General features: G+C 41.7%; 1 protein-coding gene across 1 annotated transcript; it reads right to left on the reverse strand.

The window, feature by feature from the left end:
• Nucleotides 1–11,244: 11,244 nt before the first annotated feature.
• On the reverse strand, nucleotides 11,245–54,462 carry KDR (kinase insert domain receptor). The gene is given in 31 exon segments (XM_025435574.3): nucleotides 11,245–12,942; nucleotides 14,708–14,793; nucleotides 15,306–15,405; nucleotides 20,201–20,352; nucleotides 21,390–21,495; nucleotides 21,901–22,000; nucleotides 22,221–22,332; nucleotides 22,478–22,600; nucleotides 24,822–24,919; nucleotides 26,840–26,993; nucleotides 27,477–27,565; nucleotides 28,127–28,240; nucleotides 29,810–29,914; nucleotides 30,283–30,418; nucleotides 30,851–30,957; nucleotides 33,347–33,478; nucleotides 33,833–33,979; nucleotides 36,103–36,403; nucleotides 36,405–36,445; nucleotides 37,298–37,406; nucleotides 37,920–38,043; nucleotides 38,964–39,117; nucleotides 40,912–41,075; nucleotides 41,165–41,279; nucleotides 42,745–42,922; nucleotides 43,549–43,688; nucleotides 44,279–44,447; nucleotides 44,680–44,810; nucleotides 47,845–48,041; nucleotides 50,052–50,145; nucleotides 54,306–54,462. Coding segments are annotated over 31 exon segments (4,068 nt in total). The 5' UTR covers nucleotides 54,373–54,462; the 3' UTR covers nucleotides 11,245–12,719.
• Nucleotides 54,463–72,089: the final 17,627 nt, after the last annotated feature.

Here is a 72,089-nt window from a genome sequence, read left to right on the forward strand (position 1 = left end):
ATGGCCGCACAATTAACACAAGCTGTGGGTTGCCAATAAAACATAATAAGCCAGGCCCACAAGACAGTGGGATCACTGTGGGAACCCAGTCAGGCCTACCACACTACTGATGGTTTTCATGCCATTAAACAGGGAGTGAGTTCATAATTGCAGTGGTTTATCTCAACGCTCCCTGCTGCTTTTAGCGTTTAATTCAAATGTAGTGTTCATCAGCTGCTGCCAGTAGGCAAGAAGGAGAGCTTTATCAGAAAATGTAAAGATCGCTTTGTGATTATTATTTCACCTTAGGGCAAGGCTGCCCTAAGTGCCCCACACAGCGCCTGGTGGGATGTTATCTCCTGAAGGCTCTGGAAATGAGTACCTCGGCATTTAGATTTCCCTCCATGCCTGCCCCACTCCACCCCCTCCACACACACACTTTTTCCATTTAATACTGAGCTGTCTTAAATCACGCAAAATGGCAATTGATAAGATATGGAGTCAGCTGTGTTTTCGTCTCGGCATAGCCTGGCTGACCTGGTCACTCTACTCCAGGCCCACCTGGTTCTTGCTGTCCACAAAGCCACTTAACTTCTTTGCTGTCCTAAGTCTATTGCACACACTCTATTATCTGGTGTGCTAAACACTTGGGACTGTCATACTGTCCCCTTCCATGGACTCTGCTTTACAGTACAGAGCCCAAGCAAGACCATGAACTTAGAAACCCAGCAGGTTGTAGCCAAGGTCAGTAGAGACTAACTTTTAATTAAGTGCCCAGGGGGAAAATCTTCTGTCATTTCAGAAAAAATCATGAAAGCTTCCTCTTAGAGTGGTTCCATCCCTAGGAATTTCCCATCACAGGTCAGTGGATCAAAGATCCAGGCAGCATGGTAAGGAGCAGTTGTGTCACTAAGCAGTCACATCACAATCTGCCCCTGTGGTGAATGCAAATTGGATTCTCAGATCAGATGCTTTGAGTGTTCAAGTGTTTCTGGTTGGAAGATGCATAAAGGAGGCTGGAAGAGAAAGAGAATGTTGACTCAAAAACGGTAGCACGCCAACCACCACCCTTAAGCACACAAACTCCAGAGAGCCAGACTATTGGATAGCTGGCCATTTCAAAGGAAAGACCCTGTCTCTAGATTTTACCTATTAATCCCAAAATGTTAACTTGCAGTGATCTCCCCAGCATCCCACCCCAACTGTTGGTTACTTGCCTAAAAAACCCTGTCTCTATAAAATTTGAAGACTCTCAAAAGACATGAGCACAGTTGCTCTCCGCTGATCACTATTTTTTTTTGTCATCTCAAAAAGTTCACAAACAACATATAGTCAACTATGACAAAAAAGCCCCAAATGAATCTCCAAAGACCAGGCTAGACCAACCAGGCAGAGAGGAGATATAAACGAGTATATTGTTATAGAATCTACCAACATATTTTTCTAATACATTTTATTTTGGGTTAATCTTGATACCAACTGGAGTCTGAGAAATGGCAGATTTTTCCACAAGGTTTGTGGAGAGAGATTTCTAATGAGACTTAAAGCATTTGTCATAAATTTTAGCTCTGAATCAGCTTCTGGGATTAAAACCTGTATCCACTACTTACTGTGTAACTTTGTACAAAGAGGTTTACCTGCCTAAACCTCAGTTTCCTCATCTGTAAATTGGTGATAATATTAGTACCTAACTCATAGGGTTGTTATGAGAAATACATCAGATAATCTATAACTGCTTAGTACTCTGCTTAGCACAGAGTAAGTTCTTAATAAGTATCCATTATTAGTGTTGTTTTCGTTGTTATTTATATTGAATCGATGGAAGTGCCATGGAGGTGTCATTGGTGCACTAAGTGAAGGCCATTTTGTAGCTACTTGGCCACAAGTGAGACTTCCGCCTGCCAGACTATGGCTTCATCCAGCTGGCAGTCCTGGGGGGCTCTCAACCTTTACAGACTGCCTGGCAACCTAACCATAGTGCCAAACTCTGCGTTAGCAGAAAACACCAACTGAGCTGGTTCCCTAGGGAGCCTTGATGTGATTTATTTGAAGCCTCCCTCAAAGATGACTCTCTGACCCTCCCAGTATTAGAGGAACAAGAGGCCTGCAGGCCTTGGGTTGTTCATGGCTGCGCTCCTCCAGGTCCTGTGGAATCCCCTGGTTGCTGTGGCTACCGTAAGTTCAGCCTCTTGGTCTATCAGCAAGTTGTGATTCCAATGATCTGGCAGGAACAGATACCTGCTCTCAGTTCCCTTAGTGTGGTCTCGCACGAATTTGTGTACCAGGAAAGCACCCCTTCCTCGCTACTTAATATGCTTAACAGCTAATTACATCTGTGTAGGGATTACACTTTACATTGTCCAGCTTTATGGAAACAAACCCCCAGGCTTCCTCAGATTCCTTTAAACAGCTCCTTATCTCTGAGAAAGAGATTCTTATCAGGGCCATATGTTAGAGGTCCTGTGCAGTTTCCAAATGACCCCAGGAGAGTCTGGGGCCTAATCCATCTGTGGGCCCAAAAAAGGAACTGAACAGAGTCCCAAGCTGAACCAGCTGGGAGGCCAAAGCCCCCCACCCTCCATAAACCTGTCAAAATCTGAGTCTGGGCCAAGATGATCCACATTAGCTCCTCTCCCCAGGTGACATGGGCTTCCTATGTTGACCTTCATGCAGTGTAGAGTTTGAGTGTACAAATCCCAGGGGATTGTGGGGCACCTAACTCAAAGTCAAAGTGAAGTCTTGTGCTGTGGATGGACTAGTTTAGTAGTAACACTTGGCTTTTTAACTCATAAGCTAGCTAAGCCCCTCCAAACCCTGAGGAAACAATACTACCATCTTCCTTTGGCCAAGATGGCTAGGTAGGCCCCAGCAAGAGAACCAACTGGTCTCACACATGATTTTCTCAAGGCTTGGGAGATTCCCAGCCTTGGTAGGCACTAAAAACACTCCTTCCCTTGGCTTATAACAATTCAGTTAAAGACCTTGTCTTAAGAAACTGTTGGGGGGAGGGGGAGTTCAGGGAGTGCAGATTGCAGGAAATGTCTCCCAGTGTGAGGAGCCCAGGAGCCAGAGGGGCCCTGCTGGAGCTTTCCAGCCTGTGACTCACGGGGGCCACTTCCCTGCATAACCCAGCCTGGACTGTAACTCCTCGGTCCCTGTGTCTCAGTGCCTCTTCCTGTCTCCATCCCGCCCAGACCACTGAACAAAGCAGAAGTCTGGAGTCCACGGCAAAGACTAAAGTGTTGTGTATATATTTGGGCGTCATCTGTGGAAGCAGCTATTTCGAAAACAAAAAATAACTTTCCTGCCCTCAGAAGAATTTAGTGAGCTCTTAGAAGTGTCTACCTTAACCATTGGAGACTGAAACCTTGATTCTCACCCCTTGAGCAAAGAAAAGTAGATATAGTACATTCCTTTTCATTGATTCAGAATAATAGGTGAGGTATTTGTCGAGTGCTTCTTATTTATTTATTTATTTAAAAGATTTTATTTACTTATTTGATAGAGAGCAAGAGAGCACAAGCAGAGAGAGCAACAGACAGAAAGCGAGAAGCAAGTTCCTCACTGAGCAGGGAGCCTGATGCGGGCTCGATTCCAGGATCTTGGGACCATGACTTGAGCTGAAGGCAGATGTTTGACCAACTGAACCACCCAGGTGCCCCTCATTATTTTGTTTAATCCTTACAGTAACCTTATGAGATACGCAATGTTATTATTTCTATTTGATGAATGAGAAAACTAAGACTGTATTACTCGAGATCCCAGCTTCTTGGTCTCTGATGCTCTGGGCTGAAAGGGAAACTGGAGGTCAGCTTGTCCAACTGGTTCTCTGATCCCTTAACTCCTTACAACTTCTTAACTCTTCTCCAACAACCCTATAGAACAGATCACCCTCTACTTACTCCAGGGAAGGGAAAATAGATGAGGCACAAAGGAAAGGGCATGTGATTGGGAATCAGGTAACACAGGGCCTGCCACTCTCATGGTTTCAGTCTGTTGGTTGAATTTGCCCTTTGGGAAGGCGAAAGAAAATCCGAGTACTTTCCACGGTTGCCCCTCCATATATTAAGAGAGCCCTTGCATATTTCTTAAATCTTCTCCAGTCTTAACTATTTCCAGTTTCCCAACCATTCTTTATGTAAGATTATCCTGGTAACCTTCCCCTGGGTAGGCCACCACTTGTCAAATTACCTCTTAAATGTGGTTACAAGAATGGAGTGTCAGAATCCAAGTGGGTCTGACCATGGAGACCATGGGACAATTCCCTCCCTTGGGATGTCTACATGTTTACCTAAGTTAAGTTATACAGCTTAAAATTTTCCTCACCTCTTTGGAAACCCCAACATACCCTGAAAACACAGTCAACAAAAACCCCTACATTTTTTTGCTCCTACTGGTGCCCAGGAAAGCAAGCCAAAATGCCTAAAATCAATTTGCTGAGAGCCAATTGGTTGAAATTCCATTCACCGAGTGATTGATTTTATCATTGCATTCCAAATGGCGAACCTACTATTGTCAGGCACTGTTGCAGACACTGGAGATAAAGCAGTGACCCAAATAGGCAAATATCTGTCTTGATGGAGCTAACATTCTTAATGTAATGGAATTGTGCCAACCACCTTTTGAGTTCTTCTGTTTTCTTTTGAATGTCATTTCATTAATACCTCAACTGGCATGTAAGCCTTAATCTGGCATTTCTAGCAACTGGTAAGAAAAATTCATCATTTCATATGGATGTGATTAGCTTAGATCCCTTCACAGAATTTTCATATTAATGGTAATATATAATCTTATGCTGAAGTTGATAAATATGAATGAATCCTTGAAAACAATCAAATATATTCATGGCAAATTTAAGCCTATGTCCATCAACTTTTGAAAAATTGAGCATTCTATAAAATTCTGAAGACAGAGTAAAAACCAATCTGTTACAACTTCACAGAAATCATCTATACAAATCTTCAATACAAATTGTTGTAAACTTTAGAAATAATACTTAAAGATTTTGCCTTTATTGGTAAATTTAACTTGATGAGTTAGTCACTGGCAAACTAATTTTTAGCAAATTGGTCATTGTCTAATTGATTTTGGCAAACTGATATTTATCAACCAGTTTAAAGTTGTTGTTCAGCCATGGTGCCCCATCTCAAAACTGCAGAAAAATCAAATTGATTTATTTGACTCAGCTTTTGAATTCTGACCAGCGAGATCTTTCTGAATCCTGACTCTATCACAATACAGTCTTCCCAGGCACATGTCAACCAGCAATTTGTTCCTCACACTATGAGAGTCCTTATGCAAGTTTTAAAATTTAAAACAGCAGGTATACCAGTAAGCTCCATTGGACCCCCATCCAGTTTGTCAATGGTAAATTAAAAATCCTTGAGAAATGTCATTCAACAAGTTATAAATCTGCCTAACTTATATCACTGGCATCATCATAAGACTATAATAATGACTAACCTCTATTGAATGCTTTCCACCTATCAGGTAGTGTGGTAGGTGCTTTGCACACGTATCTCTTTTAATTCTCATTCAGATGAAGAAAGCAAGACTAAAGAGGTTAAGTAACTCACCCAAGACCATAGAGCTAGTAAATAACACACTGTCTTTCCTCTGGTGGTTAGATGTTTATTGCAACACTAAGCTTTTATGTTTAGTCATTATCTAGTGGATTTATCTTATAGATAAAGCTGCCTGAAAGATGGGAATATTGGAGACAACACATGTTAACTAAGACACTCAAAGGTACCAGGCCACCTTAATTTGTACCTTTCATTTGGTTAGTTGACTTATCAGAGGATGAGTCAGTTCGTTGCCCTCCATCAAGACAGAAGATTCCATCCTGGTTCCTATCTCAAATATGAACGTGTCCCCAAGGTGTAAGTAGACTGGATTTAATCCTGGCATCACCTTACTTGCTGGGGCTTCAAATCTTAACTGCTGATCTTCAAATGCAACATGGTGATAATGGCACCTAACACAAGGGTCCATGGCAAAGATTCAGTGAGATAATTCTGAGGAGTGCATAGCTCAATGCACAGCAAAGGGCAGATGATCAAGGTTAGTTCTCTGCTCTTCCAGCAACTCAGGTCTGAGTGACTGTAGAGCTACTTGAAACATCTATCACCATGAAATAGAGTAAAGTGAAACCCACAATATATATTTATCTAAAAGTTCTATTATGTCATGATTAAACTTGCTCTAAAATACATGTCATCCAAAATTAATACCCACTGGTACAAGTTTACATTACTAATTCTGTGAGATCTGACTCAGGAATGGTTTCTGGCATGATATCCTTGTGTCTTGCTCCTCAAAGAAGCAAAAGCTCTCCTGCAGTACAAACAACTACAAGAACGAAACCTGGGCAGAACACTGAAATTCGCTGATGAATAAGGGTGATAAGAGAAGAATGAGGACCCTTTTTTTTCTCTTCATGACAGATCTTCAAGGCAATTTGCCAACCATACTACACAGGACAGACGGGAAAAAGGCACAGCAACATATCATGATCTATTCACGATGATTGAATAGAAGAAAGTTCACTTCTATTGACTTTGAGAGCAGGTTACTTAAGAGATGCTCAGGATAATTTATACAGGAGTACACTTTGATCTGTGAAACAGATGTACTTATGAAATGTTGCATGTTATCTGATAATATTTTTAAATACCCAAGGAGAAGTCATATAAAATAATCCCTACTGAAGAATTCCTAGTAAAACTAATAACAATGATGGAATTTATTCTTTCTGTACTTTGGATTTTCATCCATTAGAAATGTTTAAAACATAGAGCCGCGGTATAAAGGACCACACAATGTTACTTATGATAAAACCAAAGGTTCTTTCTGTGTTGCCATACCATGCCTGCCAACTTAGAATTCTGGAGCCCCATCAGAATCTCATCTTGCTATACGAGCCAAATGCAAATTTTGCAACATGAGGTGAACCAGACAAATATAAGCCTAATTTCTTCAACCCTCTGTGATATGGCATCTTACCTGGTTTCTCTAATGAGTATCCTGACTCTAACGTCAGGTTAAGTCCCTCCATGGTGGATCTATGTATGACAGTGCCTACAAGGGTTTTTTAACTCAGAACTTTATTCAAGAAGAACTGAATTCAGCGGCACCTGGGTGGCTCAGTGGTTGAGTGTCTGCCTTTGGCTCAGGGCGTGGTTCCAGGGTTCTGGGATCAAGTCCCGCATCAGGCTCCCCATAGGGAGCCAGCTTCTCCCTCTGCCTATGTTTCTGCCTCTCTCTGTGTGTCTCTCCTGAATAAATAAATAACATCTTTTTTAAAAAAGAATGACTGAATAAACAATGAGCCAATAATGGGAACTATGATCAATTTAAGGTGAGATCATAAGGATATGCAATCTTATGTTCTGGAATAAGATTGGAGGTCCTTCTCTCTTTGGTTTTGTTGAGAACTCTTAACCCATGCAGCTAAGGGAATAGTTAGGACCACTGCCTGCTAAGGTAACCAGCACATCATAAATGCTTACCAAACACTCGTTGAAATCATCAGTGAGGATCCTTTTATGTATCCTTGTCTCGCTTGCCACTTGGTCTACCTTGTGATGCCTACATCTTTCTTCAAGGTCCTTATTAATTGCATGAATTAATATTAATAAACCTAAAAAGAGTATCTGGCACATTGTAAGTTTTTTATAAGTACGGTTAAATATAAACAAACAAAATAGTACTTGCTTTATAAGTGTAGTAAGTAGTAAGGGCTGAATCTTGGTATTTGATTTCTATGGAAGGCCTTGCTTTTTTCCAATGTGTGCTTCAGGATACTGTCTGCCAGCTTTCTTGTCAATGAGGGGAATGAAGGGGAGTTGTTGTTGCTCACCATATATCTAGCCTGAATTCCCCACTTTGCATCTGGATTTTCATTTCCATTCGTGTTTTCTCTGTGGCAATGAATGGAATGTTTTCAATCCTCGTCACCAGGATAAGGCATGTCAGCCCAAGTGATGCCCCATGCAGAGCAGCAGGTAACAGTAGCTCAGAGGGCTCTCGATGAGTCATCACATGCCCCATATCCCACGGGCTTCACACTGGCTCACTCAGGCAGTGAGAGTACCTTTAGCTGGGAATAACCCAACCCACATTCCTTAAGTTATTCTCTCTAAACAGCACTTCCTGAAGAAGAGGACAAACACAGCAAATGGAACAATACCAGAGCAAAGTCCAGTTTTTTTATTCTCTGCCCCTTTTCTACTGCAATGTATCCAAAAGTTGGGCTTCAAACAATTAAGGTATGAGGGTTCACTGTCATTGCTATTGGTAACTATGCTTGTCGGTAAGGACACTGATCATAGGTTCTATAGTCTTTGGAATAAATGAGTGAAGCTGAAAAAAAAAATTAGCCCACCTATTTTCATTATTTTATTTCTAAACAAAAACATTTGAAGAAACTACTGAATTTAATGTTGTTTTTAGAGGTGTTGAGATGATACATAGAGGTCGTACATAGAAGAAAATAAAGCCTAAAGTTCAATTTGATGCCTTCTTACTAATATTTGCTTGATATCAATCACAATTTATTGTAATAGTTGCTTTATCCATAGTTTCATTAGACTACATTTTTTTTCCCTCTCAGAGCCCTTATCTCTGAGCAGACCTCAGCTGGGGCTGTTATGTTCTACTACATTAGCTCCAGAGCTTCAGGCCACTGTGGCTATTGAATTTCTCTTTGGATTGCTCTTCTTAGATTCCTCACTTCTCTCCACTCTCAGCAAAATCACAGTAAATGACTTTATTTACCTTTTTAATTTCGTTATCCCTTAGGAGAATTCTGTAACTTATCCCAAAAAAAAACTGGACGTAAAACTGTTTTCAGGGCACCTGGGTGGCTCAGTCATTAAGTGTCCGATTCTTGATCTCAGCTCAGGTCTTGATCTTAGGGTGAGTTTGAGTCACACATTGGGCTCCATACTGGGTGTGGAGACTACTTAAAAAAGAAAAAAGACTGCTTTCATGAAGACTGCCCAGATTTTCACTTAGACATAAGTGAAAGAGGGGTATGAGCAGATTAGATTAGATTAGATTAGGCAATTAGGTTAGATTAGAACAGATTAGAACCCCCTTTGAGCTATGCTCACTACCTACCTACTGCTGCTACAGGGAAAGGGCATGTACATGTGCAAAGGTGTATATGAAAAGCCAATCTCTCAAAGGTTTTAGCTTCCTGGGTTTGCTTACATTTTATCATCTTGGAGATTAATATGTGAATAAGAGGTAGAAAGAAAGACATGTTAAGAGGAAACAGGAAAATAGGATTAACTACAAATTTGTAGGTTTGAGATTTTTTTACTTTTCTACTTTTTTTCATTGAAAAGGACCAAGGAATGTTCCTTGATAGGAAAACTTAGCGGATAGGAACTTAAATTCCCCACAGCTCTCCCTGTCCTGCCCCCCCACCCCACCCCCAGTGGAGGTGAAAGGCTGCAGTGGGTGGGGCCGGAGGGTGCAGCACAGAGACAGGTTAGTAGAAAGAGAGAAATGGAAAGGGAAGGGCCAGAGGAGTTTGAAAGGAGGCAGAAGAACAAAGCAAGTAAAGGAAGAGGACGGAGGCCAGGAGCAAAAGGGAGGGGGTGGCCTCACCTCAAACACACCAAATGCCTCCAATTAAAGCTCTGAAAATAAGACCATGCAGGAAGCACTTTCAAAAGCCACAAAGTTCTCTTCAACACAAGGGCAAATGAGGAGAGAAAAGGAGCTAAGAACAAGGAGCATGGACGACAGAAGAGAGAGGAAGGAGAGAGCCAAACCTCACCCCCTAATCATTCTGCCTGAGGTGCTGAAAGTATTTCTTTATAAAGTGTGAAGTTTCAGCTGAATCCAAATTCCCAGCATTGGAGACAGTGCCAGGGGCCGCTTATGAGAAACAAAATCTCTTTTTTCCTAAAATGAGGAAATTCTGTTTTCCTATGAAGGCGTCTCTATCTTGAACCACCTAGACTCTTCTTCCATTCATTTACTGGATGACACTGTCATAACAGGAATAGAGGAGGTCAGGCCTGACCAATGGTTATAACAATGTTATAACAATGTCTATCAGAGCCCCTAACCCAAGAATCCTGGCCAGCAGCCCACATCTGTAAGCGCTGCCCCAGGAATCGCGCACGCCCAGGGCCACTCTCTCCTCCATCATAATACTGTACAGAATGTCTCAATGAGATGATAGGGATGGAAAATGGTGCAATGCGTTATTCCTCCAACCATGGAGGGAAAGAGGTGTATTTAATTAAGACTACTCGCTGTGATCGACAACTACTTGAAGAAAACAACGCCAGATTCCTACCTCACTCCATATACAAAAATAAATGCCAAATAGATTTAAGCATAATAAGAACATTTCGAATTTATTTTAGAACTGAGAAAACTTTCTCCACTAAGATTTAGAAACCCAGAAGTCATAAAAAAATGACAAGTATGTTTGAGAGGCTTAGTCAGTTGAGCATCCAACTCTTGATTTCGGCTCAAGTCATGATCTTGGTGTCATGGGATCAAACCCCATTTGGGGCTTCACACTCAGCAGCAACCTGCTTGAAATTTTCTCCCTCTCCCTCTGCCCCTCTCCCTGCTCATGGGCTCTAAAATAAATAAATAAATGAAATCTTTTAATAAACGATAGGTATACTTGACTATATAAATATTGCAACACTTGTATAAAAAAAATACCACGAAGAGTAGGGCCACTCCTGGGTGCCAGTGATCTTTAGTGATCACTGAATCACTGGAAATGGTAATGTTGCGTCTGATGTTCTGACACTCTTGAGTATAGAGTCATCATTGAAAACCACAAGTATGTTCCATCTGTCTCGGGAATCTCTCGCCCTCTGATTTTAAGGGTTGGCAATAGTCACAGCCACAGGATTGACTGGAGGGCCACAGATACTGTGGGAGTACTTCTATCTCTCAGTCCCTGTTTTCAGAATCTCAAAGGTGCTCAGAATATAATGAGAGTCCACATGTGAGTGAATTATTGGTGCAAAAAAAAGAGGAAAGGGAGAAGCAGCTACACCTCAAGTCAGAAGTACTTTCCCTCAAAATAGTCGTATTTTTTTTTTACTAAGCATGCATTTATTGGTTTAAAAAAGTATAAACTGCGAAAATATATTTTATAGGAAGAATAAGGAAACAATTCAAAATGAAAAGCCACGTGGTAGTTGTGTCTGATTTCCCCTCCTCCACTTTAGAAGTGAGAGAAATGATAAGAACAGAAATGCAGCCTTGCAAAGGGACTCATTTAAGTTTTTCCATTTTTTTTTAATAAAATGGCATCAACTGCTGAAAGCATTACGGCCTTTGTTATGCTACATAATACTGATATAAAATGTGAATAGTACAAAGTTCATCATATATAATATAAGGTTTTAATATATTACATTTGTTTCTACATAAACAGACTATAAATATATGTGCCATAGCATGTTTTACAGTCATGGTTCCCAGCATCTCACACTATGGTACCAAATGGAAAATACATTTTCTTTTTTAAAAAGGAAAGAACAAGGGCAGAAACCAGTAGAAATAGCTTTACGTGTTAAAAGTCTAAATAATAGAATAGATGTTGTTAAAACTTTGGCTATAAAATAATTTTGAAATCTGGCTAACAGTCCTTCAGAGAGTGAACAAACCAAATCAGCTTTTACTAGAGTGTAGAGGCCAAATTACTAAGATACTGACGGATTGGGGTGAAGAGAGGGGGAAGGTTCAGGGAAGGGAGAAGGAACCAAAGAGTAAAATCCTTCCTGAAGCTTTGACACCACAGCTTGATACGGAACCTACTGCATTCAGGCTCAGACATATATCACATCAGGACAGATATGTGGGTATTCACCCAGAAGACACCAGAAGCTGGTTTATACAATCAGAACTCTTCAACACGACAGGGAGCCTCCGTCTGAATGTCCTTTCTTTATGGTGCTCTGAATAAAGGATCGGCCTGGGAGACAAGGAGCCAGAGCTGCATCATTTCCTTCCTGGGGCTTGGCCAGGAGACGCGTAAGAGTCCGGAAGGCACTCTCATTAGGAGTCGGAAACAGCCCAAGGAGCTCTCATTTAGCCCAACCGGGAAGAGCACGCAACCTTCTAAAACCAGTAACCTCATCTGAAGCCCTTTACATTTCCTCACAGACCCCATGCCCACCTCCACAACGGCCAACACAATGCATCCGCAGGCTCCAGCGTGCTCTCAGAGCAAGCCAACGTCTTCCTTTCTGTCAATCCAAACCCCACACGTAAGACTTGGCTCAGGACCCATATCTCAAACAAAGGGTCTTGGGTGGACTCGGCCCTAAAGGTCTTTCCCATTTTCAACACCTAAAGCACTTGCATTGCCCAGTTTATCTTCTGGTTTTACAGAGAGGTGTCAACTCCCCAGGTGTTGCCACTTCATGGACAGATGCAGCCATTTCTTGAACTCCTTTTGTTATAACCCACGGGGAGACCCACAGTCAGGGGCATCAGACACGCTTTTAAATGCATACACAGAAGGCCAACACTGGTAGAAAGCACAAACACATTCTTGAGTCACAAACATCTTCTCAGGAAATGCCTAGGGGACTGGCTCCCTGCAGTCTGAGGTCCCTTTTTTTTTTTTTTTTTTTGAAATGAAAATCAAATGTGGCTACTTCCTAGTGATGGAAAGAACGACACTTGAAAATCTGAGCAGCACCTCTCATGTGATTTCCAGGAGTGGGGGACGTGGGAGCCTCCTTTTAAACAGGAGGAGAGCTCAATGTGGGCCCAGAGTCAGGCTGGAGAATCTGGGCTGCACTGCCAGCTTGTGGTCCAATCTCCATCAGCTTTAAAAGTTCGGCCTCCTCGCTGGAGTACACAGTGGTATCCGTGTCATCGGAGTGATAGCCGGACTGGTAGCCACTCGTTTGGTTAGAGCCTTCGGATGCCACAGACTCCTTGCTCTTGCTGGGCATCAGTCCACTGCAGAAGAAAGGACAACCAGATGAGTTGGTGGAGGGAAGGCAAGTCTTCCCCTCTTACCCTAAACCCATTCCTGACCCCATGTGGGCTGTAATCTCCCCAGAGACACCAGCCCCTATCTCTCCCACTTGTTAATCAACGTATCAGGTTTGCTCAGACCATGTCTATTTTCAGGTACTAGCATGAGCTCGCAGTTGCAGATAAGTCCTCTCATTCAGGTCCAAGTCTTTCAAGCCTGTGATGAGATGAAAGGCAGTTCTCTGGAGTTACGCAAAGGCTCCGACGGATGGAGCATTTTTATGGCGTGGAAGATTGACAGGTTTGTATACAGTGATAGGAGCCAAGGGGACTCTTGGACGATGTGAAAGGAAATTGGGATGTTCTGAGTCCGAGGCTGCTTGCCTCACTGTGTCCACTGGGGATTACACGGCATGTGTGCAGTGTTAATAAAGTTCTTGAGCAATTTTAAACTTGAATATGTTGAAGCGTGTGTGCAATCAAGCCTGACTGTCAAAAACTGCTTTTTGCTCATCAAAGCCACATTCTTTGGAAGGACCGAGGGCCTGGATCACTCAGCAGCGACTAGAGAATGTTTTCAACGGTGTGGAATCATGACAGACCATAATTATGTCACAGCCCAAAAGTGTAGGCTGTGCCGACCTAAAACTTTAGGATTTACAGTTTCTCAAGCCAGTCTGAGGTGTGAGGTTTTCCCCTTAACATGTGTTTTATCAAGTTATTCGTGTTAAAAACTACAAAAGGATTTCATTAACTCTATGTCCATATACAGTTTAAAAGTCATTTCAAATGACTAGAAACATGATTTTTCTTTCACTCCAGCCTCAATAAAACGAGTTTAGTATCTCAAACAATGGCATGGTACCTGGCACATAGTCACTGCTGAATAAATATATTTTTAAATCAATGAATGAAACCTATGATAGGCTCTACCCATTTCTCACTTTAGGTCTAAAGCAAATGGTAAAAGTGTTTGTTTTAATGGCTCATTTTGATTCTTTTTTCTTTACATGAACATCCCTCAACAACCCATGGGTGTTCCCACTTTACATAATAGTTTGGTTACAAGCACATCAAAGTCTTCTCAATTCTCACCTAGAGTGAGCTCCCTAGCAAATAAATAACTGCTCTTCATCTTGCTATTTTTATAGAGATTTTCATTTATTTGTTAGGTTAAAAGCAAATATATCTATTCAAAACAAGATTCCTACAGAACCACCTGGAGGAAATCATATTCACAACCAAATTTAATATTTTTCCCACAAGGAAGCCAATAATAATAATAAGCCACATAATTCAGCCAATAACGTTGAAGTACCTCAAATAAATAGATGTGGGCTTATTTACGCATCAGACTTCTAAAGACAGATGTGCTCATTTAGGTACAGGTTTGAAAACTCTTCAGAGTCCACAAAGATTTTAATCACTTCAATTCGAGGGATTATATCCAATGACCTTTGTTATCCAGCCAGTGCCATACAAACCACTGACCATACAAACATAAAAATTCCCTGGTATTCATAAATGCTCATAAGAACTGACCAAAGCCCCTAATTAATTTCAGATTCTTTTTCAGATGTGCCACATAATTTGTTTGATTAGTTTTAGTTCTTTATCAGTTCAGTTGATGCAAATTTGCCTAACCAACAAAGACACAAAAAGGGAAAACCGCATCGACATTGAAAGTTCTAAGTTCCTTCTGAAAATTCCTATCGACATTTGTCTTTTCTATTTGGCTGAGCCTTACCTAAAAGATGGAGCTAATTTGGTTCTGTCTTCCAGGGTTTTCAGCTCTTCTGAGGCAAGGACCATACCACTGTCCGTCTGGTTGTCCTTTTTAAGAGACAAGGAGATGGCATGGTTGATTGAGTGTGCACACTGACCAACTACTTAATTAAAATGATTTCTTAACCCATCTATCAGACAGTATGCTCCCAGTGTTCCACAGAGGGAGGCAAAGATATCGTAGCCAGAAACTGTGCCAGCTACAGGGAGAAACAACTGCTTCCTAGTAGTAAACCCAGCCCTAGAAGAGAAGAAGAATTTAGGAAGAAGCAGCTGAGGAGACCTTTTGCCATCCTTCTTTTCACAACGATACCATTTACACTTGAGTGGAACTGGGCATGAAGCTAGACCATCTAGAACATTGGACCAGAGGCTGTCCTTATGGAAAAACCAATGGGAGGGGGGCGGGGGGCTACTGATCAGTTCCATCTCCATAATGACCCCATGACACATACCTTTGTAATGAGGCTCCAAGACTCTAATGCTTAGGCTAATATTTATCTAGCTAATATTTCATCCTTTGTGTTATTTTAAAGACTATTTTTAAAAGATGTACTTACATCTGGGATTACTTTTACTTCTGGTTCTTCCAATGGGATATCTTCAAATGTTTTTACACTCACGGGCCGGCTCTTTCGCTTACTGTTCTGCAGATACTGGCTGCAAAAGAACCAATATTTATATTTGGGTGGTGGTATATTTGGCTGCAGAGACCAAAAGTGATACCTGAGTTCATTATCTTTCAACCACAAGTTTAATAGCAACCTTCAAAACATCCTTTGGAAAAAGAAAAAAACAAAACAAAAATCTTTCTCTGCTAGCACACAGTGGAGGCTTCATTTCCTGTGAGGGCCTATTTAAAAGTATAATCTAAGTGAGGGACCTCGATGAGCTCCTGTTCCTTTGAATCCTACTTCTGAGGGCCGGGGCTGGACTACAGACAACATCAGCAAACTAAGTAATCAGCTGCCTTCTGCCTGGTTTCCTGATTGCCTGAGAATCCTCCACTGGGCTCTCGACATATTACAGTGTTACACATCTTCCTGGCCACCTCCAGGAAAGTTTTTCTAGAGAATGCCCGCAGAGCAACCATTCAGTGAAAGATGGCCAGAGGAAACACCTGCAGATCTCACTGGATCTCACCTGGGTTCTGTAAAAGACACTGAACCCAGCAGGATCTGGAGACAACCTCCTCCTTCTGCATGTAATAGAGGCTTAGTGTGTGTGTGCGTGTATAGGGGGAGCTGAGTCTCACAATCTCCTATTTTCTGCCCACAGAACTGCTGGTCTTGGGAAAAGGCAGTGGTTCAAGAGTCATGAGATGTTCTATTTCAAAGTCCATCACTGACTACACAAACTTGGGAAAGTCATGAATATTTCCATGCCTCTGTTGCCTCGTCTTTAAAATGTGTTGGCAATAGCTTTCTCTCCCTCACTCACAGAGGTATCTGGAGGATGAATGATGTGGGTGGCAAGGGTTCTTAGAAAGAATGACGCTCTATCAGCTAAAGCTTGTTTTCCTCCCTTGAAGGTACCCATGTCCTTCAGGAGTTCAAAGAATAGGACTTGTTAGACAACATATCATCTGTTTCCTGGGGGTGCCAGCTTTGGATGAGTTTGATTATGTAAAAAGCACCAACAGCCCAAGTGGCAAGAAGGGAAGTCCTTTTCACAAGGGACAGCAAATTCACTCTCCATGTGTATTTCAGCATATTTCTCCACAGGCAGGCTTTTGGGCATGTTACATGTTCCTGTGTTTTCTGTGACCAAGTGGGGTGAGGACACACTGGAGCCAAAGGAGGAGAATAGAAATTGAGTCTCCCTGCCCTGACCCAGGAGGCTGATTCCTCCCCTTTACAGAGAGGAGAAAATGATGTTCCCCAGTGACATCCTCACTCAAGAAACTCCACAAGAAAGAAGACCCAATATATAAAGAGACAGAGAAAAGCCCACTTCTCCTGAGTGCAGTCCCTAAAAGTGGCTGTCGCTAAAACCTATTGGTACCACAGTTAATCATTCATTGATTCAATCACTCAGGAATCCTTTACTGAGAATCTACGACGTGCCAGGCACTGTGCTAAATGCTCCTCAACCATTGCTTCATAGCATCTTCAGAAATGGTATCCGTAGGGGTGGGTATTACTATCTCAACTTCAGAAGAGGAAACCGAGACATAGAAAGGTTAAGGAACTTGCCCCAAATCACATAACTAGACTCTTTGGGTCATGAGAAGCCAGTGAAGAACCCGAAGCATGACACTGGCAAAGTCGGATGTGCCCTTTAGAGAGATGGCTCGGGGTAGAGGAAGGTGAAATTGGCAGTGAGACCACTCAGGGGGGCTCTTTTTCATGTCTCTAGGAGAAAGAAGGGCACCCTGCCCAAGAGAGGTGATGCCCACAGGGTTTGGAGAAGTAGACAGATTCCAGAGATATACAGCAGATAGAATCAACCAGAGGGGCTGAACCTGGGCAATAATGTGGCTGCCTTGGAGAAAAGAGTTGAGGAAGCTCCGACTTAGGACAGAAATGCCTAGGACTGGGATTCGAAATTGGCCTTCAGATGGTAAAGGCCATTGTTTTCCTGCCCTACTCCACAGTGACTCCCTTGGGAAATATCAGAAAGGGAAAAGTAGAAGAGAACAATGGACATGATGGTTCAAGTCCTTATTAAGCACCTACTGTGTGTACAGCACTGTTCTCTCCCACGCAGGCACTGACTGTGCGGTGGGACCAGCACGGGGGAGAAGACAGAAGGAGGAGAATGGACAGTTTCACTTCCAGCAGTCCTATCACAGCCAAATTCAGGAACATCTAGCCAGGGGGCTGTCCCAGACATCCATCCACAAGGAGCACTTAATCATCACCAGCAATTAACCAAAATGAAGAAAAATGGTGTGTGCCAAAACCTTTCTCTGGGAGAGAAAAGAAATCTTTGATAAGCTGCTTGGAGTGGGAGGTGAAACTCCCCGGGGGGAAATGATGGAGTCACCACAGATGGTCCCCAAACTGCCCTCAAAGAAAGATGAGTCCAATTAATACGTGTTTTCTTGCAGAAAGCATGCAAACTTGGGGCCAGAGCTAATCCACAGGGGAAATTAGAGACAAAGCTGAGTCTAGACACTAGCGATCTGTCCCGTTCACCTTTCCCCCCCACATCTCTTGACCTCTTCTCTAAATAAATGTTGAACAAATACTTTTAAATAATTTAAAGGGGCAACAAATCATGAGGTTGATGCCCACTGTGATGTCTCCGTCCAGCTCTATTTATGACGCAATGAGATTAAAAACTATAAAGAGGAAGCAAATGAGAAAGACTCATCAGCTTTTCTACCTGACTGGAGATGGGGAAAGAACAGAATGAGTCTGCTGAGAAGCACCTCAGCCTCATCTCTGGTCTCCCCAGGGAAGCAGAGAGCCTCCAAAAGAGAGCCTCCAAATGAGGTGTGCCATGTGCAGATGCCTCAATTCTGCATTTCCTTTAACCCAGATAATTAAAATGTGATGGCTGGAGTCTTGTTTTTATAAAAGGAAAAAGGGTGGCAGGGGGTTAAGCCAGTGGGGGGGGGGTGAAGACAAAAGATTCCAATTTCCATTTTATTTTTCAAATTATGGCTGGATAAAAGAGAAACAGGACTGGAAAGACCAATACGAAAATCGTAGCCAGAAAATAGGAGCCAGGCCTATGTTCAGAGTGTGGTGTCACATTTGTCCATGCTTCTGGGGATAAATGTTAGCAGCCCTGATTCAGATCCAACATTGCACTTGGCACTTCCATTACACAAACATGACTTCATCGACTCTCGGCACCATATGCAAAACGTCCAAGCGAGCCAAGAGACTGCCACTCGGGCCCTCCCTCCACCTGGTCACAAAAAACCCAAGGCATAGAGTTCGCGATCCAATGGCTTGCTGATAAAGAAGGCAGTGGTGCTGCAGGAATAATTACCAACCAGAAGGCCAGCCGAGCTTGAAGTAGGGGGTTTTTAACATGAGAGTGGAACTACTGGTTTTTAACATGAGAGTGGAACTACTGGTTTTTAACATGAGAGTGGAACTAACTGGGCTTTCAGTTCATTGACGTCTCTGTCTGAGGGCCCCTCCTTGGTGTGGCAGTAAACAGGACTGAGAGAGGTATGGGAGGAACCAGATTCGTCATAGGGATGTGATTTTAAGCAGCTTGCATAATAGCTATCCTGTATGGGGTGCTGTCTAGGTGCCGGGCACATGAGAAATACATTATACCATGCAATTCTCAAAATAATCATTTTGAAACACCAGCATCTTCACCTGGGTCCCAGTGAAGATGTCCAGGTCACTAAGAGACAGACTTAGTAATCCAACCAGTTCTGTTGGACACTGAAACCTGGATCTTTAACCACAATTGTTTATTTTTGCCAAGTGACAGCTCTGAGCCTCACGTCCACCATCTACATCAAGAAAGATAATAGTTTTCCTACCTTGCCTAACACTGAGAGTTATCGTGTAGGCAAAATCTGATAACAGAAGGAAAAGTTCTTTGAGAAACACTCAAAGCACTTGGCATAAATGTAATGGGCAGTTTACTTGTTGGCTTCCACCCACTCCAGCAGTGTTCCTGCCACTCTATGGAAACGTCCAGGGGGCCCCCTGGCCCGCCACCTGGCAGTCTGGCTAACCTAGAGCTCCATACCCTTCCCTGCAGCCACGGCACAGTCAAGTGGGCAGGCTGGACCCTGCTGCTCCGGGGCTCTAGTTACAGGAGGAAAACACCCCCAAAAAGTGGGAAAAGAAACAAAGCAAAGAAGCCCCAGGCTTAGTAAAAGGCAATTTTAATATCATATTGTAGAAACCGTATCAGCTCTATCCTCAGACACAGGTGCTGGGAGAGAGAAAAAAGAAAGCTGCCTTCAGACCCCCTTTACAAACCAGGAGAGGACAGCAGTGCATGTGTTTTAAATAAGTCCAGAAGTCCCATTATGCAAATAAAATGCTGAACATCAGACTGGGGAGGGGCTGCCGAAGATGTGCTGTCCAGTCCAATTCGGGACACATCTCCATGGCATACTGCATCCTAGCCAGCGAGGCGTAAGTGTGTTTTCATATATGCATAAAACTCTTCCTTCCTGAATCTTTCCTAAGCCACTTAATTCACATTAATAAAAGAGTACATGGGGATAATTTAAATACAGATGTCTATATAAAATTGGTCTCTTTTTCTGGAGATTAACGAACTATGGCATCCCAGCTATTTGCAGCTGCAGGGCTTGGGATTCTAAAGGAAGGGCTATGGCAGCAATGTGGACCACAGATGGAAAGAAAACTCACCTACCCTGGCCCTCCTCAAGGAGCACTTCCTGTGATAGCAGCCTCAGGGCTAAGGTTAAATGTGGAAGTGAGATGGCAGCCTTCCTTCCAGCCCTTTCCCAAATGACCTTGAAGTGCCCCGTCCCCCTGGGGATGTTGACCATATACAGTACCTGATTCCTGCTGTGTTGTCATAATGGAATTTGGGGTCACACACTTCCTCTTCCTCCATACAGGAAACAGGTGAGGTAGGCAGAGAGAGTCCAGAATCCTCTTCCATGCTCAAAGTCTCTGATATGGGGAGAACAATGTAGTCTTTGCCATCCTGAAACAACAAACACGGAGTGCTTATTGTTATGGCTCCAGCCCCGCAAGAGGCTTTTCATGAAAAAACAAAGGCCAGGGGGGCTTCTTGGTTATGAGGTATGTGGCTTTCAAAGCTATGTAGAACGTTCGGACATTAAAAAATGGGTCGTCCAAAACAAAAGGGCACTTGAAAGGGGTGCGTATATGGAAGTATGTTGAAAGAGTTAATATAAAAACAAGAGGAGTAAGGGGGCCACAGAGAACAAAGCAGGCTGTGGCCAGAGACGTAGCAACAGAGCGCGGAGAGCTGAGAGATAATTTCTTCACAAAGCCCTACCTACATGAGCCAGTCTTTCAAAGGGCATATCATCCAATTTTAGCCACTACATTTCAAGGCAATGGAAAATCTGATGACAGTCTAGAGAAAAGCAATAAATGCGCAGGAAAATGGGTCTTCTGAGAAAAGGTTGCACAATTTAACATTATTTCATCAAGAGAAAGAAAGAAAGGGCAATTTGATACCCTTAAGCGTTTGAAAGGTTTACTGATAAAAACAGATTTGACCCATTGTCCCCCACCTGTTCAAAAGAAAAGCAGGAGGAAATTGGCTTCCATTCATGGTAGTAAGAGGCCATTGACTGGAGATTAAATAACTTTCTAATGGTAAAGGTTATAATTCTAAAATCCTCCAGTGAAAGTTATGGGGGCCTGGGATTTCACTGAGGAAAAAGCCATCCATTTTGCAGGGTTCAGATGTGGTTTTGCCCAGACGGTGTATTAAGAATTCCATCCATTGTTGATAGTCTGTGGATCGACTAAATTTTTATTTGTTTGCTTGTTTTACTTTAGAAGAGCATCTGAAGACAACAAAAAGATACATCAGGAGGAAAGAGTGATCTGCCCTTAGGTTATGGATTAGGATCTCATCTCTCTAGAAGCGTAGGCAGATAGTTTTAAAAAAGCATTATTGCTTAGATCTACAAGAATATGGTGGCCATGGGAAGGCCTAGAGAGGAAGAAGCCCTTGTGGACGGGTCTTGGATGGAGATCACAAACCTGCTGAGCATTAGCCTGTAGCAGATTTCCCAAATGTTCCACCAACTCGGAAAACGTGGGTCTCTGATTGGGTTCCCCATGCCAGCAGTCAAGCATGGTCTGGTACCTAGAGAAGCAAAACACTAATGTCATTAACTGCCTCCTCCTTCCTCAGCTGATGCTGAAAATAGGCACTTGAGTGAGTAAACATTTATGAGAAGTTCACCACGAGCCCAGATGCTAAATAGTAATACAACGCCATATAAAACACCGGGCCCTATACTTTGGAGCATCAAGTATGTAGAGAAAATGTTAGAAATCAACACCTAATAAAAACTATCTGCTTGGTATAGATAAAGTGCTGTTGTTTCAAGAAGAGATGATTCTCTGCTTGGGATTATCAAGGAAGACTTCCAGGGAGTCGTAGCACACAGACCGGGCCATAAAAGAGGTCTGTATCATGAAACATCTTCTGGGCAGGGAGAACTTTTATGAGCAAAGAAAGGATAGAAAGATATTTTTAAAGCCTTACATTTCTGGTGTGGTATAATCAGGGGCCCTCATTCTGGTGCCTTCTTTCAATCGCCTACAAAATTCTTCATCAATCTTTACTCCAGGATACGGAGAAGCACCTAGAATCAAACAGGAATGGGACATTATCTGATTTGATTCTTTCATCTTGGAAACTCTCATTCTTGAACATGATCATTAAAAAAAAAAAAAAATCCAAAGCTTCCAAGTAACTTTCACCACAGAAAGGTGGAACACGGGAGAGGAAAAGGCGCACTGGGTCCACTGACTTATGTCACTCTGTTTGGAGTATGGATGGAGGGACAAAACCAAGTGACTTACCTAAGGAAAATATTTCCCAGAGCAAGACACCAAAAGACCACACATCACTCTGAATTGTGTACACTCTGTCAAAAATCGTCTCTGGAGCCATCCATTTCAAAGGGAGGCGAGCCTAAGAGGGTACAAGACAAGGAATCAGAACCCAACTTAGCACGCCTCTGAAGAAGAAACTTCCTTTTGTTCTCAATGTAGGTCCTGAAGCTTGCAAAGAGGAATTTGGATTCTGCAACTTAACAGGGTTCATCTTAGAAACTTACGTCTCCTTTTCTGACATAATCTGGGTCTTTATAAATATCCCGGGCCAAGCCAAAGTCACAGATCTTAACCACGTTCTTCTCCGACAAGAGGATGTTTCGTGCCGCCAGGTCCCTGTGGATACACTGCAAAAAAGAATCATGTGTGCGTTCGGGCCCTCGGCATAGCTGATGATTTCTGCATCTGTTGTGACCTCAGGCTTTAAAAAAGCCCATCAGAAAAACCAACTGATTAACATGTGCTGGGCTAATATCTTTCATCAACACTTCAAGAAAAAAATTTTTAAAAAAATCTGACTTTTGTTGAGACACACATCTGCTTATTCCATAAAAAGGCCCCAGACTTGGGAGTTAAATGATTAAGTTAGAGTATGGTGATGGAGTCATAAATAGACTTCTCTTAGACACAATTAGGAACGTGTTTCTGGTCACATCCACACATCCCTTTTGCCTGGCACCATATATGGTTAAAACCTGCTATTCAGGGAGGCCCCAGAATGGTGGTTATTTCTAATGAACGCACAGAAACCAGGAACAAGGGGTGCTTTTGGGTTTGGTGCCCTTTGTTGGTTTCCCAGTTCCATATGGGACCGAAACTGACCAGCTCTGAGAAACCATCCCCCGTGGTGCTCATCCTGTTTTCAAAGTGTTGGGTTATCCTAAGGGTCTATGACAGAGATTTCTCGCTGGCCCAGTTGGTTGTCTAATGCACTACAAAGGAGAACCGAATTCCCCTGGCTTTCTCTCCACTCTTTTCTGGTCCTCAGTTTCTCTCTTCTTGGTATCTTCCATCCTCATCCAACTTCCTACCTACTGAGCAGCTTTAGCTCCACCTGGTAGAACTGTAAGGGCATTTTCTCCGGGAGCACGTATAAATGAACGAAAGGCTCAGAGAATTCTGAAACCAGGCAGGAGTGACCAGAGGAGGCATTGCTGACCACCCCACCCCTTGCCTCTGTGTAGCACCTCCCTTTGAAAGAGGCATATTCAAAAGCACACTGTCAAGCATGACTGAGCAACACAGGAGATTCCAAAACCAGACATCCCCCCTACCTTTCTGCCGGCCAAAGGGCTTCTTGGGTTAGCCCAACAACCGGGTGCTATTCAAGAAACCAGGTGGTAGATACGAGGGAAATTAACGGGTCCCCACCCCATTCCCTTTGCAGTCAAGAGACACCCTGACTAAACAGCAGGCTCTGGCCTCTAAAAAATAATAATAAAATAAAACCAGACTCTCCAAGAAGGGCCAAGGGCCTTTCCCCATGGGAAAATCCCATAAGACCACCCCTCTCTCGTTTCCCCTTGGGATAAAGAGCTCCCCGGCAGAAACATCTGAGATCCTGAAGCTCTGAAAGCTGTGCTTTAAGCTTCCCAAAAGAAATGGGTTAGCGATTTCAACTCTAATTTAGGAAAACAAAAACGTTAAGTCTTTCTGCCCTCCCCACCCGCCCCCCAAGAGGGTACTGCAAATGCGTTTTGCTGACGGATCATCTTTCCTGAAACTTAATTTGAATTTTTCTTGTTTAATATAAAACCATCCACTCTACCCTTCCCAGAGGGGTGACTTCACACCGACCCCGCTCCCTCCGCGGTGTTTACAGCCTCTGGAATATTTGTAACTTGTCACGTCCCCACCTCAGTCTTTGTTTGGCCTACTTTTCTAATTTTAGCTTTTATAATCGCTCTCATCTGAAGCCCGTCCTTCCTGATTTCTAATTATACCACTAACAAATACTTTTTGATGGATGGTGATGAATGTAAAATAAATTAAAAATAGACTCTCTCACGCCAAGATATCTGCAAGGCTCAGTGCCTCACCTCGTCCAGGTCACTGCTCGGATATCACATTCTTATCAAGCCTTCCTCCTCCATTCTCCTTAAAATTGGTGTACGCAACCACAGAAGCATATGCACACACAAACATGCCACTCCTGTATACTCTCTAACCCTTTCCTGCTTATTTTTCCCCACAGTGCTTATTGCCATCCGACCTAGTATGTCTCTGACTTGTTTATATTGTGCACCCCCTGCTCCACCCAATAGGATGTACATCCCAGGAAGGTGGAGAGTTTTGCTCATTTGTTCGCACAGGGTCCTTCGTGCTTAGGAGACTGCAAGCACTTAGTAGATGTTTGATAAGTATGATCGTGTAAATTAATTTCATGAAATCCTTACACCTCCTTAAATGAGCAGAAATGGGGCCTCTCCAACAGAACCCTTCGAATAGTCCCAGCAGTAGAGACCAGTCTCTTACAGTCCCAAACAAACACCAGTAGCTGGCCCTGGACACCTCACTTCCAGATCTGGGATCTGAAGAGCTACTTGGGTTCCCCTGGATCCGTCTTACCTTCCGTGATGCCAAAAACTCCATGCCCTTGGCCACCTGGAAGCTGTAACAGATGAGATGCTCCAAGGTCAGGAAGTTCTTGTACAGATCTTCGGAGACTGTCAGGACATTGTAGGAGGACAGAGATCAGTATTGCCACCAGAAAGTATTTGTTTCTAAGTTAGAGTAATCTTCGTTGTAGCACTTGGGAGTGAAACTTCTGGAAACAGAAGCAGGGAGAAAATGCCCGTGTCCTCTGTAAATTTGCTGAATCCCGGTATGATTAGCTTTCATCATACCCCTTAGGAAAAAATGTTGGTTTTTTTCCATCTTAGTCAAATTGAACCAACAAATCCAGGAGGCAAAAAGGGAGGTAAATTTGGCAGAGATGGCAGGGAGTGAAAGAGGACTTTTTCTAGTTTGCTGTTTTAAACTGTTGTTTTTTTTCATGTACCCAGAGGGATAAACAATAGTTTCATATCAAGAACTCTAAAAATAAAACAACAATATTCAGGGTCATTGAATCTTTTCTCTCCAGGCTTTGTCCTGGGACAAAGGCCAAAGGTCAAATTATAATCTACAACAGATAACTAAAAATACCAGAAATATGTTTTACTTCTCTCACTTTCGAGCTAAGAAAGTACTGTAAACACCTTAAAACAGGCCTACGAGGATGCTTTTTTTTTTTCCCCTTCAAGGATATGAATGAGAGGTGACAGGAACATAGAGAGAAAGATGGTTTTACGTAAATCAGTGGTATTTATTTCCGTGCAACTGGTACAAATAAACACTAAGACATTAATGGGTGTTTCAACATGATCTCTTAACTTTGCTCCGATAAGATAAGAGATGGCCTCTCTCCTGGAGACAAATACCAGAGTAAATGAAAACGTGCTTGTAATAATAGCCTTGTAAATATTAGAAAGACGGAGAACCATTTTCTCAATGATTTTTTTTTTTTTAATGCTCAGGGCTAGAGGGCTCTCAGTGAACAATTTATAAAACTCTTTCATTTTCCAAATGAAGAAATGGAGGACAAATTCCAGGCCAACACCCTTTCTACTCCACCTGAGTACCCCAATCTTTTGGGTTTCCAATGCACTGGCCACCATTTTGTGAGAGAGAAGGATGGGACGGAGAGGGACCCACTGAGGGCGGGCCCAGTTACATGAGGTCTGGATGGCCTCTCCCCACTCCTCTAGACCAAGCTCCAGCCTCGCACGCCCTGCTTGGCTTCTGAGAGAAAGAAGCCAGATTTAAGTTCTATCTGTAGCCTCATGTCTTGGGAAAGGGAAGCAGGTTTCTTTCACTATTTCATGACTGGATTCTCCCAAGCTCATGCCTCAAGAGGAGCCAGATGTCAGGAAGCCCCATCTCTATATCCATGGAGCTGTCTCTGCTCCTTCTGAGGGAAGCAGATAGATAGTGTATCCTGGAGCTGGAAGGGGTCCTGGAAGTTAGGCTGTGAATGCAGCTCTACTCACAGAGAGCACTAAAATATCACTGGAAGCATAACTGGATAAAGGAAAATATGCTTACCAAGACTCCTCTGAGGAAGTGTGGTTGCAGGAAAGGCTTGATAAGCCCGTTGGAATAGGGTAGAAATAGCAGGTGACCTCTTACACTGCCTCGAAGAGGTCAGGTGACTTAGATAGTGTGGGGCTGAACTGCTTAGGGCAATAGGGAGGCCATTCAACCACCAGAGAGCCTCCTTCGTCCTTCAGGAACAATGCTGTTCCCAATAGTTCCAAAGCATTGGAACTGACCCAATAGTTCCAAAGCATTGATTTGATTGTTGCCAACTGCTTAGACCTCCTGGATTACCTCAGGCTCACCCCGAACTTGGCCCCACAACCTAGGCAGTTGCTTATTCAGGGCTTCCACACTTTGCTTTTGGGAAGACTGAATGGAGGCAGTCTAGAAATTCTGGTCTCTTCCAAATATTAGGGAGTATTGAACTTTTCCCATGACAAAATTCCTCGTAACACCCTATGACCTTGTCTTTTCTACAAAAGTGTGGAGAAAGTAGCAGCAGGTACCTTCCTCTTCCTCCACATCACTGAGGGATTTTTCTTCAACAAACCCAGAACTGGCCGAACTCTGACTACTGGTGATGCTGTCCAAGCGGCGCTTTGGATCCATAGTGATTTCCCCAACGTATTCTTTCCCCTGACGGAATCGGGCCCCTTTGGTCTATAAAGAAGCAAATGCACACACCCCTTGAATACAGAAAAAATCTCTAGAAAACAATTATATCTCTTCAAAGCAGACCAGAAGGACATCAATTTTAGGAATATGGAATCTTTGGGCCGAAATCTGGGGCATAATACAAACGAACCCCATGAGAAGATCTGTTCCCCAGAAGGTAAAAGAAGGGAAATTATAATAACCCAAAGAAAATTACTGTAATCACAGCATTTTAACAAAGAAAGATTAACCTGTACCATTTTGGTTTTGGGGGGGGGGTTTTGGTTGGTTTTTCTAATAATTTAAATTCAATTTGTCAACATATAGTATAACACCTAGTGCTCATCCCATCAAGTGCCTTCCTTAGTGCTCATCATCTAGTTACCCCATCTCCCCACCCACCACCCCTTCCGCAACCCTTTGTTTGTACCACTTTGTGTTTTCCTTCATTTTACAATGTGGCCAGAGCTGAGTTAAGAGATGACATACCTTGTAGGGGACAAATTCATTTCTCTTGCTCCTTAAGTAAGTTGACAGGTTTCCAAACTTGCAAAATTCCACAATCACCATGAGTGGCCCTGCAGACAGCACCGCATGTCAAGAAAGGAAAATGTTTTCACTCACATATCTCATCAAGTGTTTAATACATTGAAGGACACTACAACCTTTCACTGGGGACAGGATCATCGAAATCAGCTGGTCACAGCGCCCTTATAGTGTAGCTTTTCTCTTACCAAAAGGCAATTCCACAACAAGATTAACCAAAATTTCAGAAGAAAGTCCACCCACTTGCTTTTCCACACAATCGCCTAAGATGATCCCATTTTGCGGGGTGGGGGGAACTGCTCTTAAGGTCTTTGCTTCCAAGTTTTTTGAGTTTATTTTTCTCATCTGAACACCTGTTATACAACTAGCAAACTGTACTATAGCACAATGGCATTTTTTAATTCACAGAAAGTTCTAGAACAATTTATAGTGCCCGTTAAATCTCCATGAAATAGATTTATATCTAGGAATCTGGCACAGGATTCTAAGTTAAGGAAATTAGGGCCACGGGAGTTGAATGGTTTCCCTGAAATACCAGCAGAAAAATATAATTCAAAATCACCAGGCAACCAGAACCATCCACAGACACTCACCTCCCGGCTTGGTACAGGCACCCAGGAGATTGACCACATTGAGATGGTGGCCAATATGAATGAGGATCTTGAGTTCAGACATGAGGGCTCGGTGTTCACTGTGTGTTGCTCCTTCTACAAATATATGGCAGAGAGGGAAATCATAAATGTGGGCATGAGCTCAGGAGGATTGGTGCTCCCACTGCATGCATGTGTACAAATTACCCTCCAGGGATTATACAACCATAATCCAATTTACAGACGAGGTGCCTTGAAAGTCAAGTATAAATTATATTTTCCAATTTTAATTCAAATTCTTACTTTAAATGCACCCAGAATGTTTGATATTTAAAGGAATCCATTGTGAAGACTTTTGCAAAGCAGAGAATACATCTGCAAATGGAATCATGCCCAGAGTTTCTTCTCTTACAAAATTGGATTTTCATCTATCAGGTTGACTATGCTGCTCGGGGCCTGATTATTTCAGTGCTTCCTGGTAAGGAAGCAACACCATGTATTAAATATCCTTATGTGTTAGGGGCGATGCTGAAGTTCCCGCCAATTAGTGCCAAGCAGGAAACCTAACAAGGGCCAGCTGGCAAGGCCAGTTGGCACATGAGGCTGATGAGGCTAAAACTGCAAGTGTGATCCTGTACAGACCGGTGCACTTCCCTCTACTTCACACACACCGTCCACACCTCGGACCCTGATGAGCCACCTCAAAACTGCATACCCCCATAGCGACAAGAGAGAAGAGGCAAAAGGAGAGGTGGGTTTGAAATGCACAGGACCTACTGGCCAAGGGTCAGTGGCACTGCCTCTGTCAATGAGACAACATCACAAATGGAACCAAGAGCTTTAGATGCGTCTCCTCCCCAAATTAAGATGACAAGATCCAAAAATAAAAAAATAAAGAATTAAAAAAAAGATGACAAGATCAGAATCCCATTACTATTTGGATTAACAATTGTTTATAAAGCTTATAATTTTTTCAAAGATGTTATTTATTCATGAGACACACACAAAGAGAGGCAGAGACACAGCAGAGGGAGAGGCAGGCTCCCTGCGGGGAGCCTGATGCAGGACTCAATTCCAGTACCCCGGGATCACACCCAAGCCCAAGGCAGACGCTCAACCACTGAGCCACCCAGGTGTCCCTACAAAGCTTATAATTTTTAAAATGTCACCGTGGCCCTTCTTTCCTAGTGCAACCATTATCTTTTATAGGAGAAAAATCTTTCACATATTCCAATTCTAGGAAACATGCTGTTTTTACACTCTTACTATTTTTACTTATTATATTACATTTCTTTCCATGTCTCTACATGTTCTATAATTATCTCACCAATGCACCATAATATATTAAGAAACAATTTTTACATAACCAAGGTATTTTTCCCCCTATAGTCAGGCCACTAAGTACAGTTGTATAAGCTACGCCCTACCTGAGGGTTCCCGGGCAAAGTGGGGAAGTGGGTGAAGCTGAAGCCCATCCTCAACTTTGCTTGCCAGGCCATGCACCCTGGCACAAGGCTATAAAAGAGGAACCTTTTCCCAATTCGTACAAAGGTATCACCAAAGCTGTCTGCACGCTTGGCTAGTGGGCTCATCTAACCACAGAGCTGCGGATACAAGCGTTTCATCATGTTTACAAACCAGATGAAGCAGATAGAGGAATACGTCACCATGTAATTTTGCTTTTACCTTTTAACATTTTGACGGCCACTGTCTTGCAAGTTGCTGTCTTGTCGATTCCAAAGGCATCTGCTTCAATCACTTGGCCAAAGGCCCCACGGCCAAGAGGCTTACCTACAGTCAACAAGGACAGCAAACAAAACGGACTTGGACTATTACAGCACCAAAGTGACATGCAGAAATTCCGACTAGATGGGGTCACCATACATCCCAGTTTAATTTGGGGACTCCAGCTCAACTCCCTTGTCTTGGCTTCATTATTTAATACCTCCCCCTTCATTCTCCAAATGTCCTGTTTTGGGTAATTGTACAAGGACCCTACTTCTAAGTGACTAAAAGGATGATTATTCAAATTCAAGGGATGGAATGAATATTCTGAACCTGAATCTAACATGTGAATAGACTGGATTCGTCTTCATCCTAAAGGAGGAAAAGATGCCCGAGCAAACCCAACATCACATTAATACCACTTGAAAACACACCTAGTTTTAGCCGGTCCCTGGGGAACTCCCATTTGCTGGCATCATAAGGCAGGCGTTCACAGTGCTCATCCAAGGGGAGTTCATCTGGATCCATGACGATGGACAAGTAGCCTGTCTTCAGTTCCCCTCCATTGGCCTGGAAAGCATTATTCCTTCCAGTCACATACGCTCTGTTGTCTGGCTGTTGTTTTTTGTGTGCTTATTATTGTTGTTTATAGAAGCCCCATGCCTGATGTCTCATTTTCAAATAAAACTCATGGAGTTTGAGAGTAGGTCCTATTATAATCCTACATCCAGTGTTCTCTCAACCCCCAAATGAGCTCAAAATGAAGTACTTAAATCTTAATTACACTAGACAGTCCAAGCCCTTTTCTCCTCTAGTGGCTTCTATCAATTAAAGCCCAGTGGTCCAGCCAAAAGAAAGTGGGAAAGAATGTTATTGTATTGAAATAAAATTGTGCCCATTGAGCCAATAACAATGGGAAGAAACAACTCAAAGAGCCCCAGTCAGCTTTCATTAATCATGAAAACCAACGTACATGGGATGGAAGGGAAATGATTTTGTTACCCGCTTAACGGTCCGTAGAACGATGACAAGTAATAACCAGAAGAACATGGCAATCACTGCCGTGCCTACTAGAATAATGACTTCCAAGTTCGTCTTCTCCTGGGCACCTGGAAAGATGCAACTGAATGAGCATCAACAGTTGAAAACTCATACCTTTTGATAGACAAGGACAAAGTTCAACACTAAAGCAAGATCTCAAGTTTACCAACTTGGAAAAAATCCTAGACAAGAAGTGTCACAAGCCTCTAACTTGGAGAGAGTCTATAATATTCTTAATGGATAATTTAAAGTTTGCAAAACATTGCCCATGAAAATTTCCAACGATAAGATTCTTAAGGGTAGAAATTAAGGATATCAAGGATAGGAATGTTGATGTCTTACAAGAAAAACATGAGGTATTTGGAGGAAGAGCAGTCTTGGAAGGAAAGCAAACATCACATTCTATAGGGGAAAAAAAGCAGCATTTTTTCTAATTCACAGGAAGTTCTTGAATAATTTATAGTGAGTGGCCTCTTTCTAAGGAAAATAAATGTCAGGTTTTGCACAGTCTGTTTTCATCTGTACAGAGTTTGAGAAAGGATTATATAAGAAAACAAGTGGTCAGAGAGTGATTGGTTACCATGAAGCTGCCTTGGGCCACTTGAACAGCTTATTTGATTCACACCTCACTCAGCCAGTGGGAGGCCCTAGGTGCTCATTACTTTAAATACGTCATCCCACATAATCTTCTCAACAATTCTCAGTTTTTAGATGGAGAAACAAGCTCAGAGAGGTTAAGCTCCCTCATTAAGGGCACACAGCATGTTGGGGGAAGGTCAAGAGTTAAACAAAGTCCGTCCAGCAGCAGTTACCCATCACACTACCCCGCCCTTGTGTGGCAGGAACCTGAGTAAGGAAAAGAAGAGAAAGCCGAGATGAGGGCATCCCGAATGGCCTGGAGATAAACTGAGTTTAAACCATCCATGAAAGGTAAAGTAGAGGTCGGCAAGGAAAGCTGCAGATGCTCAGGGCTCCAGAGGACAGCTCTGAGTGGGAGAAATTAAATGCCGGAGGAGGCTTTCAACTAGGAGTGATTAGCAAAGAAGTGATAAGGAAGCAATTATCACCTAAGGCCTCCCACTGGCTGAGTGCGTTGTGAATCAAATAAGCTGTTCAAGTGGCCCAAGGCAGCTTCAAAAGGGCTGAAGGACAAGGAATTAACTAGTTAGCCACGTAAGGGTTAACAATGGAGAGACAAGTACCAACTATGGCTTGGAAGTCGATTCTGTTTCTCTGGTGGTCCTACTGAAATCATTTTCTTTTTATAGACAGAGATTTAAAAGTCCATTATGCATAGTATAAAGTTCAAAGATTAAATTGTCTGTATGAGTTAGTGTGTTAATAATATCCCCATACTAACATTTGGGAACATACCAGAACAATTAAATATCTACCTCTCTCTTTCTTAGTATTCTTTTTGGGATGCTAAGTAAATATAAGCTCTGTGCCAATGTTCCCACTTCAGTCATGGATAACTGCAAACAGCCAGTGGAAACGAGGCAGAGCACAGGAGACCCCTGGAAGTCCCCGTTAGGACTGGCCCTAAACAGGAAGCACTCTGGAAGTGACAAAAGCACCATGTCACTTGAAATTGCTGTTAATTTCACACACTTGAAATCTTTTTTGCAAGTGCAATTCACAAAATGGTAATAAGCCTACAAATTGGAAAACAAGTCATCGAGATGTAACCCAATTTGACAGATGAAGGCAACTAAAATCTTGACTTTTAGAGACACGTTAGGAAGAGTTCATAAAAATTCATCAGTTATTCCTTCTGTCACCATCCTTCTTTCTTTCCCTTGCTTACCATTCCTTCACCCAGGTAATACAGTTTCATTCCCCACCTCCATGGATTATTTTTTTTAAATAGGAGTACACTCCCAAAGAGAAATATTCCGTCACAAATTACCTTTCCCATTTGGGAAAAATGCCAGATTTCACATCACTCCTGCATACACATAGGAATTTCCTTTCACATTTAGACACCCTAAAACTTCCTTTTCGGGGACGCAATGGTTTATTGTCCACAAATAAATTTTAATTGTCTGTAGTCCAAATGAAAACAGTGCACCCTTGTGATTATCTGGATACCATTGAGTTTTGATGATTAAGCACTAATCCTAATGTTTTTCCAAGTATATATAGAGGTAACACTTCCACAACAAGTTAATCGAGCCATTCAAATGCAGAAAAAAATAAGGGAAAGGACAATAACCCAGCTGCCCGGCTAAGAATTTTTCCAAAGCGAGAATAGCAAGGATAGGAAATATGATGCAAGCAGAATGAAAATACCATTGGTTATGTTTTCTGGTTAAAATAATACATACTTAGATTAGAAAATTTACAAAGTACAAGGAATATCAAAAATCACCTATGATCCTCCCACCCAAAGTGTCTGAGTATATATACAAGCTAACTTTTTAAAACCACCTGATGTGTCCATGCATTTCCACTGACCTTCTACTATGAAAAATGCCTCCACTTTTGCACACCCAAGAACACTGCATGCCTGGCAGGTGTAGAGGCCTTCATCCTCCTTCCTCACCCTACGGATGGTGAGGTTCCGGTTCCCATCTTTCAGTATAATGCCTAAGAGAAAAGAAAAACAATTGTTTTTATTTGTAATGTAACCTGGTGGCGTTTTTCAGGACAAAATTTAAAAACATAAATGGTGGTCTTTCCTTGGACTAGTATCTAATTCCAAAGATACTAGTGATACAGGATACATTGCTTACTCCTCACCACCCCCCCGCCCATTTCCATAGAATTCAACAAGGTTCTGAATACTTTAATTCTGAATCTATGAAATGAGCCAGACCATGGGCACTAATATTGCTTTTTTTTTTTTTTTCTACCTAGAACAAATCAAGAAATAAAGTAGGATTTAGATCATGTCTCCGGGAGAGTTCTGCAACCAATGAGAGATAGACATATTCTATTCACCTGAGTCTTCCACAAGTGTCTCGTTATCTTTAAACCAGGTAATCTGTGGAGGGGGATTCCCAGATGTGGTGCATGAAACTTCAATGGTTTCACCAATACTTGTAGTCTGATTCTCCAGGTTTCCGGTGATCATGGGCGCCACGCGCTCTATGCAGACACACACACACACAAAAATCACACAACATTCAGTTATAACTTTTGAAATGGTTTTAGCATCAGTTAACTGATAAATAGTTTAAACTTAGTAAACAGTAAGCCACTGATTTCCTAAGCTGCAAATACACAGAGGTTGATGACAATACCATTGGTCACCAGGTAAAGTCAAATGAAACAGGTCAGGACAGTTGAGATAAGTCACTGCTCCTCTATGAACATTCCTATTAGTGACTCTAGTTGATTGTCACATCACAAAATGAAGGTTGTCACCTTTATGGGTTTTTCCTAATTAGACACGGCTTCCCCCAAGGGGAAACTTTCCCTCCCACGAAAGTTCCAGCTAGTGACACCCTTGAAGTTTGCCATGTTTCTCTTGGAAAGTGCGAAACTTCAATGTAATTCAACAAAGAATACCTTATATTTATTTGGCTTTTTTTTTTTTTTTTTTTTTTTTTTACAAAACTCAGTTATACTATCTCTGTTGCTCACTTTCAACCCTGGAATGGACAAGAATATTAACCTTATTTCACAGAGGAAAGAACTGCAGTTCATGGGGCAGGGGGGGTGGGTAAATGATTCATCCAAGTCCTTATAACTAAGTAAGCATTTGACCTAATAATAGAAACTGGTGAGACTGAAAGCCTAGTCCAGTGCCATTCCCACTAAAACACAAAAGAGCAACACAGAAATCCCTAAAGAAAGTCAAAGATCTCAAGAAAATTAAGCCCACGAGTATTTCTTTCAATGTATAGCAAAACTTTCAAAATATAGAAATATTTTGTCCACAGCAATCAAATGGAATCTTGCTGAAAGAATCCACTTCAATATTTAGCAAAACGAGATTACCTCATTGGTGAACTACATTAGGGCTTAACAAATATCCTGGGCTCTGGTCTGTTTCTAAGAATAATTTTAGGAAAACAACTTAGGAGCTCTTAGAAAAGCAAAGCAGCTCATTGTGAGCACAAATTTCCTGGGCATGGCCCCTTCACATCTCTCTCTGAATTCTTCCACTAATTTGAAACCAGACAGTCACCAAGGTGAACAGAAAACACATGGCCATGTATGTGATATGATATGAAGGGCCCTGGCAATGACTTCACCCTAAAATATTCCTTCTTTTGACACCTAAGTCTTAACACCAGCAAATACTATCCTAGGGTCTGTCTGAAGATACCTCTTAAACTTGCCAAGGCCTCTGAAGAAGATATTATTCCTCTAAAACTTTGGTATAGATTCATTCACCTGGGCAGTTTGTTGCCCTTCTTAAGAGTAAAATCAGAGAACACATGCATCCCAGAAACTGGGAAGGGACACTCATGAGGGGAGAAAATGGAGAGAGTGGACACAAAGAGAACTTTCCAGATCTGTCTCATTTCCCCAGAGACAGAGGCATGGCTGCACAGCTCCTGTGCAGGACACGGGTTTAGATGAGGTGTGGAGAGTGGCTCCCTGGGGCATTTTACAAAGCTATCAGCTCATTAAAATGATCATCCCATTGATCCCTACGTTGGACTACATGGGATGACCCAGAGGTGCAAGCAGTGAGTGCAGCACCCCTCCCACGGGCTCTCCCAGGTCCTAAATAACTCTTCATGCAGCAGATGCCTTCCTGAGCACCTACTATGTGCCACTATGTTCTGTGATGCGAGCTACAGCAAGGAGGAAGAGAAAACAAATCCCATCCTCATGGACACAAAGACCACAATGTGCCATGGCTGCCCCGTGGTTGCCTGTGTTTTCATCTTGTCTACCTACTTACCACTGTGAACTTCTGGAACCTTCTTAGCTCATAGTAGGCATTCCATGAATACGTGTCTACTAAAATAAACAAATGCCAAGGATAAAGCAGGAATTTCCCCAGTTTAAGCTAATCTCTTGTAGATAATAGTGAAGTCCTATCATTAGAGCTAGAAAGGAACATGTTATTTTCTCTTTTTAATACATCACTTCACCACTATTGGCCTCTTTCTGCCTCCAGAACATTCGGTGAATAAGGCAAGTGTGCACCAGTCTACTTCCTATGCTCCTATAGGACAGTGATCTTACAGTCCCTAAAAGTACCACATTGAAGGCTTTCCAACTGTCTTTGATGACCAAAATTGCCTCCTTACCTAAAACTGTGAGCTGTCTGACCACACAATGTCTTTTCTTGGTCTTCCTGTCCTGAGCGAAGCACACATAGTCTCCTTGGTCCTGCAAGGACACATTCTGGAGCTCCAGGATCAAAATGTCACTTGTGCCATTAGAGAACGTGGTGGCATTCATTCTCCAAAGAGCATCCAAGTTCTTGCAAACAGGTGTGGGCACCTCTCCCACATGGACTGCCAGAGCCTGTGGGCCAGACTTGTACCACGTGAGGTTCTCAAACGTAGTTCTGTCTGCAGTGCACCACAAAGACACGCTCTCCTGCTCAGGTTGGCTGGGTGTCCGGTTGCAAAGTGATTTCAGGGCCCCCTGAAATATAAAACCTACGGTTAGAAAATGGTGATTTAATTTGGGCAGCACACTATTGTCTTCCTGTTGCCTTCAGACTGCTGTAAAGCACCAAGAGAAGTGAAGCCCTAGCAATCCCAGCAAAGGAATACAAGGAGACTACCAAACTAGACAGTTCGGGCTCCAAAATGTATTATTTTACCAAGATGCATTCCTCAGATACGTATCAAGTCTCTACTTTGGGCTCAAAACACAGCTTTAGAGATTAAAAAAAATCCAAAACATATTGAAAGCAGATAATTATACCAAGGAACTTTAAAAATTAGTTCCTCATTGACACATCACACTCAATGACACTGAAGCTATATTTATGACAACAAATTAGCCCGCACTGAACTCTTGACCACCTAGTCCGGTCAGCTAAAGCTTAACCATAAAATTAAGATGCACAATCAGAATCAGCAGCACTGGGCAGAAACTGCCTCTGTGTCATTGCAATTGCCTCCGGAAAACCCAACACTGTCAACAGCTCAGCAGCAAGCCCACCAATACTGATGGAACCCCAAGAAGCCAAGCGCTGTGCTAGACTAGGATGGTGGAGCCATAACCGTGATGCAGGATTTGTGGCTAAAAAAATATGCAAAACCATCCTCTCCCCTGAGGGAATGGGAGAGTCAGTTCTACCGACTTCCCACGCACCCAACAGCTAGCTGAGGAGTCTTCATTTATGAACCAAAGCATCCCCAATCAGCCCAAGTCCTCTTCCGAAACACCATGCCACTCCGGAATGGCAAGGGCCACAGAGCATCAGACAGCCTAGTGCCCCCTTGGCAAGAGATCTAACCCCCCCCCCAAAGGGAGAGCAATACTCACTGATCACGTGGAAGGAGATGACCCTCTCTCCTCTCCCAACTTTATTGACGGCTTCGCATTTGTACAAAGCTGACACATTGGCTGCTTGGATAACAAGGGTACTTACAGTCTGTGGAAAAAACAAATCCCGGGCTGTAAACGATGGAGGCTGTGTTTATGCTCATGCTTTCAGACTAAAATTCAACCCGTAAGACCTGTCTGTTCCATTCACACTACTGCACTGACCTCTCTCAAATCCATGCAATAATAATTACTCTGGTGTGGTTCATGCAATACACAAAACAGGCATTGGAAACCGGAAAGCAAATAAAGTGTTTCAACTCAGCACTGTACTCATTTCCATACTTGTAAACTCAGAATCCCCTCACAACAGATGCAGAGATTTAACAGCATACATGTTTTATCTTTCTCTGATAAGATATTAATAAGTCGACGGCACTTCTCAAAGCCAGTGGTGTTTTCAAACTAACTTCATATGTTAGTATTTTATAGTACAATTAACGTGACCATCAATCGCTAATACCCCTCGCATACGACTGCCCCGTGCTTCCACGCCATCCTTCCATCCTCCCATAAAAGAGAGAGAGAGACAGATTTTCAAATTAAGGAACTTCGAACTCACTTTGTTCTTTCCTTCAATTAGGGCAAACTGATTCTTGTTGACTTCAATTTTATTTCCCCCCTGGAAGTCATCCACGTTTCTCCATTCTTTACAAGTGTATGGGTTTGTCATTAAGACAGCTTGGCTATAAGGAAGAAATAAGAGCTCTTATGATGCCTGAATTTTTCTTTAGTTCAAGTCCGTGGCAAGGAAAGGAGTGAGACCTCGGTTATTCTGTTCTTAGAAATAACTTTCAACGCACCCTACCACGTTACACGATTTGGCGCCAATTAAAAATAGGCCTCGGCAAAGAAGGAAAAGGTTCTAGGTAGATTCATTCAGGATACAGGAGGGAAACAGCTATTCTGGGAACAAACCTCCATTCATAAATTGAACCGACAAGACAATTCAAGTTAATTTAGTTCAAAGGAAGACAAGGAAACTAAGAAGTCAATTGGGCTTCTTAAAGTAATCTCCCTGGGACTGTGGCCTTTGTGGAGGAAATGGTCAGCATCTGAGGAAGAAACTAGTAGTGGCCATCTCAAAAACAACAACAGGAAGTGAACTGCGCGGGGTGGTAGTGGGTGGCCTGTTGTTCTGTCTTCCTAAGGATGTCTGGACTTGTGTTAGAACCTGATAAGCTGGGCCTAAGAATCCAAAGGCTGCATCTTGGCCTGTGGCTCCCTCACATCCATCAGCTCTTCCTCTGAGATGGACCTTCTCTCAGATAAGAAGGAGACAGTGGTATTCACCCGTTGACTGGAATAAGGAGAAACCCCAAAGATTGGCTATTGGCAAGGTGGGCAAAGAGCCTGCGTTTCGAGAAGTGTGCGCACCAGGGCTAATTTAGGAAGAGAGAGCTAGCTAATCTCAAGGTGGGACATCCCAAGGAAAGGTATCTCCTAAAACGTTATGATATGGAGAAAGATGGTAGGATCGGAAAGGACCACTTGGGGCATAACTTTCTGGAACAGCCTTCTTGGGGTGGGGAGCATGGAGTCCTACCACAGTGTGGCCGTGAGAAATGCAAAAGAGCAGGCAACTAGAGGACGTAGGCCTACTCACGCGGGCTTGTAGGCGCACTCCTCCAGCTGCCAGTACCAGCGGATGTGGTGCGGAGGGGGGACGGCGTAGACCGTGCATGTCAGCGACTGCGTGGTGCCGTACTGGTAGGAATCCACCGGAGAGATCAGGGATTTCTCACCGATCTGGGGCGGGACTGGAGATGGGAAAAGCCACTTTTTAATTGGAGATCCTCTTTGGGGAACAAAAGCGGGAGTTTTCATCAACCCAAGCCTAGGATTTTGCCCTCCTTTTCTTTTTCAAAGAACAGCTAGACTTGGAAACAGGCGCTATGACTGCTGGTGACACCCATCATCCTCACAAGTGGAGGACTTTGTGCAAGTCTGGCCACCCTCTGCCTCGGTTCTTCTCAGTCCGCATGATAGGGGGTAACTCTCCCTGTGCTCCCAATCTCAAAAGATCAGAAAGAAAGAAAATCATCCTGATTGTACATTCATTACACGCTAGCGGTTGTCTAAGTGCTCTGCGTGGGTTAACCCATTTAATCATATGTGAGAAAAATGAAACAGAAAAGTTAAATGACTTGCCCAAGGTCACCCACCTACCTCTCCTCCTCCTCCCTCTCCTTCCTCCACTTCTTTCCCTCCTTCCTTTCTCCCTCCCTTCCATTTCTCCCCTCTCCCCCTTCCTCTTTCTCACTCTTTTTTTCTCTTTCCTTTTTTTGGCTCCAAAGTCACTGACGCAAAACTTCTCCCATCACTAGCAACTTAAGGACTCAGATTATACTCTCAAATTTTCACTTTTCTATGTTAATTTTATATAGCGGGGTAAATGCTAGGGTGAATCCGTTGTTTAGTGACTTCGTGAGTTCTTGAGATGGGGTTATACACTGTCCATTTTTACATCTTTATTTTGTGTTCATTTTCTTTCCCCCGTCCCCCACTTACTAGCTTCTCGCCATTCCCCAGCCCCCTACTCCTGAGTGGCTTCTAAGTGACATTGCTGGAACCTGTTTTCTTTAAAATACTCCTGAAGCTGAGATCCCAGCAAAGAAATGAAGCTGAGCTCAGTGGACATACAGAGTGGTGGCAGGATATACGGGGAAGCACCTTAATTTACAAATGAAGATCCTGAAGTTTTATTATGCCATGCCAGTAGGGAGAACAAAGAATTCCAACAGAAAAGTATTTCCTAAACTATGTTTGGGGCAAGAGATTAATGGATTTCCAGGGTGGGAGGGGGGACGCTCTGGTCAAATAACTTTGTTAAAGCCTCAATACTTTGTCTCTTCCCCTGGAGAATGGCAATATACATGGATATTATGTAAAGGTCCTGATAAGTCCTGTTATACAGACACCTATTGTACATTGACTTAATATCTCCTACACTTACTTGACCATGTTCCCCACCCAGAACGCTTTCCGTCTGGAAAAACGACATTCAAATCATCCTTAAATCACAACCTTAGTATCTCCCTTTATAGCCTCAGAGTCAGATAGGTCCTAGTCTCTTGTTTTTTGGGTTTTTTGTTTTGTTTTGTTTTGTTTTAATTGTTAAACTGCCAACAAGCCAACAGTATCAACCTGCAAAAGCCTTCTGAGTTGGAACCTGCCTGTGCAACTGGCTTCCCACAAAATTCAAAAAGACTTACAAGTTTGCATGCCAGGTGCCTAATTCCATGAGACAAGAGCAAAGGTAGTACGACAACTGTCCCTGTAGGCATTCTTATTTCATAGCATATTGCCGTCGAGTGTATCATCTACATCAATACTGCACTTGACACAGCCTCTTAGGCTAACATGTCTAGAGTGCAGTGTCCTACACCTCAGTTTGACTCTATTGCTCTCGATCATATTTATAAATAGGAGCCCATTCATGATGTCAGTGAAGCAACAGGTGACAAAGGAATGGTGGCCTGGCTGTTTAAGAAGATACAGTCTTAGTCTTTATAATCAATTTTGGGCAGAGAAGGAAAACTGAATGAACTCACCATTCACAACCAGAGATATCACGTGGCTCTGTTTCTCCTTTGAAATGGGGTTGGTAAGGATGACAGTATAATTTCCTGTATCTTTTTCACTCACTTCCATAATCGTCAGGACATGCCCCACTTTTATTGTGTGATTGGACTCAATGGGTCTTCCATTTTTATACCTATGGGGGAAAAAAATCTCAGGAATTAGTATCATTTAAGGGTTTGCTTTCAGGTGGAACAATGCTTTGCATTCATTTGCAATACATACCATTTTATTTCAGGGGGAGGGTAACCAAGGTACTTCACAGGGATTCTGACACGATCTCCCACAGTGGCTTCCACCGAAGATTCCATGCCACTACCAAAAGCAACAAAGGGTTTTTCTGAAAGAAAATAAAAATAATCATTATTTTAAATGTCAACTTATTATAAATGATCATTTGGTTTAGTTATGGTTTCAAGTGAAGAGTCAAAGATCTGGAGAGTCTGCGCTGCCACAGTTCAGGGATTTCCCCACACTTCCTTTCTTTGGTCACTGTCCAGCTTCTCCCACACAACCGGCTTCTGCATTTGGTTTCCTCTCTCTCCAGGTGCATACTACAAGCTTACTGACTGCTCAAGTCTCAACCAAGCATTTGCTTTTGTGTGAAGCTCCTCTAAGTCCTCCAGGGATCTTGGTTGCTTCTTCTCCGCTCCCCTGGCACCCTTTATCTACCTGCCATATGTCCCAAGGACTCAGTCCTCAGACCACTTGTCTTTATCTACACCTTCCCCCAGGCTCAGCTGTAAACTATCATTCACATTCCTCCTAAATTTGTATTTCCTCCCCGGCCTTCTCTGGGTTCCCGGTTTATATATTAAATATCTCCACTCGGATGTTTAGTGGGCATGTCCAAATAAACACACCCAACACTGTTTCTCCAAATCTTACTTCCCTGTCAGTCTTCCCTATCTCAATAAATAAAACGACCATTCGCTCACTTGCTCACACTAAAAATTCAAATCATCTTCCATTCTTCTCTTACTCCCTACAGCCACTGAGTCAAAAGGCAGATCCTGCTGGCTTTATCTTCAAAAATATATCCAGAATCATATCTCTTCTCTCCACTCCTACCTCTACCAGTTAGTCCAAGCCACTCACTATCTCTCACCTGGATAACTGTAACTAGCCTCCCAACTCGTTTCCCTATTCCTGCCCTTATTTCTCTGAACTATTTCTCATAAAATACATAGTAGTCCTATAAAAACATAAACCAGAGCATGTCTCTCTCTGCTCAAATCCTTCTATGAATTCCCATATTATAAAATCCAAAATCATTACCAAGGTCTCTAAACTGGGTGCCATATGAATCATCACCTAAACTGAGACTTTTATGTGTTATTATGTGACATTATTATAAGGGAAAGAGAATAAATAAGAAACAAGGTTATTTGTTCAAAGCCCCACAGATAGTAATTAAATCCAGGCCTCCCCAATTACAAAGCCCATGCTTATTCACATAGGCCTCTCAGCCTTGCAATAAAATGAAAAATTTAAAACTATCTTCGATAATGATATTCTGCTTATTATACTATGAATAACAGTATCAACAACCACAACACGTAAAATTTAGTGAACACTTACTATATTAGCTCATCTCATCATTAAAGTTGGGATTTGAACCCAAGCTATGCTCTTGACCTATAAATCATATGGCCTCCCTAGCCACGTGACCTCAAAATGTCTTCTGAATGGAGCTCAAAAATGTCTTCTGAATGAACAAAATAGGAATCACTACTGACCTAAAGGTATTTAAATCATCCCACTTCTCAAGGCACGGCATAATTCCAAAGGAGATCTTAGCTTACCGTGGACCCTGATGAATGTGCTGTTCCTCTTGGTCATCAGCCCACTGGAAGCTGCACAGGTGTACCACCCTTGGTCACTCCGGGTTACACCATCTATAGTCAAGGTGCTCAAAAATTTCTTCATCTCACTCCCAGACTGGGTTTTTAGGTCCCGGTTAACAAGTTTTTTATGCTGATGCTGAAAAAGTGTTCATGGAATTTTCAAAGTCTAGCATAATATTACCTGATAGCTTCTAGATACCCACGAGATCAAGTCTTGGCCCTTGGAGAACACTATTCATGCTAATAATAGGGACTTCAGAACTTTTCACATCATCTAGACAACCAATATATTTGGTTCCAGAAGAAATAAATGGAATCAACTGAATTAAGATTTTTAAGGCCTCACATAGTGGGAATGAGATGGGTAGGTACTGCACAAACACAAGCAAATATGACCACTGCTTATGGAGAAGTATGTCTCATGCCACCTTTTAAAGACAATTTTCCTAAAAGCAAAAATAGAACAAAGACTTTGGAGCACAGAAAAATAATGCAACCTGAAAAGATGTAATCACATAGAGAAAACTAATCTTCAGAGCCTGATGGTAGCAAAGTGGGACAGAGTTCTTGGCATTGCATCAGTTTTACACGGATGCTATATGTTCTACAGTTCTTTTAAACTGTGTGTGCATGTGTGTGAGTGTGTGTGAGTTAAGGCCCTTACATTTTATCTGGCCAGAGAAGTCCCTATCTCTCAAACAAACTCTGTTGGGGCTTATTATCAAAGTATTGAGAGGTCTGGCTTTCAATTGTTAGTGTTACCTTCAAAGAAGGGTATTCCCAGTTGAAGTCAAGCCCTACGTTTAGTTCAGTTCTTACAGTACAATTTAAGACAAGCCTCTCTCCAACAGACAGCTCAACTCCGTGAGGGGGGCTGAGAATCACATCATAAATCTTGTACCCTAGAGCAAGTAAATTGAAAACACAGAGAAAGAAAGAGAAAATAAATGTATAACTTTGCACAGATTTTTTTTTTTAATGATGCAACTTCAGAATGTGCCATATCATTTTTCCCCTAAGGGCCTCACCAATACTTGGTAACTCCCAGCAAAATGGCCTAAGAGACTTACAAAGCAGACCTGAAGGAATCTCAAAGACAGCCCAGTAGAGAGAAAAGCAGTAAAATTTGAGTAGTCAATAGCCAATGAAGCCAGCTTTAGTAAATCACTGAGCTTTCCATAAAAAAAAGTATAATTAAAAGAACTGATGCCAAGCAATGCTCTGAACATTGAATTTTCCATCAAATATGCTCCGATAATAACACTCTTTTCCATCCTTAGCCTTGGCAAGAAAGGAGAAAAACTCAATTGCACATAGGTTTCCTTGGTAGAGAAGAGCAGATGTAATGAACTGCCCCACACCAGATCTTAAAATAATGTATTTTTCTATATCCTTTATTCTTCTCCCTATATCTTCATCTCCAGGATCTTAATAGAGGAAGCCATTCTTTAATATCTGATATTAATCATATGGAAAGAAACTGTCCACTTACCTACAACCACAACTATGTACATAATAGACTGGTAACTTTCATCATTAATTTTTGCTTCGCAGAAGACCATGCCAGCATAGCTGATCATGTAGCTGGGGATAGTAAAGCCTTTCTTACTGTCCCAGGAAATTCTGTTTCCATCAGGAACAAACCTCTTTTCTGGATACCTCTGAGTGGAAAAAGAAACATCAAATATTGAATAAAGTGCTTTCCAAAAGTGAAAACCATGCGAAATGATCACTAAGGAATTCATCACTAAAGAACATAAATTTGTTTTATTTATTATCATTTTGACTCTTCTGAAAGGATCTTTAAAACAAATGGTTGATAATACATTATATATAGCTACTCATCTTAACATCATGAAAACATGAGAGATGATTGAAGAAGATGTAACTTACTGCACAAAGTGACACATTGAGGTTGGAAATGGACCCAAGACATGGAATCACCACAGTTTTATTTTTGTTCTCAGTGATGTACACGACTCCATGTTGGTCGCTAACAGAAGCAATAAATGGAGACCTGTAATCTAGAAGAAAATTTAACTCCATTAGTTAATGGCATTTGCTAGAAAAGTTGATCTTGTTTCAAGTTCATAAACTCTAACCAGAGAAGTCAATGATTGAGAATGACATTTCACACCAGGCAAAGGAATCCACAGGTTGGTGTGCTGGTAGATATCTGGCTCCAAAGATATGCTGCAGAAAGGGTATACGCGTGAGTGTGTGTATGTGTGTGTGTGTGTGTGTGTGTGTATGAAAAATCTGAAAGAAAACTCCTAGAATGAAACTGACTCTTTCCACTAGGATCATCAACAAGTAGAATGTATTTTATAGGTTTCACATTTAAGCAGATGTTTCATTATAATTTTTTTCAAAATGAAGGAACATGTTTCATTTTTCATATACACTTACATATACACATATACATTCTTCTTATATACTAAACATTTTCCAAATACATAAAAGTTTTAAAGTATTTTTTTTAATTTATAAGTAATTTTGAAGTTAAATCTGTACTTTACCTATTGAATTTTATTAATGCTTAAAAAAAAAGCATATTCTTTCTGTAGGCAAAGAATGTCCAAAGGCCATGAAAATAAACTAATGAATTTCAAAGGATCTTTAAAATAAGCAGAAGATAACTAACAACTTTTGGGTTCAATTATTCAATGGAAAAATTTATTTGCGTATTTTAAGACTGTGAACACTAGATATGAGATTCTTTATAAAATAATGTTCAGTGGTTGTTGAATTTAGTTTAAAATTCAGCAGTCGTTAATATCTTCAATGACAAAAATTCAAAAAGCCACCATGGCAAAAAGTGAGAAGAAAAAAAAGAGATTTTAATGTCATTCAAACATCGTTCCTACAGTGTGTGAATACACCACTGGGAAAATAGTCCACTCTCCCGAGATAGAGTCGCTGTAGTGTGAAGTCGTGCTTGAAATCTCACAGAGATAATGGTTCAGACTGCTATGCCCAACACACCTGATCGAGCTTTTCCAGAGCTCTTCAGGATAACTGGTCCAAGTAAAGAAAGAGTTAATTAAACCAAGGGGAGAAAGGCAGCTAATTCCCTGCAACAGCAGAAGTTTGATTTCCTTCCCAGCTGGAAAGCACAGAAAGGCAGCCAATCCAGCCCACCACATGCCATAGCCATTATCTTATGAGGCCAAGACCCACTTCCTGGCTCCATCCATTGCTGGAGGGAATGGGGTCAGAAGACTAAGGAAGTAAGGTAGGGACCGGAGGGGACAAGAGGGGACATTTAAAGGGCCGTCCATAGGGAATACTTCAGTGCTTTCTTTCTCATTGTTAAACTTCATGACCAAAATCTTGGACAGCTCACCTCCTAGAACATTAGGCTTAGACAGGAAGCAGAATTTAATGGTATACCCAAAGATGGGCAGTGCACAAATAAACAGTGCCAGGGATTGCTACTTCTTAATAGGAACCTACCTTCCAGCCACATACTATGAAATATTACCACGCTTGCTTACAGAACAAGTCTTTGGAAGCTAAGTTAACCCCTTACGTAAGACTAAAGCTATTCAGTAAATCAATTCTATTTCAGCATTCCAAAAAAAAAAAAAAAAAAAAGGAAATAAACAAAAGAAACCCAAACAACCACCCATCCTCTCAAAATAAAATATTTACTGTAACTCATGAAATGAATTTTCACATGTCTCCAGGTTTCCTGACTTGGGGAGAAGGAAATAACGAGATATTATGGGAGAGGTTCATCTTGTAGTATTTCCAGACAGGCTAAAAGCAGGAAATCCTTGCAATCTTCTGAGAAAGCCTGATCTCCCAAGACTGCCAGATCAAAAGGAGCCAGAAATTCTCGAAGATCTGAGCCTTGTCTCTTTCAAATTCTGCAGAGGAAGGAGGAGGGCACAGAATTCTATCTTGGACTGTGCTCATCCTGGGCAAAAATAATTCTCAAATATTGTGCAATCCAGGAATGACATACGTTATCTTGATGTAGTCTCCATTTTCTCACTGCACTGACCATATTGCATTATTGAAATGTAAATGGAGATATGCAAAGTGTGCTTCCTAAAGCTAATGAAATTCCCAGTCTATAAGAGATGCTTCTGGAGAAAAAGTCTAAGCCATCTTCACCTGCCTCAAATCCTCCGGGATGCGAAAATATATATAAATGCATAAATAAGATGTCTAAACAGCTCATTTTCACTGAAAAGAAAAATATTTAATATATCCAAGCAAAGTACTACATATATACAACACTAACATTCCCCAAAATTATATGACAGATTTATAACTATCATCAGTTAGGTCAGTTTCCACAGGAAAATTAAGCTAGTATAGGATTTTTAAAACACAAAAGAAGACATAATTTTTATTATAAATACTAAATACGTATAACACTGTTTTATTCTACGTGGACATGTGTTTTATCCTACATGATGTCGATCCCAAATTGCAAACTCTAGAAAGACGTGGCTTCTTATCCAAGATCTCAGACCACACAGGCAAAGAAACACTGGCCTCCAAAGGCCCTTTGAGGTAATATCTTCATTTGTGCAAGAGGATGAAATTGTCTTTCACAAAGTATAAGTGGGAGAAGAGAAGTTCTTATGTACAAAAAAAGTTCCAGAGCTCTTAGCTGTTTCCCTGTGCATTCTTGGGAAAACCTCCTCCCCCGTCATAGATAACCTATCTCTCCACAGAAACCCCTCCATAACGCACCCCTGAATCTTCCTTTTCAAGGACTTCAGGTTCTTTTTCTCAAACATCAGAAGGCTTTTAATAAATCCCTGCAGCCAACTGTGAACACAGATTTCCCTGAGAAACAAAGATCAGAACCACACTAACTGAGCAAAAGAGATGTAATACGGGCCCAAGTTCCAGAACAAATCAATGAGTCTTGTTCTCAGAGAAAGCCTTGAGAGAGAAGAATTCTGTGTATTCCTGTTGGCAAACAGCCTTTGGAGCGAGCCTTTTGTTGTACTCCAGTGTACTCTATTCTTCCCTGCGCCTATTGTGTTTTATAACTGGTAAATCAGCTTGGGAAATGAATTCCATGAAACTACTTACCTTGAACGTAGACATAAATGACCGAGGCCATGTCAGTGTCCCGATAGAAGCACTTGTAGGCTCCAGTATCATTTCCCATCACTTTTGGAATCGTGAGCATCTTACAAAAGAAGCTGTCACTGCACTCAGTCACCTCCACTCTTTTCTCAGAGCCACTCTGATTGTTGGGCCAGAGCCAGTCCAAGTCCCTCTGTCCCCTGAAAAATTAATTCCAGGGAAGTAATCATGTGAAATGCCACACTATGGGGCTGTTTCTAAGAAAACAGAAGGTTTGTTTCTCAAACTTATATAAACCCAACAGACAGATTCACAGCTTTCTACCAACAATGACAAGCTGGATGGACAGATGACAAAAAGCCATAAACTCAGCTTCAGACATTACGTATAAGGATTCCTGAGTTTTCTATTAATCAACTCATTCACTCAACAAATATTTTTTAAGCAGGTACTATGTGCCAAATGTTGTTAAAGTCTGGGGATACAGCAGTGGACAAATCAGACAAGAGTCAATGCCTTTATGGAACTTTAGTCTAGTTAGAGAAAGCAGGCAATGAAACAGCAAGGGAACCTCAACAAAGCTAAATTATTTTTTTAAGTAAGTAAAAATATGTGATGTAAGTAAAATGTAGGGTGGTGATAAGTACTAGAGAGGAGATATAGAATATACAGAGAGTAAAGAGCTCTGGAAGGAGGGGGCTTGATGAAGCCATATGAATATAGGGAGGAACGGTGTTCCAGGCAGAGGGAACAGAAAATGTAAAGGCCTTGGGGCAGGAGTATCTGGAGTACCAGGGGAATGGCAAGGAAGTCGGAGTAGTCCATTAAGAGTGAGCAGGTGGGACAGTAAGAAGTGAAGTTCAGAAGGAAGAGGGCACAACTGTCTAAGAGCCTCACAGGACCTTATACAGGCTGCATTCAGAGATTACTTTCTTTGCAGCATTTCCCTGCAAAGCCCTGAGAAAGATAGTCACATTAAAAAGAACATAGATTCTTCATTGATTCTTCTTTCAAAGAATCTGAAATTTCCATGAAGTTGCAGCTACATTAATGAAGTTACTTTCACACACTTCATGGCTTTTTCAGGACATAAGAAATTCTTTTGAATGAGTTTTAAAAGGGAATATGGGATCTTTGGGGATTTTAAATGGCCTCTGTTATTGAGGATGGGTAAGAGGAAAACCCACTAAGAAATGTGTCTTCAAACAGCAAAGCTAGAGAAATAGCACTGTTACTATGTTTTCTCCCAAGGGCTGGGCATTGTTGACCTACCCTTGATAAGGGGACAAGGGCATCCTTCACACTCTGCAGTCTAAAATAGATCTGTGTCGTGTTGAACACTGGTGTTCATCAAGCATAAGCAATGGCAGTAAGCTGCCCAAGGTTCTCTGTGGACCCCTAGCTCTCTTCTCTGAGGGCAATGTCACCTCCACTCATGTCTCCACATCTCTGCCCAAGACACACTGAGAGTTTCCTGAGAAGCCTCTGGGTCCACTGTATTAAACCCTAAGGTCTCCTACGTTTCATTTTGGGGTAGGGGCTCTGACACAAGATTTAAATGCTTCTTCCTTTCAAAGAAGCCTGCTTCCCCTGTTAGCAAATATCAATAGCATGGCTTCTTGCTAGCAAATGAGAAGAGAGGCTTTCCAGAACATCAAGGCAAAGCATGAAGTCCATTACCTTGTGCAGGACATGCACTCAGTACTATTAATGGCTGAAATTTAAATTGCTATTACAGTCATAATTTTATCATAAAATAAAATTCTTGGCAAGGGCTACACAAATGTCCAAGAGCTATTCTGAATATGATAAATATGGCCCCAAACTCCTTCAACTCCATCCCTTAAAGGCAAGAGAGTAAGTTCTCAATTTCACTTATGTATTCAATATTTATTGAGTATCTACTATCTACTATGTGCCAGGTGCTATATTGTATGCGTGCGTGCATGCGTGTGTGTGTGTGTGTGTGTGTGTGTGTGTGTGTGTGTCTGTATTAGCAGAGAGTAGCAGGAACAAAATTCCAGCAAAATTAAATGAAATTTTTAGGAGAAGAGCTTTCTCATTTTTTTCATTATTAAATCATGTATTGGAATCCTCACTAGTTACAATTACAACCACTCTATGATAATTCTGCTTACAGAAATTATTTTTCCCTCAATAAGCAATGAGTTACTTAACCCAGGAAATCTGAATCTAAAATGCATCCTTACCTGCAAGTAATCTGGAGAGTTGTATTAGCCATAATTGTAAGTATGTCTTTTTGTATGCTGAGTCTGGGTGGATGAAGGGAAACACTAGGCAAACCTAGAAACAAATTAAATAAATGAATGTAGTTGCCACTGAGTCAGACCCAATAGGAAACACCTTCCATAAACAATGCACACTCTATACTTTAAAAGGCCTCTTCAGCAATTCATTGTGTAAAACTGTGAATTTACTTTTCACCATTCCCAGTAAAAGTTCACAAACTGTGTCATAACAGGAAGAATGGGCAGATGGTCATAAACCAACACAAAAGTTCTGCAATTCATGGAGCTAGGGTGGAGTTCCTGTTTTCCTGCATTGCCAACTTCAAGGTCTTACAAAAGGATATAGGACATTGAAACCAAATGAACCTTCATCTGATGATCTCACTCCCTTGGGAAAGGACCCACTGACATTTCTTATAAAGCATAGGATGCACACATTTGACTAAATTGCTGATTAATGAGTACTCCTAAGAGAAACTTCTATATAGTTCATCTATGAACCCTGAAAGGGGGGGGGGTGTCCATGACATTGTCTCATTTTTCCTTTATCAATTCTCTAGTGCACTTCCCCTGGTAACTGAACTGCCAAAGTTGGAAGACTGTAGATTAAAACTAGGTGAGAGGAATTGAAGAAGAAAAAAGAAATTGCCAGTGTCCCTATAATACACCTATTAATACACTTTTCCTTAGAGAATGGAACTAAAAAAGCGTAATGCTAATGAATTACAATTGGGGAATCTCAGCTTATTAATCAAAGTTCTGAGCTCTCCCTGATACACAAGAAAGCTGTCTTTACCTAAAAATAAAGCAGGACAGATTCCTCACCACAAGTCACACCACAGCAAGAAAACAAAGTTCTCTGTGAACTAAATGCAAAGAGCTAGCAAGTAATGAAAAACTATCAGGGAAATAAAAACTGTCCACCATGCTAGGGCCTTAACTAATATCCAGATCTCCAAATTATCACCTTTAAAAGTGATGGATGCTGGGTAAGCACCCAAGCTTAATATGATCCTTGACTCACGTCAACTAAGAGCAAATGACTCTCTATCCAAAGAAAATGAGAACACTAATTAAAAAACATACATGCACCCCTGAGTTTATTGCAGCATTGTTTACATCAGCCAAGATATGGAAGTAACCCAAGTGTCCATCAATAGATGAGTGGATAATGAAGATGTAGATGTCATGGGATATTACTCAGCCATAAAAAAGAACGAAATTTTGCCATTTGCAATCATGCGGATAGAGGTACAGAGTATTATTTTAAATAATACTTGTCAGAGAAAGACAAATAAGCAAAGATTTCACTCGTATGTGGAATTTAAGAGACAAAACAAATGAACAAACAAAACAAAAAGACAAATAAAAAATAGACTCTTAAAAATAGAAAACTAGCTGATGGATACCAGAGGGGAGGTAAGTTGGGAGATGGGTGATACAGGTGATGGGGATTAAAGAGTATGTTTATCATGATGAGCACTGAGTAATGTACAGAACTGTTGAATCACTATATTGTGGACCTGAAACTAATATAACACTGTATGTTAATTATACTAGAATTTTAAAAATAATTTTAAAAAATGTTTAAAGAACCACTGACTTCTGAGGCCTAAGCTACCCTGATCTTGTTGGGTAAATAAGACAGTATTTGCAAATATGAAAAAGTAAGAGTAGAGAGAGTGAGCAAATATCCAGTGCAAATACCTAATACACTGAATCTGTGGATCCCAAAGTGAATGGCCACAGACAAAACAAACAGCTGATCACATATATTTCTACACACTCACCCAGATGTACAAAGTAGGTTGTTGACACAACTGCAGATTTGTTGATCAATATCATAGTTTAAAAAAAAACACTAGAAATTAAGTTGCATCAGTAAATCTCAGAAACTCATTGGTATTGGTACTGACTTGTGTTTGGGCCAATAATTCTTAAGCTTTAGGACGTGTAAGACATCCCTAGCCCTCCAAATCTGCATTTTAACAAGCACTTAACATGATTTGATCACACATGGTCTATGGGATACTCTTGGACAGCTGTTGATCTGGCTTATCATGTTCAGTTAATTAGCGTAGCACTTTTCAATATGGAAGGAAAAAACTGTCCTCAAAGTAGACAAACAATAAAGCAAAGTGTTTAAAGCAATAGAAAAGCCTTCCAACAATGAAGTCTCACTTTGTTTAAGAAAAGGAAAATAAAAACAACTGATTCGGATGAGTTCAAGTATCAAACTTGGCTGGGAAACACTAGGTTGAGAAACATGTCGAAAGCAGTAACTTAATACAATTTGTACAATGATCCAAATGAGAAAGAACGGATTATTTGGGCACATTTATGTGAGAAAAAAAATGTAGCAAAAGTACGGCTCTAAATAAGCTATGTTTGTCCTACCAGCAAAATAAGAGGTTCTTGAAGATCTCTCATAAATTATTGTCACGGATTATCTCACCCTCTGGACACACTTTCTTATGTTAAAAAAATTAATTAAAGATATGTTCCCCCTTCATAGGAAGCTAAGACAATACCATACTATCCTAGAGACATGTATACAACAAAAATCTTTTCAGCAAGCCTCTATCAATAAGGATAACTCCAAATTCGTATCTGTAGACCAACCAACATTCGATTTTGTTTTCCTCCACTAAGCTTCATTCATTTCCATGGGCAAGTTTAAGTCCTACTCTTCAGAAAATTCTAAAGAAATAACTACAAGAAGTACATATGCTGCTACTCTATAAAAAGCCCTTCTATGTTCAAATCCTCTAACCCAAATTAATTAATTTGTGCGCTATTACCCTTCCAGCTCAAAGACAGGAAGGAAAAACAACAGTGCCTCTGTCTCTAGAATTTGATGGCACCAATTATAGCCCAATCCAATTAAGCAAGTCACACACTCCAAAAGGGCAACCTCATCGTTATATTCAGGGCAACCCGATTGCAGTTACTACTGCTGCGCTATGAAACACCCCAGGCTTAGAAGCAACTCACTTCTTTGTGGGATACTGAACAACCACATGTTCCAGACCATAAAGGGGGAGAGCGAGGTCTTGTCAGGGACAAATGAGTGTCCATGGTGGAGCTGGCCCCGATGAACCAAGTCATTATTAAGAAAATTTAATAACTATAGATAGATGATCTTGTTACTGTATACGAATGCCTTTTCTTTTCTTTTCTTTTTTTTTTTTTAAGACATGCGATTCTTTTATTCCAGTGTAAGGAATTTTTCCCCGAATTATCTGACTTTTTTTTTCCTCCCTCCACCCTCTCCCCTTTCTCACCCTCCGAAGAGTGGAAATCTGGAAATCGGCAAACTCTGGCCACAGAAAAGAGATACGAGAAGGGCGCGTGGGGGAGCGGGGAGGGGAGGGTGTTGAGTAGAGCGAAGAGGGAAAGACAGACATTCATGGCATCAAGAGCATGTGTGTTCCTAATCCTGAAGGAGACTGACATTTTAGGTGGCAAGGAAAGAACCGAGGGGCGCTAACTCTAGCTACCGAGTCCCGCAGAGTTAAGTTTTCAGAACTTGAACTTCTGACCGTGCGCTTATCCCAAGGACCCGAGCTTTGAAAGATGCCGTTGTTTTACATAAGAAGGTGACTGTTACTTGGAGACATTTGGGGAAGCTGTCACACCCCCCCCCCCCCCCGGGCTGAGAGCCCTTTCACCTTCTCCCTGCAAGGAGAGCAGCATCCAGCATCAAGGGGAAAAGAAAAAAAAAAAGTTTCCCTCCCGAGCCGCACCCCCTACACGGTGGGTGGGTTTGTGGGCTGCAGCCCGGAGGGAAAGGCACCCCGGGGTCCCCCTGGACTCCGCGAGCGGAGCGCGCGGCGCGGTGGGAGCTACTGGCCCGCGCTCCCTGCGCGGCGTCCCTCCCGCCGGGCACCTCCTGCTGCCAGCCGCGGGCGCCCGCCCTCCCGAGAGCTCCGCAGGCCCGGGTCGGAGGCCACCTTCTGCAAGGAACCGGGGCTCTGGAGACCACCAACTCTTTGGAAACCCTTGGGCCAATCCAAGAGCGTCAGCCTCCAGGTTGGCAAATGAAAAAAAAGAAAAAAAAAAAAAAAAAAAAAAAACGACCGAGTTGTCAAGTGGCTTCGCTTCGCTCCGGCTCTCCGGTTCCGGGGCAGGCGGGCCTGCAGGACCTCTCGGCATCCCCGGTCTCTCGCCCGCGCCCGACCTCTCCGCCGTCCTTCTGGGGCGTGGGCTCCTTACCCCCGGAGGCAGCCCCGGTCTCCACGCAGAGCCACAGAGCGATGGCCAGCAGCGCCTTGCTCTCCATCCCGACCTCGCGCGCGGCGCGGCGCAGCGCCCCGGACTCCGGCGCGGCTCTTCCTCCCCGGGCCCGCCCCGAGAAGAAGGCGCGGAGGCGGGACGGGCGCCGCAGCGCAGGACCGTGCGGCGCGGGGGGCAGGGCGGGGGCGCCCGGGCTCCGGCCACGGCGCGCAGGGGCGTCTGCGGGGGCGGCGGGCAGAGGAAATGCGCGCGGCGCGGCGGCGCTGGGCTTCCCGTAGCGCGCAAGTGATGCCCCGCGCGGGCCGAGGGGACGGCACGGTGCACCGGCCGCGCTCCCGGGGTCCCGGGGCTCAGTGCGCGGTGGGAGCCGGGGCCGAGACTCTAGAGCCTGGGGGCGGGGCCTGGAGGGGCGGGGCCTGGGTGGGCGGGGCCCTACCGGGGCGTGGCCCAGAGGGGCGTGGCTCCCCGCGGCCGGCGGCCCCGCCCCCCAGCCCCGCCCCCGGGGCCCGCTACGTCTCGCCTGGGCCGGCGCCTGGCCCCGGGTCTCCCGAGCGCAGCAACCCCCCTTCGGGTAGCGATGCGGCGTGGCCGGGGCAGGGCTTCTGCGACCCTCCAGGCTTCAGGAGGTTGGGGCCCTCGGAGATGGGGGCGGGGGGCTCTGAGCCTTGCGGGGGGCTCCGGGATGTGCGACCGTCCCCGGCGCCCGCGGCGTCCCTCCAGGGGCTGGGGACGGACAGACGGGGGCCAGCAGCAGGTTGCACGGAGCCCGGGCGCAGGCAGGATCGCAAACCCGCAGCGAGTGCAGCCAGGTCGAGTGTTTTGCTTGGCCAGCAAAATTGTAGCTTAAAAATCTGAATCTGAATGCCTTCAGTCAGGATCTGCACCCGCTCAGTTCTCCAGAGTTCTCCCTGTTTCCTCTCATACCTGGCAGCTTCAGATGTTTGTAGGTTTGCAGCCTAGCCGCCCCCCCCCAAAGGCGATTAAACTGGTACCCCTTACCTGCTTTTTACCAAAAACCGACATCAGGGCTCCAGGGAGCTGCAGGTACCCAGGGCTCTAGCGTCCCCGCAGCGTGAGAGTCGCCCCTCCCCGAGGAGGCTGTCGCCTTGAGACTAGGACTTCTGTCCACCGTGTTAGCTGACAACGAGCCCCTACGTGAGTCCTCCTGGGCTTGTGACCAGGCCCCTCTGCAGAACAGAGCTCCCAGCCAAGATAGCCTTAGGCCCCGTGAGAAGGAGGCCGGCTTCCCTGGAGAAGCAATGAAGCGAGGGCTCCCAGACCTGGGCACCCAGAACAACCCGTCCCAAACCTCACAACTACCCCTGCGCTTGTAGACTCCTTAGGATGGAGCTGTTTGGAGAACTCAGATGCCTTTAGAGGCTTTTTTTCCTTCTTTTCTCTCCATTTCTCCCCACGCCTAGAGAGTGACATGACACATCCCCTAACTTCGTTAAATAGGGATCTTGCAGATCTCTCTGTCTTAAAGGATCATCCTTCAGAGAGATGGAGAGAGAGAATTACTATTTCTGCATGTAGGCCAAACCCCCCTTCCTGAAATACCCAACATAAAGTGTTACTTTTCTTCTTCCATGATTAAAATGTTGGCTGTATTTACTCTTCTACTTTGCCAGGTGGACAACTGAAACAATTTAACTTTGAAATATAATAAATGTATATGCTTAAAACTTTTTTATAATATGAGAAAGTCTTGAATGAAAAGCCCTTCTGCAGGGGCACCTGGGCGGCTCAGTAGGTGAGGCGTCTGCCTTTGGCTCAGGACATGATCCTGGGGTCCCAGGATAGAGCCCTATGTCCCTGGGGAGCCTGCTTCTCCCTCCCCCTCTGCCACTCCCCTTGCTTGTGCACACTCCCACTCACTCTGTCAAATAAATAAAATCTTTTTGTTGTTGTTGTTGTTTTTAAAGCCCTTCTTCAGCAAGGGCAAGCATTTTCATCTTTCCTTTTTTTTTTTTCCAAGCAAACTTTATGCATGCATAGAGTGTCACCAAGGGTGGCCCTGGTATAAATACTGTTGGTTTTTTTCACTTTAAGGTATAACTTGAAGATCATTCTACACCAACCCGTAAGACCCCATCTTATTCTTTTTAATAGTGGGATGATGTTCTACTTGTAGAGATATACTAATATTTAATCTAGGAGATTACTAGTCAGAGGCATGAGTATCCTTAGAGAAACTCCTCTCTTCCTCCTTGTAAACTTAGCAAATAAAACAGGAGGGGCTCTGGCAAAGCTGCACACGGAATGGGGGTAGGGATGGAACCTGGTTTGGAAAAGGCCATTTTTCTCCATTTCCATCACCAAACAATTCTTTTCTTTCAGGCTTATTTACAATTCATGACACTTCCTCTTCCAGGTCTCACTTAGGAAGATAGTGTCTCCTCTGAATGCAAACCAGAACCTGCAGGCCCGTGGTAATAGCCCCCTTTAGAAGTCTTGGAGGAAATGATGCGTCTTTGATGGCCACAAGACCAGAATTTGGCAAGGTCTCAATGAAATCAGTCTACCACATTCCCTCCCACGCAGCACTTAGAAGTGCCTTATGTTCATGAAAAATGACAAAGTCTGTTTTTTAAAAAATGTCTGGTCTACGGGCAACACCCTCCCATTATCTGGCACCATTGGAGTGATTTTGTGAGTTAATCCTGCAGTACAGGTACAACCAAGACCTATCAAAGTGCCCAAGTGTGTTCAGTGCTCTAGAGATGGGATTCACACACATTTGGGGGGAAGCAGCAGAGAATGTCGCTAAATACAGAGAGACTCTAGGGCCACACTAACTGGGCTTAACCCCAAGATCTACCCCTTATGATCCATGGGATCTTGACCCACTTACTGGCTGCATACCTAGGAAACCCGAAAGATGATCGTAGTACCTTCTTCACACGGTTTTTTTGCAAGAATTAAATGAGTTACTGCATGTAAGTCCCTAAGAATAGGACCCCACAGCTGGTGAGCACAGGCACCCAGCACATAGTAAGCATCTAATACATCGGGAAGCATTCTGTGAGCGTTAGTCCTGCTACAGTGCGTGGCCTCCTTTGTGCTACAGAAATCCACACTGCAAATGAGGCTCATTCGTTTGAAAGCGGTTTGGGGGCACCTACTGTGTGCTAAGCACTACAATAGAAACCAGAGTTACAATGGTGAAAATAAAGGCAAGATGAGCATAAATGAACAGTCATCACACAGCTCCATCCAGGGCAAATTTAACTCAGAGTGCTCTGTATTCCAGCTACTTCTTTGGGTTCTGCGCACACAGAATATACATTGTTCATATCACCAAAGGACACCACATAAATTATACTCCGTGATGCCAAATTTGGTTCCACCACCACAAGCATTTTGGCCTTTGTATGTTAAAAAGTAGATATGAAGTCTAGCAAAAATTTAATAATTGTGGAAGTTGGGTGCTGAGTATATGTGGCTTCGTTTTACTATTCTCTTTACTTTTACATGTTTAAAATTTTCTATGTTAAAAAAATTGTATCTACAACCAAAGCGATGCTTGATCTAGTATATTATCACTAACTTTTCCGCTGTCAGTATCTTGACATTACCTCTAGGAAATGGTTGAGGCAAGGAGGCACATTGCACTTTTTACTTCACAGATTTCTATGACACTCCATCAAAAGAAGAAAGTGTTACTTTTACAAATAAAAACATAAACTAAGATCAACTCTCCCTTCTAGTGGCTGTTATATTTTTCAAATACTGCCATTTGTTGATTACAGTTTGCATAACACTTTCTCGTGTTTACTTCTTTTCATTTGTTTCCAATATTTGTTTATGCTATAACTTGCCAGATGTTGGCTTGATTTCATAGCGCATCTGTACTCATGACTATCAAGCCATGGGAGAGTATGAGCATACCGTCATCTCTCATTCACCTTCCTTCCACCCCTACATTTATTTCACTGTCTGTGTGATTTATATTTTTAACTTAAACTCGAAATATATTTGCATGTTCGAAGATAGAAAGGTTAGGTGCCCACAAAGCCAGGCTTGCCTTGCATGTTTCTATCAGTGGTTGGTTTTATTCATAAGGTCTTACATTCTAATAAATATAAAACAAACTCCTCATCCTTTTTGTGAAACAGATGAAACAGAATTTGATTTATCATCCACAAAGGAAAAATCCCAGGTACTTTAAATATGTACCCTATGGGCCCTCCCCACATCCTCCCATATAGCTTCTTGTTATATCTCACATAAGGACAATATAAAAAATTTTAAACGTGGAAAGCATGCAGGGCATTTAAATAATCAACTGAAAATCCCCACAGCACCAGAGAAGGATGTTAGAAAATAATAAAAGTAGCCAACATTCATTGAGCATGTTCTTTGGGTAGGCACTGTTCTGAATACTTCACTTCATCCCTTGCTTTAAACTTACAACATCCCCAGAGGGTAGCAAGGAATATTAGCAGGTCTTAGTAAAGAAGAGAAGTAAAGACAAGACATTATTTATTTTTAACTTAAGTAGCATTCCTTTGCCTTCCTAAGTTTTGCCAAAAAAGTCGCTTTATCTGTTTGCAAACAATTGATGCATAGCTTTCTCACCGTTACTTAATAACATATGGAACTCAAGACACTCTTTACTTCTTTAAGGAAGAAGGAAGAGGGGGTGCAGAAGGCAATTCGAGGAGCAGTTATTATATGCCAGGTGGTTTCCTTGAATTATCTTCTTTTAATGTCCACAGTAATCCAATGCAGACAATCATCACAGTGGCTTGTAGCAGGGGCAGTGCGGGCAGGAGATGAGATTTAGAAGGTTTTACGTTTCCAAAATCCCACATGTAGTAGAATCCGAATTTAAAGGCAGAGAGGTATTAAACATCCAAGAAAGACCCCTCCAGGCACATAGAGAGAGTTTCTTATTGAGGGCTGGTCTCTTTCAAAGGATGAAGTGGAGTCAGTTGACGTCATTGGCTTCCTCAGCCTCTCTATGACTATGGCTTTATTTCCTAAGCACATAGAAGGCCCAGGGTGGCTTAGGAGAATCACTCTGGGACAAATGACCAAGAAAGGGTGAAAATCAGGTAATATGATTTCCCTTTCACCCACAACAGGAATTGCAACCCAACTGGATCTTCACCTTCTACCCAACCCCTATACTCTAAAGAAAGGCAGTTGTTCTTGGAACGCCTGAGTGGCTCAGTGGTTGAGTGTCTGCCTTTGGCTCAGGGTGTGATCCCGGGATCCGGGATTGGGTCCCACAGTGGGAGCCTGCTTCTCCCTCTGCCTGTGTCTCTGCCTCTCTCTGTGTCTTTCATGAATAAATAAATAAAATCTTAAAAAGAAAGAAAGAAAGAAAGAAAGAAAGAAAGAAAGAAAGAAAGAAAGAAAGAAAGAAAGAAAGGTAGTTGTTCTTACACACAATCATTTGTGCATTTGAGGCTTTTCTTTTCCACCATGGATTTTGTTGTTGTTCTTTAGTCCCCTGGAAAACTTTTATTCAACCTTCAATACTCAGCTCAAATGTCCTTCCCAAGTGGTATGTTTTAGTTTTTTGTTCCCCGTCTTGTTCATTTGAAATCTTCTCAGAAGATTTAGTCAAGGGTTGTCTTACCTGAGCAGGTAGTTGAGTTTAAAAGGATGGTTGTTAAGTTTTAATAAGAATGGTGAAATGCAAATCATGGTGCTTATTTAATAAAATGTATCTTATATACTATAGACTTATGGTGACATGTCTAATTAAATAGAGTTATTGTCCAAGATACCATGGGGTGCCAATTATATATGCCACCTATGTGTCATGTACCTTACGTGATCACTCTTAAATTATAGTCGTATAAATATATCCAGAGCTATATTGAATTTATACTTTATCCTAGACAAATTAATATGAACTATTTTGTTATTCACAGAGCTAGGAAATTGTTTTTTCCTACATATACACAGCACTTATATGATATGACATATCACATAAAATATAGTCATATGTTTGTGTGAATGATTCTCCCTCAAAAGCAGAAATTAGGTCAAATTCATTTTGTTTCCTCAGTGCCTAACAGTCAGTGCATACTCACTTCTCAATACACTGATGAATTTCAAATAATTTTTGTCATTTTCTTTTCTGCTGGTCTTTGTTTCTCCTTCACTCTTTCTCCCCAGAATCACGTGCCTCATGTGTATCCATCACAACTATCTTTACAGAGAGCAAATTGTTGAAATAATGGCAATATAGACACAAATAGAATGAAAAAGTTCTTAATTTATTAAGCAGTGGCAATTGGAGTTTTGTTTTTGATTTTGAGTAATGAAGAAAAAGAAAATAAAGCATTTATTAGATTTGCATGTGCTATACAAGAAATGTGTGACTTGAATGTGTGCCTTTTGCAGATTGTAACCATTTTCTAGTGAATTAAGACCATTTCCCCTTTTTAAAGCTTATCAAAATTTTTCAAGAACCAAATAGTGTGTTAAAGAAAAAAGCCTTTGTTTCCCAGACAATAGTTATAAGTCACTCATCTTCCACAGGAAAAATATATACACTTCCAGCTTAGCTGTGCCAGTTTGCAGTACTGTTCACATTTTTACAGAATAAAGAGTATTTCCCCGTAATGTTGCTTCACCAGCATTAAGAGCTAGTCAATGACAGCAGAAAATTTTTTTGTTCTTTGAATATAAATTTAGTCTCCAGAGTTTCCAAAACATTGGTGAGTAGTCCCTTGAGGTACAAATAAAAATTCTCTTCTTGAGCAGTGTTTCTGAATGTTCACTTCTGATACTTCACTACCTTGGTGCACATAGAAATTTTAAAAAATTAAAAAATAAAAACAAATGAAACAACTCACCGAGGAAAGCCCCACACAGAGGGAAAATTTTTAAGTAAGATAAAAAATACAACTTCAGATCTAACTGATAATCATCCAAAAATTGGTCAGGCTGGTTATAGGCACATGAAAGGCCATAAGGGAGTCATTTCATGCATCTGACCACATAATATAAATAGAAGTTCCAGATGTGGAGAAAATGAGTCTAGTAACAAAGCAACACATCGAAAATATTAGACATTAGAATGGTCTTTGGATTGTGTACAAAAACACTCACATTTCCTTATCCTAAGAAAACTTGACCTTGTTTTTCCCTAAAGCTACTTCATTGCCTATTGCGTTTACCTTTCCTTAATCAGAGAGGTTCTTGAAAGAGCAGAGGTCACCCTTCACCTTCTCTCTTCAAGGACAATAGCTTCTTCTCAGTCTTGACTCTGCCCAGCATCTCCACAACATCTATCCTATTGTCCACCCCCTTGGAAGTTCTGCCTTTGTTTGATGCTCCTACTAATGTGCATACCTACCTCTCCAGCCAACACCCTTCAGAGGCTTGGGCTTCTTTGCTCAACTCTAAAGATAAGGAATCTCCACATTCAGTTTTGGTCATCCTCCTATGAGCCTTTCCATGACTTTCTCAGGGACCTCATTCCACTTTGTGCCATCAGTTATCTTCTTTGTGGGAATCCCTTGCAAAATTGTGCTTGCCAGCTCTGATTTCCTGCAGTAGCTCTAATCTAATCTCTGACCCTCCTACACATTTCCGTGTGTATGTTCCACTGATCTCTTAAATTCAAAGTGTCCAAAACTGAACTCATCACCACTTCACTCCAGTATTGCCTCCTCCAGCTGTATCAAGGGCAGAGGCCTTCTAGACACTTATACTCTATACCTTGTAGGCATAACATTCCCCTGCCTTTTCCTTTCCACCCAAATCCAATCTGGGCTATATTCTTTACATCTCTCATATCCACCCCCTATTTTAGTTCATCAGACTGCCCTGATTCATGACCATTTTGCCTTTGTCCTGGAATATTCCAATCCATCCATCACTCTGCTGCCAGAGTTATCTTTCTAAAACACAAGGTTCAGCTGTCTTTTATCTTTGACAGTTGGCATTTAAACACAGCATAAAGCCCCAAATACTTAGCCTGGTGTTCAAAGGTTTCATTCTTTGCCTGCTTCCTGTTTTTCTAGGTTACCTTCCAGTATGCCACATACATACTCTATATTCCAGCCAGACGGGGTCCACTGCCCACTTCCAGAAAATGCCTTATACTCTCTTGTCTCCAGGCTTATGTTCAAGGTGTTCTCTTTGCTTGGAATGTACTTCATTCTACTATCTGCCTGTAGGAGGCTGGCATCCCTTCAAAACCAGGCCCCAAGAAGTTTCCTCCATTCCTACACTTCTTGCCCTGCCCATGTGAATGAATTACTGTCTCTGACTACAATAGTCAGGATTTCTTGGGTTTTAAGCAACAGAAAAGCCAGCTTGAGTTGGTTTAAATGTATAGGATCATGTTGCTTTAAATTATAGACTGACTTCAGATAGTTTGGTCAAGAGTCTCAGTGTGTCATCCTGCCATTCTTCTGTGATTTTCTCAATTCTGCTCGCAGGATCTCTTCATAGTTGGAAAAAAATGGTTGTACATTCTCACAATACACAGTCCACAGAAAGAGAAAACTCCTTACTGGAAAGCACTTGAGAAATACCAAGGAAGACTCTGTCTTCAGCAAACATCTATTTCCCTGTATCTTATTTGCCTACAAGCCTACACCAATTACAGGGGCAGTGTCCTAGCCCATTGAGGTTATTATAACAAGACACCATAGACTGGTGACTCACAATCAACAGAAATTTATTTCTCACAGTTCTGGAAGCAGGGAAGTCTAAGATCAAGGTGCCAGCAGTTTTGGTGTCTAATACGGGCCACTTCCTGCTTCACAGAAAGCCATCTTCTTGCTGTGTCCTCACATGGTGGAAGAGGTTGAGAGGGTTTGTCTGCGGTCTTTTTTACAAAAACATTAATCCCACTCATGAGGGCTCCACCCTCATGACCTAATAACCTCCCAGAGTTACCTACCAATATCATCAACTTTGGAAGTGAGAATTTCAACATATGGGTTTAGAGGGGTTATAAACACTCAGATCACAGAGGCAGGAAGGATGCCAATAAGCTTAGATCAATCAAGAGTCCATCGCTACAATTCAGAATGGGGTTGATAACATCAAAAACATATCATTGAAATGGGGAAGGGATTATTTCTCAAAGAACAATCAGGAAGAGTTTTGTTTTTAAGTAGGCTCCATACCCAGTTTAGAGCCCAATACATGGCTTGAGCTCACAACCCTGAGATGGAGGCCTGAGCTGATATCAAGAGTCAGATGCTTAACTGTGCCTGCTGGGGATCTTTAAAAAGCAAGGGGAAATGGTTGTTAAGGAGACAACTAACTGATCAATGACCAGAATGTTCCTCATACTCTAGGAATCCGTTATTCAGTATCTGTTTTAGCATATATGATACTCTCCTTTACATCAGATTTATTTGGGTTATGTGTGTCTATCTTTCTCAACATATTGTGAGATAGAGGGCAGGCTTAGTGCAGTTCTCATAATTGTTTTCTCTAAACTTCCAGTTAATTGAAGATAAGACTTTTCATTCTTCCTGTGAAATATTTCCCCTTCATCCAATGGTATTATTATAGGAATAGCTAACATTTTTTGAGTGACCATATAAGAACTTTATATGTGTTGACTCCTTTACTCCTCACCAACAATCTACAAGGTAGGTACTATTATTATCTTTATTTCATAGATGTAGAAAATGAGGCTCAAAGAGGTTAAGTAACTTGCCCAATGTTATATAGCTTGTGTATTGTAGAGCCAGGACTTGAGCCAGGACAGAATGAATCCAAAGTTACACTTGAAAGAAGACTTTTATGCTGGCTCACTAGCTTAATAAAATATACCTCCTGGTAAAGCAGTCACAAAAATAATTGTCTTTGAGACCTCCCATTCAGAGCATCTCACAATATTCCCAACTACTCTTTCCTAACATACCTGTTTTTTTCTAGTTTGTTCTTTTTTTTTTAAGATTTTATTTATTTATTCATGAGAGACACAGAGAGAGAGGCAGAGGCACAGGCAGAGGGAGAAGCAGACTCCATGCAGGGAGCCCAATGTGGGACTCGATCCCAGGACTCCAGGATCATGCCCCAGGCCAAAGGCAGACGCCCAATCACTGAGCCACCCAGGCATTCCTCTAGTTTGTTCTTATATTAAACCAACCATCCAAGCTATGACCATCTCTTAACTAGGCTACTGGGATAATATATTTGAGACTCAATAAATCTCATATCTTCATCCAAAATTATCCTTTGTGCCTCTATATCTTCTTCCTGACCTGATATCCAATATCATATGCTTCATATCTTTCAGCCCATGATCATAAGAGAATAAAACCATAAGGAACTAATTCTGGATCATATTTGAAGTTGCTCCTGACAATAATTCTTAGGGGACAGTAAGTCAGTTGACTCCCTAATGCTGTTCATCCTGTGAGATGAAACTCATAGAACTACAGGGACCCTCAAGAGATTATAAAACCCAGTCTCCTGGCTTCAGTCAATGAGTCAGTATCTTCTAAAGACAGATCTTGATTATATGCATCTTAAAGAAGTATGAAAAAGATCCTCCACAGCCACACTTGGCAACACAGAATTTCCTCCAACATGTGACTATGACAGTCTTCCCAAGTTGACAACAGCACGAAATTTTGCCCCACACCCTGTACCCAGAAATCTGCTGTAATGCCAGAGGTGTGTTCCTTGAGCACAAGTGACATCTTGTCCAGCAATCTCAATTTACTCAGCAAATTATTAATTTTTCTTTTCAATAGCAACGTAATTATGACTGATCAATGCAAACACTAGAATTTTAAACTTTTTGAAAGTTAGGGATATTGCTCTTGTTTTATGTTAGAGAATTTATCTTTGTTTTTATTTATATTTATTTTATATATTATAATTAAATATTTATGTATTATTTATATTATACTATTTATATGTATTTATATATTTTATTTTAAAATTTTGTCTAGTAAATAATGTAGCCAACTATTTATTAATGTTAAACAAGGTTTCTCAATCCTGACTACACATGAGAATCTCCTGAGTCTAGGGAGATTTGAAAAAAAGTACTGGTACCTAGAACCATCCTACATCAAATGAATCAGAATCTCTGGGAAGAAAACCTGAACAACAGATTATTTTGTGTGTTCTTTTTTTTTTTTTTTTTTTTTTGTGTGTGTTCTAATGTGATTCTAATCATTCTAATCTTGTTAAACTCTTGTTCGTGAGAACAGAAAAGATTCTTCTAAAACAGAAATAAAAGCATTATAGCTCCAGGACTACTTCATCCATTGAATACTATAGTCACAGTGAGCTTTCTAATGAGTACCAAAAATATATGAGGAATTTTAAAAGTATGACTCATTAGAACAAAATAGCTTATTCTTAACAAACTCAAAATAATTTTAAAAAATACTTAGCAAAAAATAACTACAAATGAATAGCTAAAATAGCAAAAAAAATCTATTTAATATGAATGCATTTTAATGTGTTTGCCATGATTCAGCATGAATTTTCCAAAAGTAAGAACATCCACAATATTAAAAAGTCTTAAAACACCCTTGGATACTTCAAATTACAATTCAATATTTACCACATGTAATGTTCCTATCTACAGCTGAGAAAATACCAAGAAAGCAAGGATCTGAAGTCAACAGTCTAATAACAATTCATTTTGATAGAAAGAATTACAACTTTCTGGATATTAGCTTCAAACAGAAGATAAACTTTTTATGTTTACTGAAGCAACTCTCTCATTTTTTCCGGAGTTATGATTTATGTTAAATGCTATTCTGCATGAAAGAACTGCTTCAGGGAGGTTGGGAGGGATGCAGACACCAAAATTGAGTTTCAACAAAGATGAATCATTCAAATTGGTTTCTCTGATCTAAAAACACTGCTGAATGCAATGTTGTAGATGATGCCGTCTTTCACCCTTCCTAGCTCCTCAAGTCAAAAGCTAAATTCCAATGAATGGGAGCAATCCCTAGCTCTTATATCCAGTCACAAGAATTCTTCAGGGTCCTAAGTGAGGACCCTAGGCTGCAACAATCCTTACAATTCTTTATGGGCTTACATTTCACAAAGTTTAAAAATGTCTGTATGCATGTGCTTGTATACAGCCAACAGACTAAAACCACACACATCAGAATTTAATAGTGATTATTCCTCAGTAAGAAAAATATGGATGACTTAAATTTTCTTTAAGAATCACATAACACTTTTTATACATATATGCCTAGAAGTCCTAAAGGGGCAGGCCGGGGAGCACGCCTGGAGCATGATTGTCGCAGAGCTGGTCGGCCTGCTGAACGGTTGAATGGCCTCCATCATCGGGCCACCACATGAGGGAAATTGTCCACAGAGCTGAAATACTGATCACAGTTGTTTTCCGGCCTGCCCTAATTGAGAAGACATCGTGGGGTGGACTGGGTCGCAGGCTGTGTCCTTCACACGGGCAGCAGGAAGCATGCCACCGACTGGCCTGGGGTCTGATCTATGGAGCTGCAGTCCAAGGACCTGGAGGGGTTTCTGGACTCTTGAGGAAGTGATGGAAACAGCCTTGAGAGGATTGAAGTGAAGCAGAAACACTGTAAAATCTCTAATTGCTAATAAGCTTCAGCTTGTCTATATTTCATAAAATGTCTTAAGATCCCAACGAAATGAAGTAGAGAATTCATGAGCCTTTTTTTTTTAATTCCTTAAACTCAGATCCATGAGTGTAGATATATTGAAATATTTAAAAATACCAGATGAGGTTTCACCTGTTAGAGTCTAGAGTTTCTCTAAGTAACAGTTAGGAATGTGTAATAATGACACTTAAAATGAGGGAAAATGTGGACAATCAAACTAAAAATATGGAGAGTTGAGGTTCCCTGTGCCTCTTTTCCCAGCCTCCTCTAATGTAAAAGAAATGCTTTTGACTTAGCCACTTTGTTTTTGGTGACCTATTTATTCTCATCAAGAGAATGAACAAGTAAAGATACCATATGTTGAAGCTGTTCTTTCTTATTCAAGAAACATTTTGGTTTTAAAGAGTTTTGAACAGCTACAGAAAAAAAAAAAAAAGAAGAAGAAGAAGAAGAAGTCCTAAAGGGCACACAAGAACCTTGAAAATAATTACCCCTGAGGACCAGGATAGGGATGGGAACAGAGAAGAGATTTCATTTATAATACAAGCTCATAGTTTTTAATATTTTCATTGATAAATTATAACTTTACATTTTAACTTCAATAACAAAAAACATGATAATAGACTGAATTTTTAAAAAAGCTGTTAAAGACCACATTCACCTTCTCTAATGTGGAGTTGTCTTTATTAACATCACATTTGCCCTGGTGGGTAAGGGAATGTGAACAGAAACTCTTGCCCTTCTGCCTACAGAGGATGGAATAGTTTTCCCTGTCTCCTTATGTGTTCCATGGTAATGCCAAAGCAGAATCTTGACCTCAGAGAACTCATAAATATCAGTGACAATTCATTTTAAAAGCTAAAATGTATTAAGCTCCTGCTTACAAAATATTTTTATACATTATTATATTTTCTCTTCAAAACAATCCTATGAAGCTCAAAAAATTTAAGGATCCTTGACAGCCACTGGTAAATGCAAATGCAAGGATTTAAATGTAGATCTTCTGGCTTGACAAATCAGTATCCTTAAGTGGAAAGAAATTTAAAATTAAAGAATCAAGAATTTTGAATAGAAACTGGATATCATTCTAAGATGGTAATATTTCTGCTGACATAATTCCCTTAAACATTTGGTAGTTCCCTGGGACACCTGGGTGGCTCCGTGGTTGAGCATCTGTCTTCAGCTCAGGGCGTGATCCTGGGGTCTTGGGGTCCTGGGATGGAGTCCCACATCAGGCTCCCCGCAGGGAGCCTGCTTCTCCCTCTGCCTATGTCTCTGCCTTTCTCTCTCTATCTCTCATGAATAAAAAAAATTCTAAAATCTTTAAAAAATTTTTAAAAACATTTTGTAGTTCCCCTACAACTCTTTTTTTTGGGGGGTGGGGGAGAATGAGAGGGGGCAAGGGGGCCAAGGATTGCGGGGCAGAGGGAAAAAGAATCTTAAAAAGAATCTTAAGAATCTTAATCCATGCCTATCATGGAGCCTGAGGCAGGGCTCAATCTCACGACCCTGAGATCATGACCTGAGCCAAAATCAAGAGTTGGACACAACCAACTGAACCACCCAGGTGCCCCTTCCCTACAACTCTATTAGAGATTCACTCTATTAGTCAAAATCCACAACCATAAATCTCTTTGAGGTGAGTGTTCCTTTACCTTGAGCTTCTGCTGACAGTGCTGGGAATTAATAGCCTTAAAGTTCCTTAGAAAACCAGTCGTTTGACTGAATGGTCTCTGAGACAACATCTTAGATCTTTCTGCTAAACTTTCTGCCTCCAGTGTCTGGTAATATCTTCTTTATTTTCCTTTAAGCTCATACTAGCAGCCTTCTCAAATGCCATTATGCTTCTGCTACAAATTTTATCAGTATTCTTTAAAAAATACAACTCCTCCTACACATACATATTTTAATGGTTTAGCAAAAATTTATGCGGGAAAGTTTCAATATGCAGGATTTGGTCCATGTTATATTTTAATTTTATATTGATTAATGGCATTTTTTTAAATTGATGCCTGTTCAATTCTTTAGATAAGTCTTTTCATTATAAGCTCCTAAATAACTATCCCTGTGACTGGAAAGTGGGAAATCCTTTAAAATATATTCCACATGACTTTGAAAGGAGAAGAATCCTCAAAATATATTGAGGATTCACAATACCTTACATATTAAGGCTGTCATTATTATTTTTAAAATTAATTTCCTATGTAATAACATATAGTAATATTTAATCTCAGATAGCTAGTCCTATAGACACTTTTCTCTTCCCAGTCTTCCATATCTGTTTGAAAGGTAAGTATAGGACTACAGTGGAGAAGTGGGAGATTTGGTGCCAGATGAGCCACGATTAGATTCTCAAAACCAGACAAAGACAACACAAGAAAAGACAACTATAAACCAGTATCCCTGATGAGCATTGATGTGTAAATCCTCAGCAAAATGCTAGCAAACTGAACTCAACACCACATTAAAAGGATCATACACCATAACCAAGTGGGATTTACCCCTGGGATACAAGGATGATTCAACATACAAAGTCAACTCATATGATATAGAACATTAACAGAATGAAGGATAAAAATCACATGACCATCTCTTCAATACTCTTTAGGTTTTCACTAACATGCCTCTCAAAGTCCTGATAGCTTCTTCTGACCACGCCACTCAAAAGCCACTCTCAGGGGATCCCCTCAGTAGCTCAGTGGTTTAGCGCCTGCTTTCCATCCAGGGAGTGATCCTGGAGTCCTGGGATCGAGTTCCGCATCAGGCTCCCTGCTTGGAGCCTGCTTCTTCCTCTGCCTGTGTCTCTGCCTCTCTCTCTTTCTGTGTCTCTCATGAATAAATAAATAAAATCTTTTTTTAGAAAGCCACTCTCAAAAAACAAAAGCAAAAACAAAAAACAAAAAAACACAAAAGTTACTCTCACATTTTAAAATATTTATTATGGCAGCAACCTCAATTCTAGCACCAAAACCTGTGTTAGTGTTCTATTACTGCATAAAAGATTACTCCAAAACCTAATGGCTTCAAACAATAAGCACTTATTATTGCAAAGTTTCTGTTGTCCATGAGTGTGGTTCAGGGGTTGGGGAGTAGTTTAGCTGATTCTAGTTCCGAGTCTTTAAAGAGGTTGCAATCAGCATGTCAGCCAGGGATTCAGTCCTGGGAAGGTTTGATTGGTGCTGAGGAATCCATTTCTAGTGTGTCACTCACATGACTATCAAGGAAGGATTCAGATCCCCACTGCATGTTGGGGGTCTCCATAGGGCTACTGAAGTGTCCTCATGACATGGATATTGACTTTCCTAGAGAAAGGGATCCAAGATAGCAAGGTGGAAGCTACAGTATGTTTTATGACCTAGAATTGGAAGTCCTACACTACCAAGTGCACAATATCCTATTAGTTATATAGTTCAGGCCTCATCACTGTGGAAGGACATTAATACTAGGACTTGAATATCCAGAGATAGGGGACATTAGGGATCATCACAGATTTGACTACAGTTTCTCTCACAAGTGCTTTATAGTTTTCAGCATCCAAATCTTGACCATTTTGATAGATTTATCCCAAAGTATTTCATGTTTTCTGATGCCATTGTAAATGGTACTATTTTTCAAGCTTTTAAAAAAGATTTTATTTATTTATTCATGAGAGACACAAACAGAGAGAGAGGCAGAGGCACAAGGCAGAGGGAGAAGCAGGCTCCATGCAGGGAGCCCGATGTGGGACTTGATCCCGGGTCTCCAGGATCACACCCTGGGCTGAAGATGGTGCTAAACTTCTGAGCCACCCAGGCTGCCCTATTTTTCAAGTTTTAATATTCAATTATCCTGTGCTATTACATAAAAGTACAATTAATTTTATATTGTCCTTGTTATCTGTGCCCTTGCTAGACTCACATACTAGTTCTAGTAGCTTTTTGGTTGACTCTTCGGACTCTTCTATGAATAATCATGTTTCTTATAGTTGTACTGGCAAATCACATTGATTGATTTTGAATGTCAAACCAACCTTGCATTCTACTGGACATGATGTGCTATTATTATTAAGGTTTTTTTTAACATTTGGCTAGTTATGATTTGAAAATATTTTATTGGGGCACCTAGGTGGCTCAGTGGGTTAAGTGTCTGCCTTTAGCTCAAGTCACAGTCCCAGGGTCCTGGGATCGAGCCCACATCAGGCTCTCTGCTCAGCTGGAAGCCTGCTTCTCCTTCTCCCTCTACCTGCTTCTCCCTCTCCCTCTGCCTGCTGCTCCCCCTGCTTGTGCTCTCTCTCTCTCTCTCTCTTTCTGTCAAATAAATAAATAAAATCTTTTTTTTAATGAAAATATTTTGTTAAGCATTTTTTAATCCATGTTCAGGAGAAACATTGGTCTATAGTTTATTTTCCTTATAATATCTTTCACTGGGTTTGTTACCATGGTAATAGCAGTCCCATAAAATTAGTTGGGAAGTGATCCCTTTTCTTCTATCTTTCTGGACCATATATATTTACAAGTGAAATGAAATTATTATCTTGGATTCACTCAAAAATAATTTGGGATAGAGGGAGAGATGAATATGAATATAGATAAAACAAGATAGGACACGAGTTGATCATTATTAAAGTTTAACACAGGTCTGTGGGGATTTGTTATACTTTTCTCTGTCCTTTGGTATATAGTGAAATTTTTCAGTAATACAATATTTTCTCTTAAAAATAAATCAGTGTCTTTTCCACAGCTCTATCCTACTTTCCAATTAGTATGCTGAGAGAAGAGAGTGTCCTAAAATTCCAGCGAAGAAGGAAGTAGAGGCTTCAACACTGAAAGTTCCTAAATCCTTCTGAAGACTGGACTAGTCATGTACCCAAATATGTGTTGAGAGGACAGCAGTATAAATCAATTATGGCTTCAATTTAGATGTGTGATTTAAGACAGTCTAAATCTCTTGGCTATTTCTTCAGCTTTCACAAATTCTATCCTCTAATGCAATGATTGTCAAACATGAACATGCATAAGAACTACTTGAAGGGCCTCTTAAAACAGAGATTGTTTAGGGTAGTGAAACAATTCTGTATGGTACTATAACTGTGGATATATGCCATACATTTTATAGAAATGAAGAGAAAACTGAGGCACAAAGAAGTTTAGTAACTTATCCAAAGAGATCCAGCTTTTGCACTAAATTCCATCTAATAATGGTCTTGGGTATAATCCTCCAAATGTAA

This window comes from Canis lupus, chromosome 13 (genome assembly GCF_003254725.2).
Source record: "Canis lupus dingo isolate Sandy chromosome 13, ASM325472v2, whole genome shotgun sequence".
NCBI classification, from domain to species: domain Eukaryota; kingdom Metazoa; phylum Chordata; class Mammalia; order Carnivora; family Canidae; genus Canis; species Canis lupus.